The sequence below is a fragment of the Nothobranchius furzeri genome, chromosome 13 (assembly GCF_043380555.1).
Source record: "Nothobranchius furzeri strain GRZ-AD chromosome 13, NfurGRZ-RIMD1, whole genome shotgun sequence".
In the NCBI taxonomy this organism is placed as follows: Eukaryota; Metazoa; Chordata; class Actinopteri; order Cyprinodontiformes; family Nothobranchiidae; genus Nothobranchius; species Nothobranchius furzeri.
Window position 1 is genome coordinate 4,548,045 of NC_091753.1, and position 72,089 is coordinate 4,620,133.

The following is a 72,089-nucleotide window of genomic DNA, read 5'->3' on the forward strand; positions in this document are numbered from 1 at the left end:
ACATGGTTTGACCCCCTTAGGAAAGTGCTATCATCATGAAACATTCAGATCACTTACAACTCAATAGATTCTACCTTCCTGTAACGTTTCAGCCTGATTGGACCTTGTTTTCACACAAATGAACCCAGAATGATGTGAAATTGTGCTTCGTGCAACATAATTCTGGGTGCCATTTACAAACCATAAGTGCTAATGACTCCATTCCTTTTTGTGGTTGTAGGGGCTGTTGATTGGAGTATACTAAAACAAACCTGATCTCTCTAGGACATTCAGAAGCCAAGGTATAAGCCCACAAAGGTGTAACTGGACTACTTCTTTAAAGTGACACCAGGCCCTGTGACCTTTGGGACATGGTTTTACCCCCTATAGGAATGATCGATCATCTTGAAACGTTCAGATCACTTACAACTCAATAGATTCTACCTTCTTGTAGCGTTTCAGCCTGATTGGACCTTGTTTTCACACAAATGGACCCAGAATGATGTGAAATTGTTCTTCCTGCAACATAATTCTGGGTGCCATTTACAAACCTTAAGTGCTAATGACTCCATTCCTTTTTGTGGTTGTAGGGGCTGTTGATTGGAGTACACTAAAACAAACCTGATCTCTCTAGGACATTCAGAAGCCAAGTTATAAGCCCACAAATGTGTAACTGGACTACTTCTTTAAATTGACACCAGATCCGGTGACCTTTGGGACATGGTTTTACCCCCTTAGGAAAGTGCTATCATCATGAAACGTTCAGATCACTTACAACTCAATAGATTCTACCTTCCTGTAACGTTTCAGCCTGATTGGACCTTGTTTCCACACAAATGAACCCAGAATGATGTGAAATTGTGCTTCGTGCAACATAATTCTGGGTGCCATTTACAAACCATAAGTGCTAATGACTCCATTCCTTTTTGTGGTTGTAGGGGCTGTTGATTGGAGTACACTAAAACAAACCTGATCTCTCTAGGACATTCAGAAGCCAAGTTATAAGCCCACAAATGTGTAACTGGACTACTTCTTTAAATTGACACCAGATCCTGTGACTTTTGGGACATGGTTTGACCCCCTTAGGAAAGTGCTATCATCATTAAACGTTCAGATCACTTGCAACTCAATAGATTCTACCTTCCTGTAACGTTTCAGCCTTATTGGACCTTGTTTTCACACAAATGAACCCAGAATGATGTGAAATTGTGCTTCGTGCAACATAATTCTGGGTGCCATTTACAAACCATAAGTGCTAATATCTCCATTCCTTTTTGTGGTTGTAGGGGCTGTTGATTGGAGTACATTAAAACAAACCTGATCTCTCTAGGTCATTCAGAAGCCAAGTTATAAGCCCACAAATGTGTAACTGGACTGCTTCTTTAAATTGACACCAGATCCGGTGACCTTTGGGACATGGTTTGACCCCCTTAGGAAAGTGCTATCATCATGAAACGTTCAGATCACTTACAACTCAATAGATTCTACCTTCCTGTAACGTTTCAGCCTGATTGGACCTTGTTTTCACACAAATGAACCCAGAATGATGTGAAATTGTGCTTCGTGCAACATAATTCTGGGTGCCATTTACAAACCATAAGTGCTAATGACTCCATTCCTTTTTGTGGTTGTAGGGGCTTTGATTGGAGTACACTAAAACAAACCTAACCTCTCTAGGACATTCAGAAGCCAAGTTATAAGCCCACAAAGGTGTAACTGGACTACTTCTTTAAAGTGACACCAGGCCCGGTGACCTTTGGGAAATGGTTTTACCCCCAATAGGAATGTGCGATCATCTTGAAACGTTCAGATCACTTACAACTCAATAGATTCTACCTTCTTGTAGCGTTTCAGCCTGATTGGACCTTGTTTTCACACAAATGGACCCAGAATGATGTGAAATTGTGCATCGTGCAACATAATTCTGGGTGCCATTTACAAACCATAAGTGCTAATGACTACATTCCCTTTTGTGTTTGTAGGGGCTCTTGATTGGAGTACATTAAAACAAACCTGATCTCTCTAGGACATTCAGAAGCCCAGTTATAAGCCCACAAATGTGTAACCGGACTACTTCTTTAAATTGACACCAGATCCGGTGACCTTTGGGACATGGTTTGACCCCCTTAGGAAAGGGCTATCATCATGAAACGTTCAGATCACTTACAACTCAATACATTCTACCTTCCTGTAACATTTCAGCCTGATTGGACCTTGTTTTCACACAAATGGACCCAGAATGATGTGAAATTGTGCTTCGTGCAACATAATTCTGGGTGCCATTTACATACCATAAGTGCTAATGACTCCATTCCTTTTTGTGGTTGTAGGGGCTGTTGATTGGAGTACATTAAAACAAACCTGATATCTCTAGGACATTCAGAAGCCAAGTTATAAGCCCACAAATGTGTAACTGGACTACTTCTTTAAATTGACACCAGATCCGGTGACCTTTGCGACATGGTTTGACCCCCTTAGGAAAGTGCTATCATCATGAAACGTTCAGATCACTTACAACTAAATAGATTCTACCTTCCTGTAACGTTTCAGCCTGATTGGACCTTGTTTTCACACAAATGAACCCAGAATGATGTGAAATTGTGCTTCGTGCAACAAACATCCGGATAACGTGCTCCGGAATTTCTCCGGACGAAGCCCCTAGTAACAGGTCCGGACTTGTTACGGACAGGGTGGCTGCTTTCAGACTCGTGAGATAAATTTCCGGACAAGGGGGAGGGGGGAGGAGGGGACCGGGGGACGCTGTGCGCACCTAGATAACGTATATGTCACGTGACCGGGAAGGTATACCACATGATGTCCCGAGTCCTGAGCACAAACACACAGAGGAAAGAAGGCGAACATCTGAACAGCATCTCCAACATGTCGACCAATTGGACAGATTCAGAGATTCGAGACCTACTCACGGTGAGGGGAGACATGGTCATTATGAAAAGTTTTCAAGGTACAGCGCGAGACTCTGTCACCTACGACCGCCTAATATCGAAGTTGCGTGATCTGGGAACACACCGGAGCAAACAACAGGCCATATCGAAGCTCAAGGCCTTAAAGCGTCGATACCACGAGGTATGTGACCACAATAGGAGAAGTGGTAACGACCGGATGGAGTGGGGCTACTTCAACTTATGTGAAGCTATATGGGGTGCTCAAAAAACCACAAACCCTGTTGTGGTGTGTGGAAGCATGGCGGCGGCTTCCAACCGACCAGAGGACTGCTCTGAGGCCAGCTGCAGCTCCCTTGAGAGGGCCCAAGAAGACGCAACGGACGGCAGCGAGAACCACAGGCCCCAAGTCGCGTCGGACAGTGACTGCTCTTCCATAGCAGGTAAATATTCACGTTAGCAAGCAGATGCTGTTGTAAGACTGGGTGTGCAGTTAATTGCAGACAACTGCGACCTAAACAGCAGGCTTTTAACTTCTGGTATCTAAACTGCTCCAACTGAGCACGTGATGAGAAAAGCGCTGGGTGACGTGTTTGAATTACGTGCACATTGGGGGTTACAGTTATTGGAAAACTCACCAAAAAATGGAGGACATACATTACGTGTCCCATTTTGAACATGTATTTTGTTACTATATCTGAGTTGAGTTTAAATGTTTGTCTTTGTGGTAAACCTGTAGTGCACCATATTCAGATAATCACCCCACTGCACAAAATACATTGAAACACTACAGCATATATGTGACACTAATGTCTGCCTTTTTCAATAGGGCCATCATGCAGCACCCCATCGCAGGCGGCATCCAGCACTCCAAGGCAAAGAAAGAGGAAGAGAGACAAGTCTTCCTACACAGAATGGAGCGAGGCTTTGGAACGCATGGATGAGAGAAGCCATCAGCGTGACAGAGAATTAATGCAGGAGCAGAGGGAGTTTGAACAGCAATATATGCGTGAATACTTAGCGGTCAGGCGACAAGAAGTGGCTACATTCCAGGATATAACATCTTTGATGCGTCAACTTGTTAACAGGTTGACTCAGCCACAGCAGGAATGGATGCCGGGTCCAAACTACCACAATTTGTAGTTCATTGTCCCTCCACCTTCACTGGCTGATGTAACATTCTGACCTGCAGAGCTCCATCAGTGCAGACTGCTGCACCCCACATTCTCCATCTGTAGACAGTTTCATTTCAGTATTAATTTTCAGTTTTTATTTGTTACACTTTATTTAAACTTTTGCCATTTATACAATCTACTAAAATAAGTTGTTTTTTGTGTTTTTTTTTATACAAGCCTTTCATGGCAAACCTTTAGTCTCGATTAAATTGGGGGGGGGGGGGGGGTATTGAGTTTAATTTTTTTGGACAAGTTTTGCACATTTTAATTAAATGTCTTTTACTTGAAGTGACAGATTTTGCACAACACAACTTATACCTCTGTTTGCAGTGTCTATTTTACTTTTTTTGCTTGGCAAATAAAAACCTTTTTGGGTGAAACTATGAATACATTCTCATCTATGTGAAGAATGGTTAACACTGTTAAAAGTTTTCTTTTTAATTAGGGGAAGCAGACATAGTTACAGTCCCAAAATGTACAACGCAGTTTTGGACAAGAAGCACAATCAATTTGAAATGCAGTTAAAGTACTGACATGATTGCCCCTCGAATTTGCTGTGCCCCTCCAACTGGAGGGGCATACACAGCTTCTGCATTAGGTTCAGGTAGTTCAGTGGCATCAGTATTCCATTCAGCAAGGTAATTGTCTTTGTTGATCTCGCAGACATTGTGAAGAATGCAACAAGCAATCACAATGTCCGGCATAATGTGAATGTCCACATCACAACGCTTGGCCAGACACTTCCAGCGGCCCTTAAGCCGCCCAAATGCATTTTCAACAACCATCCGAGCAGAGCTTAAACGATAGTTGAAGGTGCTTTGTTCAGGCGTCAGACGATGGTGTTGTGTGAACCCCTTCATCAGCCACTTCTTCAGTGGATATGCCGCATCCCCAATCAGATGAACGGGAACCTCTACACCATTGATGTCTCTGGACATCTAGAAGGACAGAAAACCAAGATTAGAGGTGTAGGGGTGTGTGTGTGTGTGTGTGTGTGTGCGCGCGCAGATTTAGATGTTAAGGCATACCTCACGGGGGAACAGGTAGCCATCTTGTTGTTCGGCTTTGATGAAGATGGTAGAGTTGCTGAGTACTCTGGCGTCATGCGTTCGACCAGGCCAACCAACATAAACATCTGTGAAACTGAACAAAGCATTTCGTTAGTGCTGCAACATAACAGCCCCAAACAACAAAGGGATGCATAAAATGTAAATTTGCTCTTGACAACAACATAGAAATTCATGCTCTCACAAAACCAGTCTTACTAGAAACGGTGGTCAACAACAGCCTGCAGAACAATGGAATGCCAGCCTTTTCTGTTGTGATATGAAGCTGGATCGTCCTTCGGAGCAATGATTGGAATGTGGCTTCATCTATAGCTCCACCACACATTGGGTAGCCGCGTGCAGCAAATCCATCCATTGTGACCTGTAGCTGGTCCAGCTTTGGTAATGAAATGAAACATTCTAGCAAACGGTCCTTCAGAGCACTTGTCACCTCTCGCAAAAAAACACAGACAGTGGATATACCAACACCAAACAGGCAGCTTATGGTTCTGTATTCGCTCGGTGTGGCATACCACCAGATAACAACGGCTAGCCTGAGGGAAGGTTCGTAAGGCCTGCGCCTGTTTGTAGTTTTCCGTGCCAAAACAGGCCTAACCAAGCTTAACAGGTAGTTGAAGGTCCTGCGAGACATTCGAAAATGTTGATACCGCTCCTCATCTCCAAAGTTTTTCAACGCGTTTGACCAGAAAACTTCGCCACTTGGTCGTGAATGTTTCCATATACGCCGGGTCGCGGTCTCCTGAAGCATGCGGCGAACCATGGCAGCTCGCCTCCTACGGTACCGTCTCCTACACGCGCGACGGAGCGTTTCACACTGCTCCCGTGATTCCTTTATTACCAATTGAGCTTCATCATCCAGGTCTCTAATGCGTTTTCGTGTGCGCAGGATTACGCTTAACATAAGTCCGATCAGTGAGAGGAATTCTAGCTCTTCGCCGGCCATGTTGGACTGAATAGCTTTGTTTGGGGAAATGACGCATGTACGCCCGCCGCACTTTGTTTACGCAATATCCGGGTACAGCCTCCCCAGCCCCTCCCCCCAGACATCTGGAACTTTTCCCTGCTGTCTGAACGCAGCCGAAAGGACAAGTTCCGGTACAAAAGTGGTGTGTCTGAAAACACAGTTCCGGTTAAAAACCGGATTGAATTTTCCACAAATGTTCCAGAATGTCTGTCTGAAAAGGGCTCTAGAGAGATCAGGTTTGTTTTAATGTACTCCAATCAACAGCCCCTACAACCACAAAAAGGAATGGAGTCATTAGCACTTATGGTTTGTAAATGGCACCCAGAATTATGTTGCACGAAGCACAATTTCACATCATTCTGGGTTCATTTGTGTGAAAACAAGGTCCAATCAGGCTGAAACAATACAGGAAGGTATAATCTATTGAGTTGTAAGTGATCTGAACGTTTCAAGATGATCGCACATTCCTATTGGGGGTAAAACCATTTCCCAAAGGTCACCGGGCCTGGTGTCACTTTAAAGAAGTAGTCCAGTTACACCTTTGTGGGCTTATAACTTGGCTTCTGAATGTCCTAGAGAGGTTAGGTTTGTTTTAGTGTACTCCAATCAAAGCCCCTACAACCACAAAAAGGAATGGAGTCATTAGCACTTATGGTTTGTAAATGGCACCCAGAATTATGTTGCACGAAGCACAATTTCACATCATTCTGGGTTCATTTGTGTGAAAACAAGGTCCAATCAGGCTGAAACGTTACAGGAAGGTAGAATCTATTGAGTTGTAAGTTATCTGAACGTTTCATGATGATAGCACTTTCCTAAGGGGGTCAAACCATGTCCCAAAGGTCACCGGATCTGGTGTCAATTTAAAGAAGCAGTCCAGTTACACATTTGTGGGCTTATAACTTGGCTTCTGAATGACCTAGAGAGATCAGGTTTGTTTTAATGTACTCCAATCAACAGCCCCTACAACCACAAAAAGGAATGGAGATATTAGCACTTATGGTTTGTAAATGGCACCCAGAATTATGTTGCACGAAGCACAATTTCACATCATTCTGGGTTCATTTGTATGAAAACAAGGTCCAATCAGGCTGAAACATTACAGGAAGGTAGAATCTTTTGAGTTGCAAGTGATCTGAACGTTTCATGATGATAGCACTTTCCTAAGGGGGTCAAACCATGTCCCAAAAGTCACCGGATCTGGTGTCAATTTAAAGAAGTAGTCCAGTTACACATTTGTGGGCTTATAACTTGGCTTCTGAATGTCCTAGAGAGATCAGGTTTGTTTTAGTGTACTCCAATCAACAGCCCCTACAACCACAAAAATGAATGGAGTCATTAGCACTTATGGTTTGTAAATGGCACCCAGAATTATGTTGCACGAAGCACAATTTCACATCATTCTGGGTCCATTTGTGTGAAAACAAGGTCCAATCAGGCTGAAACGCTATAAGTAGGTAGAATCTATTGAGTTGTAAGTGATCTGAACATTTCAAGATGATCGCACATTCCTATAGGGGGTAAAACCATGTCCCAAAGGTCACCGGGCCTGGTGTCACTTTAAAGTAGTAGTCCAGTTACACCTTTTGGGCTTATAACTTGGCTTCTGAATGTCCTAGAGAGGTTAGTTTGTTTTAGTGTACTCCAATCAACAGCCCCTAAAACCACAAAAAGGAATGGAGTCATCAGCACTTATGGTTTGTAAATGGCACCCAGAATTATGTTGCACAAAGCACAATTTCACATCATTCTGGGTTCATTTGTGTGAAAACAAGGTCCAATCAGGCTGAAACGTTACAGGAAGGTAGAATCTATTGAGTTGTAAGTGATCTGAACGTTTCATGATGATAGCACTTTCCTAAGGGGGTCAAACCATGTCCCAAAGGTCACCGGATCTGGTGTCAATTTAAAGAAGTAGTCCAGTTACACATTTGTGGGCTTATAACTTGGCTTCTGAATGTCCTAGAGAGATCAGGTTTGTTTTAGTGTACTCCAATCAACAGCCCCTACAACCACAAAAAGGAATGGAGTCATTAGCACTTAAGGTTTGTAAATGGCACCCAGAATTATGTTGCAGGAAGAACAATTTCACATCATTCTGGGTCCATTTGTGTGAAAACAAGGTCCAATCAGGCTGAAACGCTACAAGAAGGTAGAATCTATTGAGTTGTAAGTGATCTGAACGTTTCAAGATGATCGCTCATTCCTATAGGGGGTAAAACCATGTCCCAAAGGTCACCGGGCCTGGTGTCACTTTAAAGAAGTAGTCCAGTTACACCTTTGTGGGCTTATAACTTGGCTTCTGAATGTCCTAGAGAGGTTAGGTTTGTTTTAGTGTTCTCCAATCAACAGCCCCTACAACCACAAAAAGGAATGGAGTCATTAGCACTTATGGTTTGTAAATGGCACCCAGAATTATGTTGCACGAAGCACAATTTCACATCATTCTGGGTTCATTTGTGTGAAAACAAGGTCCAATCAGGCTGAAACGTTACAGGAAGGTAGAATCTATTGAGTTGTAAGTGATCTGAATGTTTCATGATGATAGCACTTTCCTAAGGGGGTCAAACCATGTCCCAAAGGTTACCGGATCTGGTGTCAATTTAAAGTAGTAGTCCAGTGACACATTTGTGGGCTTATAACTTGACTTCTGAATGTCCTAGAGAGATCAGGTTTGTTTTAATGTACTCCAATCAACAGCCCCTACAACCACAAAAAGGAATGGAGTCATTAGCACTTATGGTTTGTAAATGGCACCCAGAATTATGTTGCACGAAGCACAATTTCACATCATTCTGGGTCCATTTGTGTGAAAACAAGGTCCAATCAGGCTGAAACGGTACAAGAAGGTAGAATCTATTGAGTTGTAAGTGATCTGAAGGTTTCAAGATGATCGCACTTTCTTATAGGGGGTAAAACCATGTCCCAAAGGTCACCGGGCCTGGTGTCACTTTAAAGAAGTTGTCCAGTTACACCTTTGTGGGCTTATAACTTGGCTTCTGAATGTCCTAGAGAGGTCAGGTTTGTTTTAGTGTACTCCAATCAACAGCCCCTACAACCACAAAAAGGAATGGAGTCATTAGCACTTATGGTTCTTAAATGGCACCCAGAATTATGCTGCACTAAGCACAATTTCACATGATTCTGGGTCAATTTGTGTGAAAACAAGGTCCAATCCGGCTGAAACGCTACAAGAAGGTAGAATCTATTGAGTTGTAAGTGATCTGAACGTTTCAAGATGATCGCACATTCCTATAGGGGGTCAAACCATGTCCCAAAGGTCACCGGGCCAAGTGTCACTTTAAAGAAGTAGTCCAGTTACATCTTTGTGTGTGGGCTTATAACTTGGCTTCTGATCGTCCTAAAGAGATCAGGTTTGTTTTAGTGTACTCCAATCAACAGCCCCTAGAACCACAAAAAGGAATGGAGACATTAGCACTTATGGTTTGTAAATGGCACCCAGAATTATGTTGCACGAAGCACAATTTCACATCATTCTGGTTTCATTTGTGTGAAAACAAGGTCCAATCAGGCTGAAACGTTACAGGAAGGTAGAATCTATTGTTGTAAGTGATCTGAACGTTTCATGATGATAGCACTTTCCTAAGGGGGTAAAACCATGTCCCAAAGGTCACCGGGCCTGGTGTCACTTTAAAGAAGTTGTCCAGTTACACCTTTGTGGGCTTATAACTTGGCTTCTGAATGTCCTAGAGAGATCAGGTTTGTTTTAATGTACTCCAATCAACAGCCCCTACAACCACAAAAATGAATGGAGTCATTAGCACTTATGGTTTGTAAGTGGCACCCAGAATTATGTTGCACGAAGCACAATTTCACATCATTCTGGGTCAATTTGTGTGAAAACAAGGTCCAATCCGGCTGAAACGCTACAAGAAGGTAGAATCTATTGAGTTGTAAGTGATCTGAACGTTTCAAGATGATCGCACATTCCTATAGGGGGTCAAACCATGTCCCAAAGGTCACCGGGCCAAGTGTCACTTTAAAGAAGTAGTCCAGTTACACCTTTGTGGGCTTATAACTTGGCTTCTGAATGTCCTAGAGAGGTTAGGTTTGTTTTAGTGTACTCCAATCAACAGCCCCTACAACCACAAAAAGGAATGGAGTCATTAGCACTTATGGTTTGTAAATGGCACCCAGAATTATTTTGCACGAAGCACAATTTCACATCATTCTGGGTTCATTTGTGTGAAAACAAGGTCCAATCAGGCTGAAACGTTACTGGAAGCTAGAATCTATTGAGTTGTAAGTGATCTGAACGTTTCATGATGATAGCGCTTTCCTAAGGGGGTCAAACCATGTCCCAAAGGTCACCGGATCTGGTGTCAATTTAAAGAAGTAGTCCAGTTACACATTTGTGGGCTTATAACTTGGCTTCTGAATGTCCTAGAGAGATCAGGTTTATTTTAGTGTACTCCAATCAACAGCCCCTACAACCACAAAAAGGAATGGAGTCATTAGCACTTATGGTTCTTAAATGGCACCCAGAATTATGCTGCACTAAGCACAATTTCACATGATTCTGGGTCAATTTGTGTGAAAACAAGGTCCAATCCGGCTGAAACGCTACAAGAAGGTAGAATCTATTGAGTTGTAAGTGATCTGAACGTTTCAAGATGATCGCACATTCCTATAGGGGGTCAAACCATGTCCCAAAGGTCACCGGGCCAAGTGTCACTTTAAAGAAGTAGTCCAGTTACATCTTTGTGTGTGGGCTTATAACTTGGCTTCTGATCGTCCTAAAGAGATCAGGTTTGTTTTAGTGTACTCCAATCAACAGCCCCTAGAACCACAAAAAGGAATGGAGACATTAGCACTTATGGTTTTTAAATGGCACCCAGAATTATGTTGCACGAAGCACAATTTCACATCATTCTGGGTTCATTTGTGTGAAAACAAGGTCCAATCAGGCTGAAACGTTACAGGAAGGTAGAATCTATTGTTGTAAGTGATCTGAACGTTTCATGATGATAGCACTTTCCTAAGGGGGTCAAACCATGTCCCAAAGGTCACCGGATCTGGTGTCTAAAGAAGTAGTCCAGTTACAAATTTGTGGGCTTATAACTTGGCTTCTGAATGTCCTAGAGAGATCAGGTTTGTTTTAGTATACTCCAATCAACAGCCCCTACAACCACAAAAAGGAATGGAGTCATTAGACTTATGGTTTTTAAATGGCACCCAGAATTATGTTGCACGAAGCACAATTTCACATCATTCTGGGTTCATTTGTGTGAAAACAAGGTCCAATCAGGCTGAAACGTTACAGGAAGGTAGAATCTATTGCGTTGTAAGTGATCTGAACGTTTCATGATGATAGCCCTTTCCTAAGGGGGTCAAACCATGTCCCAAAGGTCACCGGATCTGGTGTCAATTTAAAGAAGTAGTCCAGTTACACATTTGTGGGCTTATAACTTGGCTTCTGAATGTCCTAGAGCGATCAGGTTTGTTTTAGTGTACTCCAATCAACAGCCCCTACAACCACAAAAAGGAATGGAGTCATTAGCACTTATGGTTTTTAAATGGCACCCAGAATTATGTTGCACAAAGCACAATTTCACATCATTCTGGGTTCATTTGTGTGAAAACAAGGTCCAATCAGGCTGAAACGTTACAGGAAGGTAGAATCTATTGAGTTGTAAGTGATCTGAACGTTTCATGATGATAGCACTTTCCTAAGGGGGTCAAACCATGTCCCAAAGGTCACCGGATCTGGTGTCAATTTAAAGAAGTAGTCCAGTTACACATTTGTGGGCTTATAACTTGGCTTCTGAATGTCCTAGAGAGATCAGGTTTGTTTTAGTGTACTCCAATCAACAGCCCCTACAACCACAAAAAGGAATGGAGTCATTAGCACTTATGGTTTGTAAATGGCACCCAGAATTATGTTGCACGAAGCACAATTTCACATCATTCTGGGTCCATTTGTGTGAAAACAAGGTCCAATCAGGCTGAAACATTACAGGAAGGTAGAATCTATTAAAATGTAAGTGATCTGAAGGTTTCATGATGATAGCACTTCCCTAATTAGGGTCAAACCATGTCCCAAAGGTCACCGGATCTGGTGTCTGAAGAAGTAGTCCAGTTACACATTTGTGGGCTTATAACTTGGCTTCTGAATGTCCTAGAGAGATCAGGTTTGTTTTAGTATACTCCAATCAACAGCCCCTACAACCACAAAAAGGAATGGAGTCATTAGCACTTATGGTTTTTAAATGGCACCCAGAATTATGTTGCACGAAGCACAATTTCACATCATTCTGGGTTCATTTGTGTGAAAACAAGGTCCAATCAGGCTGAAACGTTACAGAAAGGTAGAATCTATTGAGTTGTAAGTGATCTGAACGTTTCATGATGATAGCACTTTCCTAAGGGGGTCAAACCATGTCCCAAATGTCACCGGATCTGGTGTCAATTTAAAGTAGTAGTCCAGTTACACATTTGTGGGCTTATAACCTTGCTTCTGAATGTCCTGGAGAGGTCCGGTTTGTTTTAATGTACTCCAATCAACAGCCCCTACAACCACAAAAAGGAATGGAGTCATTAGCACTTATGGTTTGTAAATGGCACCCAGAATTATGTTGCACGAAGCAAAATTTCACATCATTCTGGGTTCATTTGTGTGAAAACAAGGTCCAATCAGGCAGAAACGTTACAGGAAGGTAGAATCTATTGAGTTGTAAGTGATCTGAACGTTTCATGATGATAGCACTTTCCTATAGGGGGTCAAACCATGTCCCAAAGGTCACCGGGCCTGGTGTCACTTTAAAGAAGTAGTCCAGTTACACCTTTGTGGGCTTATAACTTGGCTTCTGAATGTCCTAGAATGATCAGGGTTGTTTTAGTGTACTCCAATCAACAGCCCCCACAACCACAAAAAGGAATGGAGTCATTAGCACTTATGGTTCTTAAATGGCACCCAGAATTATGTTGCACGAAGCACAATTTCACATCATTCTGGGTCCATTTGTGTGAAAACAAGGTCCAATCAGGCTGAAACGTTACAGGAAGGTAGAATCTATTGAGTTGTAAGTGATCTGAACGTTTCAAGATGATCGCACATTCCTATAGGGGGTAAAACCATGTCCCAAAGGTCACCGGGCCTGGTGTCACTTTAAAGAAGTAGTCCAGTTACACCTTTGTGGGCTTATAACTTGGCTTCTGAATGTCCTAGAGAGGTTAGGTTTGTTTTAGTGTACTCCAATCAAAGCCCCTACAACCACAAAAAGGAATGGAGTCATTAGCACTTATGGTTTGTAAATGGCACCCAGAATTATGTTGCACGAAGCACAATTTCACATCATTCTGGGTTCATTTGTGTGAAAACAAGGTCCAATCAGGCTGAAACGTTACAGGAAGGTAGAATCTATTGAGTTGTAAGTTATCTGAACGTTTCATGATGATAGCACTTTCCTAAGGGGGTCAAACCATGTCCCAAAGGTCACCGGATCTGGTGTCAATTTAAAGAAGCAGTCCAGTTACACATTTGTGGGCTTATAACTTGGCTTCTGAATGACCTAGAGAGATCAGGTTTGTTTTAATGTACTCCAATCAACAGCCCCTACAACCACAAAAAGGAATGGAGATATTAGCACTTATGGTTTGTAAATGGCACCCAGAATTATGTTGCACGAAGCACAATTTCACATCATTCTGGGTTCATTTGTATGAAAACAAGGTCCAATCAGGCTGAAACGTTACAGGAGGGTAGAATCTATTGAGTTGCAAGTGATCTGAACGTTTCATGATGATAGCACTTTCCTAAGGGGGTCAAACCATGTCCCAAAAGTCACCGGATCTGGTGTCAATTTAAAGAAGTAGTCCAGTTACACATTTGTGGGCTTATAACTTGGCTTCTGAATGTCCTAGAGAGATCAGGTTTGTTTTAGTGTACTCCAATCAACAGCCCCTACAACCACAAAAAGGAATGGAGTCATTAGCACTTATGGTTTGTAAATGGCACCCAGAATTATGTTGCACGAAGCACAATTTCACATCATTCTGGGTCCATTTGTGTGAAAACAAGGTCCAATCAGGCTGAAACGCTACAAGAAGGTAGAATCTATTGAGTTGTAAGTGATCTGAACATTTCAAGATGATCGCACATTCCTATAGGGGGTAAAACCATGTCCCAAAGGTCACCGGGCCTGGTGTCACTTTAAAGTAGTAGTCCAGTTACTCCTTTTGGGCTTATAACTTGGCTTCTGAATGTCCTAGAGAGGTTAGTTTGTTTTAGTGTACTCCAATCAACAGCCCCTAAAACCACAAAAAGGAATGGAGTCATTAGCACTTATGGTTTGTAAATGGCACCCAGAATTATGTTGCACAAAGCACAATTTCACATCATTCTGGGTTCATTTGTGTGAAAACAAGGTCCAATCAGGCTGAAACGTTACAGGAAGGTAGAATCTATTGAGTTGTAAGTGATCTGAACGTTTCATGATGATAGCACTTTCCTAAGGGGGTCAAACCATGTCCCAAAGGTCACCGGATCTGGTGTCAATTTAAAGAAGTAGTCCAGTTACACCTTTGTGGGCTTATAACTTGGCTTCTGAATGTCCTAGAGAGATCAGGTTTGTTTTAGTGTACTCCAATCAACAGCCCCTACAACCACAAAAAGGAATGGAGTCATTAGCACTTAAGGTTTGTAAATGGCACCCAGAATTATGTTGCAGGAAGAACAATTTCACATCATTCTGGGTCCATTTGTGTGAAATCAAGGTCCAATCAGGCTGAAACGCTACAAGAAGGTAGAATCTATTGAGTTGTAAGTGATCTGAACGTTTCAAGATGATCGCTCATTCCTATAGGGGGTAAAACCATGTCCCAAAGGTCACCGGGCCTGGTGTCACTTTAAAGAAGTAGTCCAGTTACACCTTTGTGGGCTTATAACTTGGCTTCTGAATGTCCTAGAGAGGTTAGGTTTGTTTTAGTGTTCTCCAATCAACAGCCCCTACAACCACAAAAAGGAATGGAGTCATTAGCACTTATGGTTTGTAAATGGCACCCAGAATTATGTTGCACGAAGCACAATTTCACATCATTCTGGGTTCATTTGTGTGAAAACAAGGTCCAATAGGGCTGAAACGTTACAGGAAGGTAGAATCTATTGAGTTGTAAGTGATCTGAATGTTTCATGATGATAGCACTTTCCTAAGGGGGTCAAACCATGTCCCAAAGGTCACCGGATCTGGTATCAATTTAAAGTAGTAGTCCAGTTACACATTTGTGGGCTTATAACTTGACTTCTGAATGTCCTAGAGAGATCAGGTTTGTTTTAATGTACTCCAATCATCAGCCCCTACAACCACAAAAAGGAATGGAGTCATTAGCACTTATGGTTTGTAAATGGCACCCAGAATTATGTTGCACGAAGCACAATTTCACATCATTCTGGGTCCATTTGTGTGAAAACAAGGTCCAATCAGGCTGAAACGGTACAAGAAGGTAGAATCTATTGAGTTGTAAGTGATCTGAAGGTTTCAAGATGATCGCACATTCTTATAGGGGGTAAAACCATGTCCCAAAGGTCACCGGGCCTGGTGTCACTTTAAAGAAGTTGTCCAGTTACACCTTTGTGGGCTTATAACTTGGCTTCTGAATGTCCTAGAGAGGTCAGGTTTGTTTTAGTGTACTCCAATCAACAGCCCCTACAACCACAAAAAGGAATGGAGTAATTAGCACTTATGGTTTGTAAATGGCACCCAGAATTATGTTGCACGAAGCACAATTTCACATCATTCTGGGTTCATTTGTGTGAAAACAAGGTCCAATCAGGCTGAAACGTTACAGGAAGGTAGAATCTATTGAGTTGTAAGTGATCTGAATGTTTCATGATGATAGCACTTTCCTAAGGGGGTCAAACCATGTCCCAAAGGTCACCGGATCTGGTGTCAATATAAAGAAGTAGTCCAGTTACACATTTGTGGGCTTATAACTTGGCTTCTGAATGTCCTAGAGAGATCAGGTTTATTTTAGTGTACTCCAATCAACAGCCCCTACAACCACAAAAAGGAATGGAGTCATTAGCACTTATGGTTGTTAAATGGCACCCAGAATTATGTTGCACAAAGCACAATTTCACATCATTCTGGGTCCATTTGTGTGAAAACAAGGTCCAATCAGGCTGAAACGTTACAGGAAGGTAGAATCTATTGAGTTGTAAGTGATCTGAACGTTTCATGATGATAGCACTTTCCTAAGGGGGTCAAACCATGTCCCAAAGGTCACTGGATCTGGTGTCATTTAAAGAAGTAGTCCAGTTACACATTTGTGGGCTTATAACTTGGCTTCTGAATGTCCTAGAGAGATCAGGTTTGTTTTAATGTACTCCAATCAACAGCCCCTACAACCACAAAAATGAATGGAGTCATTAGCACTTATGGTTTGTAAGTGGCACCCAGAATTATGTTGCACGAAGCACAATTTCACATCATTCTGGGTCAATTTGTGTGAAAACAAGGTCCAATCCGGCTGAAACGCTACAAGAAGGTAGAATCTATTGAGTTGTAAGTGATCTGAACGTTTCAAGATGATCGCACATTCCTATAGGGGGTCAAACCATGTCCCAAAGGTCACCGGGCCAAGTGTCACTTTAAAGAAGTAGTCCAGTTACACCTTTGTGGGCTTATAACTTGGCTTCTGAATGTCCTAGAGAGGTTAGGTTTGTTTTAGTGTACTCCAATCAACAGCCCCTAGAACCACAAAAAGGAATGGAGTCATTAGCACTTATGGTTTGTAAATGGCACCCAGAATTATTTTGCACGAAGCACAATTTCACATCATTCTGGGTTCATTTGTGTGAAAACAAGGTCCAATCAGGCTGAAACGTTAATGGAAGCTAGAATCTATTGAGTTGTAAGTGATCTGAACGTTTCATGATGATAGCGCTTTCCTAAGGGGGTCAAACCATGTCCCAAAGGTCACCGGATCTGGTGTCAATTTAAAGAAGTAGTCCAGTTACACATTTGTGGGCTTATAACTTGGCTTCTGAATGTCCTAGAGAGATCAGGTTTATTTTAGTGTACTCCAATCAACAGCCCCTACAACCACAAAAAGGAATGGAGTCATTAGCACTTATGGTTCTTAAATGGCACCCAGAATTATGCTGCACTAAGCACAATTTCACATGATTCTGGGTCAATTTGTGTGAAAACAAGGTCCAATCCGGCTGAAACGCTACAAGAAGGTAGAATCTATTGAGTTGTAAGTGATCTGAACGTTTCAAGATGATCGCACATTCCTATAGGGGGTCAAACCATGTCCCAAAGGTCACCGGGCCAAGTGTCACTTTAAAGAAGTAGTCCAGTTACATCTTTGTGTGTGGGCTTATAACTTGGCTTCTGAATGTCCTAGAGAGATCAGGTTTGTTTTAGTGTACTCCAATCAACAGCCCCTAGAACCACAAAAAGGAATGGAGACATTAGCACTTATGGTTTTTAAATGGCACCCAGAATTATGTTGCACGAAGCACAATTTCACATCATTCTGGGTTCATTTGTGTGAAAACAAGGTCCAATCAGGCTGAAACGTTACAGGAAGGTAGAATCTATTGTTGTAAGTGATCTGAACGTTTCATGATGATAGCACTTTCCTAAGGGGGTCAAACCATGTCCCAAAGGTCACCGGATCTGGTGTCTAAAGAAGTAGTCCAGTTACAAATTTGTGGGCTTATAACTTGGCTTCTGAATGTCCTAGAGAGATCAGGTTTGTTTTAGTATACTCCAATCAACAGCCCCTACAACCACAAAAAGGAATGGAGTCATTAGACTTATGGTTTTTAAATGGCACCCAGAATTATGTTGCACGAAGCACAATTTCACATCATTCTGGGTTCATTTGTGTGAAAACAAGGTCCAATCAGGCTGAAACGTTACAGGAAGGTAGAATCTAGTGCGTTGTAAGTGATCTGAACGTTTCATGATGATAGCCCTTTCCTAAGGGGGTCAAACCATGTCCCAAAGGTCACCGGATCTGGTGTCAATTTAAAGAAGTAGTCCAGTTACACATTTGTGGGCTTATAACTTGGCTTCTGAATGTCCTAGAGCGATCAGGTTTGTTTTAGTGTACTCCAATCAACAGCCCATACAACCACAAAAAGGAATGGAGTCATTAGCACTTATGGTTTTTAAATGGCACCCAGAATTATGTTGCACGAAGCACAATTTCACATCATTCTGGGTTCATTTGTGTGAAAACAAGGTCCAATCAGGCTGAAATGTTACAGGAAGGTAGAATCTATTGAGTTGTAAGTGATCTGAACGTTTCATGATGATAGCACTTTCCTAAGGGGGTCAAACCATGTCCCAAAGGTCACCGGATCTGGTGTCAATTTAAAGAAGTAGTCCAGTTACACATTTGTGGGCTTATAACTTGGCTTCTGAATGTCCTAGAGAGATCAGGTTTGTTTTAGTGTACTCCAATCAACAGCCCCTACAACCACAAAAAGGAATGGAGTCCTTAGCACTAATGGTTTGTAAATGGCACCCAGAATTATGTTGCACGAAGCACAATTTCACATCATTCTGGGTCCATTTGTGTGAAAACAAGGTCCAATCAGGCTGAAACATTACAGGAAGGTAGAATCTATTAAAATGTAAGTGATCTGAAGGTTTCATGATGATAGCACTTCCCTAAGGGGGTCAAACCATGTCCCAAAGGTCACCGGATCTGGTGTCTAAAGAAGTAGTCCAGTTACACATTTGTGGGCTTATAACTTGGCTTCTGAATGTCCTAGAGAGATCAGGTTTGTTTTAGTATACTCCAATCAACAGCCCCTACAACCACAAAAAGGAATGGAGTCATTAGCACTTATGGTTTTTAAATGGCACCCAGAATTATGTTGCACGAAGCACAATTTCACATCATTCTGGGTTCATTTGTGTGAAAACAAGGTCCAATCAGGCTGAAACGTTACAGATAGGTAGAATCTATTGAGTTGTAAGTGATCTGAACGTTTCATGATGATAGCACTTTCCTAAGGGGGTCAAACCATGTCCCAAATGTCACCGGATCTGGTGTCAATTTAAAGTAGTAGTCCAGTTACACATTTGTGGGCTTATAACTTGGCTTCTGAATGTCCTGGAGAGGTCCGGTTTGTTTTAATGTACTCCAATCAACAGCCCCTACAACCACAAAAAGGAATGGAGTCATTAGCACTTATGGTTTGTAAATGGCACCCAGAATTATGTTGCACGAAGCAAAATTTCACATCATTCTGGGTTCATTTGTGTGAAAACAAGGTCCAATCAGGCAGAAACGTTACAGGAAGGTAGAATCTATTGAGTTGTAAGTGATCTGAACGTTTCATGATGATAGCACTTTCCTATAGGGGGTCAAACCATGTCCCAAAGGTCACCGGGCCTGGTGTCACTTTAAAGAAGTAGTCCAGTTACACCTTTGTGGGCTTATAACTTGGCTTCTGAATGTCCTAGAGAGATCAGGGTTGTTTTAGTGTACTCCAATCAACAGCCCCCACAACCACAAAAAGGAATGGAGTCATTAGCACTTATGGTTTGTAAATGGCACCCAGAATTATTTTGCACGAAGCACAATTTCACATCATTCTGGGTTCATTTGTGTGAAAACAAGGTCCAATCAGGCTGAAACGTTACTGGAAGCTAGAATCTATTGAGTTGTAAGTGATCTGAACGTTTCATGATGATAGCGCTTTCCTAAGGGGGTCAAACCATGTCCCAAAGGTCACCGGATCTGGTGTCAATTTAAAGAAGTAGTCCAGTTACACATTTGTGGGCTTATAACTTGGCTTCTGAATGTCCTAGAGAGATCAGGTTTATTTTAGTGTACTCCAATCAACAGCCCCTACAACCACAAAAAGGAATGGAGTCATTAGCACTTATGGTTCTTAAATGGCACCCAGAATTATGCTGCACTAAGCACAATTTCACATGATTCTGGGTCAATTTGTGTGAAAACAAGGTCCAATCCGGCTGAAACGCTACAAGAAGGTAGAATCTATTGAGTTGTAAGTGATCTGAACGTTTCAAGATGATCGCACATTCCTATAGGGGGTCAAACCATGTCCCAAAGGTCACCGGGCCAAGTGTCACTTTAAAGAAGTAGTCCAGTTACATCTTTGTGTGTGGGCTTATAACTTGGCTTCTGAATGTCCTAGAGAGATCAGGTTTGTTTTAGTGTACTCCAATCAACAGCCCCTAGAACCACAAAAAGGAATGGAGACATTAGCACTTATGGTTTTTAAATGGCACCCAGAATTATGTTGCACGAAGCACAATTTCACATCATTCTGGGTTCATTTGTGTGAAAACAAGGTCCAATCGGGCTGAAACGTTACAGGAAGGTAGAATCTATTGTTGTAAGTGATCTGAACGTTTCATGATGATAGCACTTTCCTAAGGGGGTCAAACCATGTCCCAAAGGTCACCGGATCTGGTGTCTAAAGAAGTAGTCCAGTTACAAATTTGTGGGCTTATAACTTGGCTTCTGAATGTCCTAGAGAGATCAGGTTTGTTTTAGTATACTCCAATCAACAGCCCCTACAACCACAAAAAGGAATGGAGTCATTAGACTTATGGTTTTTAAATGGCACCCAGAATTATGTTGCACGAAGCACAATTTCACATCATTCTGGGTTCATTTGTGTGAAAACAAGGTCCAATCAGGCTGAAACGTTACAGGAAGGTAGAATCTATTGCGTTGTAAGTGATCTGAACGTTTCATGATGATAGCCCTTTCCTAAGGGGGTCAAACCATGTCCCAAAGGTCACCGGATCTGGTGTCAATTTAAAGAAGTAGTCCAGTTACACATTTGTGGGCTTATAACTTGGCTTCTGAATGTCCTAGAGCGATCAGGTTTGTTTTAGTGTACTCCAATCAACAGCCCCTACAACCACAAAAAGGAATGGAGTCATTAGCACTTATGGTTTTTAAATGGCACCCAGAATTATGTTGCACGAAGCACAATTTCACATCATTCTGGGTTCATTTGTGTGAAAACAAGGTCCAATCAGGCTGAAATGTTACAGGAAGGTAGAATCTATTGAGTTGTAAGTGATCTGAACGTTTCATGATGATAGCACTTTCCTAAGGGGGTCAAACCATGTCCCAAAGGTCACCGGATCTGGTGTCAATTTAAAGAAGTAGTCCAGTTACACATTTGTGGGCTTATAACTTGGCTTCTGAATGTCCTAGAGAGATCAGGTTTGTTTTAGTGTACTCCAATCAACAGCCCCTACAACCACAAAAAGGAATGGAGTCATTAGCACTAATGGTTTGTAAATGGCACCCAGAATTATGTTGCACGAAGCACAATTTCACATCATTCTGGGTCCATTTGTGTGAAAACAAGGTCCAATCAGGCTGAAACATTACAGGAAGGTAGAATCTATTAAAATGTAAGTGGTCTGAAGGTTTCATGATGATAGCACTTCCCTAAGGGGGTCAAACCATGTCCCAAAGGTCACCGGATCTGGTGTCTAAAGAAGTAGTCCAGTTACACATTTGTGGGCTTATAACTTGGCTTCTGAATGTCCTAGAGAGATCAGGTTTGTTTTAGTATACTCCAATCAACAGCCCCTACAACCACAAAAAGGAATGGAGTCATTAGCACTTATGGTTTTTAAATGGCACCCAGAATTATGTTGCACGAAGCACAATTTCACATCATTCTGGGTTCATTTGTGTGAAAACAAGGTCCAATCAGGCTGAAACGTTACAGAAAGGTAGAATCTATTGAGTTGTAAGTGATCTGAACGTTTCATGATGATAGCACTTTCCTAAGGGGGTCAAACCATGTCCCAAATGTCACCGGATCTGGTGTCAATTTAAAGTAGTAGTCCAGTTACACATTTGTGGGCTTATAACTTGGCTTCTGAATGTCCTGGAGAGGTCCGGTTTGTTTTAATGTACTCCAATCAACAGCCCCTACAACCACAAAAAGGAATGGAGTCATTAGCACTTATGGTTTGTAAATGGCACCCAGAATTATGTTGCACGAAGCAAAATTTCACATCATTCTGGGTTCATTTGTGTGAAAACAAGGTCCAATCAGGCAGAAACGTTACAGGAAGGTAGAATCTATTGAGTTGTAAGTGATCTGAACGTTTCATGATGATAGCACTTTCCTATAGGGGGTCAAACCATGTCCCAAAGGTCACCGGGCCTGGTGTCACTTTAAAGAAGTAGTCCAGTTACACCTTTGTGGGCTTATGACTTGGCTTCTGAATGTGCTAGAGAGATCAGGGTTGTTTTAGTGTACTCCAATCAACAGCCCCCACAACCACAAAAAGGAATGGAGTCATTAGCACTTATGGTTCTTAAATGGCACCCAGAATTATGTTGCACGAAGCACAATTTCACATCATTCTGGGTCCATTTGTGTGAAAACAAGGTCCAATCAGGCTGAAACATTACAGGAAGGTAGAATCTATTGAGTTGTAAGTGATCTGAACGTTTCAAGATGATCGCACATTCCTATAGGGGGTAAAACCATGTCCCAAAGGTCACCGGGCCTGGTGTCAATTTAAAGAAGTAGTCCAGTTACATCTTTGTAGGCTTATAACTTGGCTTCTGAATGTCCTAGAGAGATCAGGTTTGTTTTAATGTACTCCAATCAACAGCCCCTACAACCACAAAAAGGAATGGAGTCATTAGCACTTATGGTTTGTAAATGGCACCCAGAATTATGTTGCACGAAGCACAATTTCACATCATTCTGGGTCCATTTGTGTGAAAACAAGGTCCAATCAGGCTGAAACATTACAGGAAGGTAGAATCTATTAAAATGTAAGTGATCTGAAGGTTTCATGATGATAGCACTTCCCTAAGGGGGTCAAACAGTGTCCCAAAGGTCACCGGATCTGGTGTCTAAAGAAGTAGTCCAGTTACACATTTGTGGGCTTATAACTTGGCTTCTGAATGTCCTAGAGAGATCAGGTTTGTTTTAGTATACTCCAATCAACAGCCCCTACAACCACAAAAAGGAATGGAGTCATTAGCACTTATGGTTTTTAAATGGCACCCAGAATTATGTTGCACGAAGCACAATTTCACATCATTCTGGGTTCATTTGTGTGAAAACAAGGTCCAATCAGGCTGAAACGTTACAGAAAGGTAGAATCTATTGAGTTGTAAGTGATCTGAACGTTTCATGATGATAGCACTTTCCTAAGGGGGTCAAACCATGTCCCAAATGTCACCGGATCTGGTGTCAATTTAAAGTAGTAGTCCAGTTACACATTTGTGGGCTTATAACTTGGCTTCTGAATGTCCTGGAGAGGTCAGGTTTGTTTTAATGTACTCCAATCAACAGCCCCTACAACCACAAAAAGGAATGGAGTCATTAGCACTTATGGTTTGTAAATGGCACCCAGAATTATGTTGCACGAAGCAAAATTTCACATCATTCTGGGTTCATTTGTGTGAAAACAAGGTCCAATCAGGCAGAAACGTTACAGGAAGGTAGAATCTATTGAGTTGTAAGTGATCTGAACGTTTCATGATGATAGCACTTTCCTATAGGGGGTCAAACCATGTCCCAAAGGTCACCGGGCCTGGTGTCACTTTAAAGAAGTAGTCCAGTTACACCTTTGTGGGCTTATAACTTGGCTTCTGAATGTCCTAGAGAGATCAGGGTTGTTTTAGTGTACTCCAATCAACAGCCCCCACAACCACAAAAAGGAATGGAGTCATTAGCACTTATGGTTCTTAAATGGCACCCAGAATTATGTTGCACGAAGCACAATTTCACATCATTCTGGGTCCATTTGTGTGAAAACAAGGTCCAATCAGGCTGAAACGTTACAGGAAGGTAGAATCTATTGAGTTGTAAGTGATCTGAACGTTTCAAGATGATCGCACATTCCTATAGGGGGTAAAACCATGTCCCAAAGGTCACCGGGCCTGGTGTCAATTTAAAGAAGTAGTCCAGTTACATCTTTGTAGGCTTATAACTTCGCTTCTGAATGTCCTAGAGAGATCAGGTTTGTTTTAATGTACTCCAATCGACAGCCCCTACAACCACAAAAAGGAATGGAGTCATTAGCACTTATGGTTTGTAAATGGCACCCAGAATTATGTTGCACGAAGCACAATTTCACATCATTCTGGGTCCATTAGTGTGAAAACAAGGTCCAATCAGGCTGAAACATTACAGGAAGGTAGATTCTATTAAAATGTAAGTGATCTGAAGGTTTCATGATGATAGCACTTCCCTAAGGGGGTCAAACCATGTCCCAAAGGTCACCGGATCTGGTGTCTAAAGAAGTAGTCCAGTTACACATTTGTGGGCTTATAACTTGGCTTCTGAATGTCCTAGAGAGATCAGGTTTGTTTTAGTATACTCCAATCAACAGCCCCTACAACCACAAAAAGGAATGGAGTCATTAGCACTTATGGTTTTTAAATGGCACCCAGAATTATGTTGCACGAAGCACAATTTCACATCATTCTGGGTTCATTTGTGTGAAAACAAGGTCCAATCAGGCTGAAACGTTACAGAAAGGTAGAATCTATTGAGTTGTAAGTGATCTGAACGTTTCATGATGATAGCACTTTCCTAAGGGGGTCAAACCATGTCCCAAATGTCACCGGATCTGGTGTCAATTTAAAGTAGTAGTCCAGTTACACATTTGTGGGCTTATAACTTGGCTTCTGAATGTCCTGGATAGGTCAGGTTTGTTTTAATGTACTCCAATCAACAGCCCCTACAACCACAAAAAGGAATGGAGTCATTAGCACTTATGGTTTGTAAATGGCACCCAGAATTATGTTGCACGAAGCAAATTTTCACATCATTCTGGGTTCATTTGTGTGAAAAAGAGGTCCAATCAGGCAGAAACCCTACAGGAAGGTAGAATCTATTGAGTTGTAAGTGATCTGAACGTTTCATGATGATAGCACTTTCCTATAGGGGGTCAAACCATGTCCCAAAGGTCACCGGGCCTGGTGTCACTTTAAAGAAGTAGTCCAGTTACACCTTTGTGGGCTTCTAACTTGGCTTCTGAATGTCCTAGAGAGATCAGGGTTGTTTTAGTGTACTCCAATCAACAGCCCCCACAACCACAAAAAGGAATGGAGTCATTAGCACTTATGGTTCTTAAATGGCACCCAGAATTATGTTGCACGAAGCACAATTTCACATCATTCTGGGTCCATTTGTGTGAAAACAAGGTCCAATCAGGCTGAAACGTTACAGGAAGGTAGAATCTATTGAGTTGTAAGTGATCTGAACGTTTCAAGATGATCGCACATTCCTATAGGGGGTAAAACCATGTCCCAAAGATCACCGGGCCTGGTGTCACTTTAAAGAAGTAGTCCAGTTACATCTTCGTAGGCTTATAACTTGGCTTCTGAATGTCCTAGAGAGATCAGGTTTGTTTTAATGTACTCCAATCAACAGCCCCTACAACCACAAAAAGGAATGGAGTCATCAGCACTTATGGTTTGTAAATGGCACACAGAATTATGTTGCACGAAGCACAATTTCACATCATTCTGGGTTCATTTGTGTGAAAACAGGGTCCAATCAGGCAGAAACGTTACAGGAAGGTAGAATCTATTGAGTTGTAAGTGATCTGAACGTTTCATGATGATAGCACTTTCCTAAGGGGGTCAAACCATGTCGCAAAGGTCACCGGATCTGGTGTCACTTTAAAGAATTAGTCCAGTTACACATTTGTGGGCTTATAACTTGGCTTCTGAATGTCCTAGAGCGGTCAGGTTTGTTTTAGTGTACTCCAATCAACAGCCCCTACAACCACAAAAAGGAATGGAGTCATTAGCACTTATGGTTTGTAAATGGCACCCAGAATTATGTTGCACGAAGCACAATTTCACATCATTCTGGGTCCATTTGTGTGAAAACAAGGTCCAATCAGGCTGAAACATTACAGGAAGGTAGAATCTATTAAAATGTAAGTGATCTGAAGGTTTCATGATGATAGCACTTCCCTAAGGGGGTCAAACCATGTCCCAAAGGTCACCGGATCTGGTGTCTAAAGAAGTAGTCCAGTTACACATTTGTGGGCTTATAACTTGGCTTCTGAATGTCCTAGAGAGATCAGGTTTGTTTTAGTATACTCCAATCAACAGCCCCTACAACCACAAAAAGGAATGGAGTCATTAGCACTTATGGTTTTTAAATGGCACCCAGAATTATGTTGCACGAAGCACAATTTCACATCATTCTGGGTTCATTTGTGTGAAAACAAGGTCCAATCAGGCTGAAACGTTACAGAAAGGTAGAATCTATTGAGTTGTAAGTGATCTGAACGTTTCATGATGATAGCACTTTCCTAAGGGGGTCAAACCATGTCCCAAATGTCACCGGATCTGGTGTCAATTTAAAGTAGTAGTCCAGTTACACATTTGTGGGCTTATACCTTGGCTTCTGAATGTCCTGGAGAGGTCCGGTTTGTTTTAATGTACTCCAATCAACAGCCCCTACAACCACAAAAAGGAATGGAGTCATTAGCACTTATGGTTTGTAAATGGCACCCAGAATTATGTTGCACGAAGCAAAATTTCACATCATTCTGGGTTCATTTGTGTGAAAACAAGGTCCAATCAGGCAGAAACGTTACAGGAAGGTAGAATCTATTGAGTTGTAAGTGATCTGAACGTTTCATGATGATAGCACTTTCCTATAGGGGGTCAAACCATGTCCCAAAGGTCACCGGGCCTGGTGTCACTTTAAAGAAGTAGTCCAGTTACACCTTTGTGGGCTTATAACTTGGCTTCTGAATGTCCTAGAGAGATCAGGGTTGTTTTAGTGTACTCCAATCAACAGCCCCCACAACCACAAAAAGGAATTGAGTCATTAGCACTTATGGTTCTTAAATGGCACCCAGAATTATGTTGCACGAAGCACAATTTCACATCATTCTGGGTCCATTTGTGTGAAAACAAGGTCCAATCAGGCTGAAACGTTACAGGAAGGTAGAATCTATTGAGTTGTAAGTGATCTGAACGTTTCAAGATGATCGCACATTCCTATAGGGGGTAAAACCATGTCCCAAAGGTCACCGGGCCTGGTGTCACTTTAAAGAAGTAGTCCAGTTACATCTTTGTAGGCTTATAACTTGGCTTCTGAATGTCCTAGAGAGATCAGGTTTGTTTTAATGTACTCCAATCAACAGCCCCTACAACCACAAAAAGGAATGGAGTCATTAGCACTTATGGTTTGTAAATGGCACCCAGAATTATGTTGCACGAAGCACAATTTCACATCATTCTGGGTCCATTTGTGTGAAAACAAGGTCCAATCAGGCTGAAACATTACAGGAAGGTAGAATCTATTAAAATGTAAGTGATCTGAAGGTTTCATAATGATAGCACTTCCCTAAGGGGGTCAAACCATGTCCCAAAGGTCACCGGATCTGGTGTCTAAAGAAGTAGTCCAGTTACACATTTGTGGGCTTATAACTTGGCTTCTGAATGTCCTAGAGAGATCAGGTTTGTTTTAGTATACTCCAATCAACAGCCCCTACAACCACAAAAAGGAATGGAGTCATTAGCACTTATGGTTTTTAAATGGCACCCAGAATTATGTTGCACGAAGCACAATTTCACATCATTCTGGGTTCATTTGTGTGAAAACAAGGTCCAATCAGGCTGAAACGTTACAGAAAGGTAGAATCTATTGAGTTGTAAGTGATCTGAACGTTTCATGATGATAGCACTTTCCTAAGGGGGTCAAACCATGTCCCAAATGTCACCGGATCTGGTGTCAATTTAAAGTAGTAGTCCAGTTACACATTTGTGGGCTTATAACTTGGCTTCTGAATGTCCTGGAGAGGTCAGGTTTGTTTTAATGTACTCCAATCAACAGCCCCTACAACCACAAAAAGGAATGGAGTCATTAGCACTTATGGTTTGTAAATGGCACCCAGAATTATGTTGCACGAAGCAAATTTTCACATCATTCTGGGTTCATTTGTGTGAAAAAGAGGTCCAATCAGGCAGAAACGTTACAGGAAGGTAGAATCTATTGAGTTGTAAGTGATCTGAACGTTTCATGATGATAGCACTTTCCTATAGGGGGTCAAACCATGTCCCAAAGGTCACCGGGCCTGGTGTCACTTTAAAGAAGTAGTCCAGTTACACCTTTGTGGGCTTCTAACTTGGCTTCTGAATGTCCTAGAGAGATCAGGGTTGTTTTAGTGTACTCCAATCAACAGCCCCCACAACCACAAAAAGGAATGGAGTCATTAGCACTTATGGTTCTTAAATGGCACCCAGAATTATGTTGCACGAAGCACAATTTCACATCATTCTGGGTCCATTTGTGTGAAAACAAGGTCCAATCAGGCTGAAACGTTACAGGAAGGTAGAATCTATTGAGTTGTAAGTGATCTGAACGTTTCAAGATGATCGCACATTCCTATAGGGGGTAAAACCATGTCCCAAAGGTCACCGGGCCTGGTGTCACTTTAAAGAAGTAGTCCAGTTACATCTTTGTAGGCTTATAACTTGGCTTCTGAATGTCCTAGAGAGATCAGGTTTGTTTTAATGTACTCCAATCAACAGCCCCTACAACCACAAAAAGGAATGGAGTCATCAGCACTTATGGTTTGTAAATGGCACACAGAATTATGTTGCACGAAGCACAATTTCACATCATTCTGGGTTCATTTGTGTGAAAACAAGGTCCAATCAGGCAGAAACGTTACAGGAAGGTAGAATCTATTGAGTTGTAAGTGATCTGAACGTTTCATGATGATAGCACTTTCCTAAGGGGGTCAAACCATGTCCCAAAGGTCACCGGATCTGGTGTCAATTTAAAGTAGTAGTCCAGTTACACATTTGTGGGCTTATAACTTGACTTCTGAATGTCCTAGAGAGATCAGGTTTGTTTTAATGTACTCCAATCAACAGCCCCTACAACCACAAAAAGGAATGGAGTCATTAGCACTTATGGTTTGTAAATGGCACCCAGAATTATGTTGCACGAAGCACAATTTCACATCATTCTGGGTCCATTTGTGTGAAAACAAGGTCCAATCAGGCTGAAACATTACAGGAAGGTAGAATCTATTAAAATGTAAGTGATCTGAAGGTTTCATGATGATAGCACTTCCCTAAGGGGGTCAAACCATGTCCCAAAGGTCACCGGATCTGGTGTCTAAAGAAGTAGTCCAGTTACACATTTGTGGGCTTATAACTTGGCTTCTGAATGTCCTAGAGAGATCAGGTTTGTTTTAGTATACTCCAATCAACAGCCCCTACAACCACAAAAAGGAATGGAGTCATTAGCACTTATGGTTTTTAAATGGCACCCAGAATTATGTTGCACGAAGCACAATTTCACATCATTCTGGGTTCATTTGTGTGAAAACAAGGTCCAATCAGGCTGAAACGTTACAGAAAGGTAGAATCTATTGAGTTGTAAGTGATCTGAACGTTTCATGATGATAGCACTTTCCTAAGGGGGTCAAACCATGTCCCAAATGTCACCGGATCTGGTGTCAATTTAAAGTAGTAGTCCAGTTACACATTTGTGGGCTTATACCTTGGCTTCTGAATGTCCTGGAGAGGTCAGGTTTGTTTTAATGTACTCCAATCAACAGCCCCTACAACCACAAAAAGGAACGGAGTCATTAGCACTTATGGTTCTTAAATGGCACCCAGAATTATGTTGCACGAAGCACAATTTCACATCATTCTGGGTCCATTTGTGTGAAAACAAGGTCCAATCAGGCTGAAACGTTACAGGAAGGTAGAATCTATTGAGTTGTAAGTGATCTGAACGTTTCAAGATGATCGCACATTCCTATAGGGGGTAAAACCATGTCCCAAAGGTCACCGGGCCTGGTGTCACTTTAAAGAAGTAGTCCAGTTACATCTTTGTAGGCTTATAACTTGGCTTCTTAATGTCCTAGAGAGATCAGGTTTGTTTTAATGTACTCCAATCAACAGCCCCTACAACCACAAAAAGGAATGGAGTCATTAGCACTTATGGTTTGTAAATGGCACACAGAATTATGTTGCACGAAGCACAATTTCACATCATTCTGGGTTCATTTGTGTGAAAACAAGGTCCAGTCAGGCAGAAACGTTACAGGAAGGTAGAATCTATTCAGTTGTAAGTGATCTGAACGTTTCATGATGATAGCACTTTCCTAAGGGGGTCAAACCATGTCGCAAAGGTCACCGGATCTGGTGTCACTTTAAAGAATTAGTCCAGTTACACATTTGTGGGCTTATAACTTGGCTTCTGAATGTCCTAGAGCGGTCAGGTTTGTTTTAGTGTACTCCAATCAACAGCCCCTACAACCACAAAAAGGAATGGAGTCATTAGCACTTATGGTTTGTAAATGGCACCCAGAATTATGTTGCACGAAGCACAATTTCACATCATTCTGGGTCCATTTGTGTGAAAACAAGGTCCAATCAGGCTGAAACATTACAGGAAGGCTATTAAAATGTAAGTGATCTGAAGGTTTCATGATGATAGCACTTCCCTAAGGGGGTCAAACCATGTCCCAAATGTCACCGGATCTGGTGTCTAAAGAAGTAGTCCAGTTACACATTTGTGGGCTTATAACTTGGCTTCTGAATGTCCTAGAGAGATCAGGTTTGTTTTAGTATACTCCAATCAACAGCCCCTACAACCACAAAAAGGAATGGAGTCATTAGCACTTATGGTTTTTAAATGGCACCCAGAATTATGTTGCACGAAGCACAATTTCACATCATTCTGGGTTCATTTGTGTGAAAACAAGGTCCAATCAGGCTGAAACGTTACAGAAAGGTAGAATCTATTGAGTTGTAAGTGATCTGAACGTTTCATGATGATAGCACTTTCCTAAGGGGGTCAAACCATGTCCCAAATGTCACCGGATCTGGTGTCAATTTAAAGTAGTAGTCCAGTTACACATTTGTGGGCTTATAACTTGGCTTCTGAATGTCCTGGAGAGGTCAGGTTTGTTTTAATGCACTCCAATCAACAGCCCCTACAACCACAAAAAGGAATGGAGTCATTAGCACTTATGGTTTGTAAATGGCACCCAGAATTATGTTGCACGAAGCAAAATTTCACATCATTCTGGGTTCATTTGTGTGAAAACAAGGTCCAATCAGGCAGAAACGTTACAGGAAGGTAGAATCTATTGAGTTGTAAGTGATCTGAACGTTTCATGATGATAGCACTTCCCTAAGGGGGTCAAACCATGTCCCAAAGGTCACCGGATCTGGTGTCTAAAGAAGTAGTCCAGTTACACATTTGTGGGCTTATAACTTGGCTTCTGAATGTCCTAGAGAGATCAGGTTTGTTTTAGTATACTCCAATCAACAGCCCCTACAACCACAAAAAGGAATGGAGTCATTAGCACTTATGGTTTTTAAATGGCACCCAGAATTATGTTGCACGAAGCACAATTTCACATCATTCTGGGTTCATTTGTGTGAAAACAAGGTCCAATCAGGCTGAAACGTTACAGAAAGGTAGAATCTCTTGAGTTGTAAGTGATCTGAACGTTTCATGATGATAGCACTTTCCTAAGGGGGTCAAACCATGTCCCAAATGTCACTGGATCTGGTGTCAATTTAAAGTAGTAGTCCAGTTACACATTTGTGGGCTTATAACTTGGCTTCTGAATGTCCTGGAGAGGTCAGGTTTGTTTTAATGTACTCCAATCAACAGCCCCTACAACCACAAAAAGGAATGGAGTCATTAGCAGTTATGGTTTGTAAATGGCACCCAGAATTATGTTGCACGAAGCAAAATTTCACATCATTCTGGGTTCATTTGTGTGAAAACAAGGTCCAATCAGGCAGAAACGTTACAGGAAGGTAGAATCTATTGAGTTGTAAGTGATCTGAACGTTTCATGTTGATAGCACTTTCCTAAGGGGGTCAAACCATGTCGCAAAGGTCACCGGATCTGGTGTCACTTTAAAGAATTAGTCCAGTTACACATTTATGGGCTTATAACTTGGCTTCTGAATGTCCTAGAGCGGTCAGGTTTGTTTTAGTGTACTCCAATCAACAGCCCCTACAACCACAAAAAGGAATGGAGTCATTAGCACTTATGGTTCTTAAATGGCACCCAGAATTATGTTGCACGAAGCAAGATTTCACATCATTCTGGGTCCATTTGTGTGAAAACAAGGTCCAATCAGGCTGAAATATTACAGGAAGGTAGAATCTATTAAAATGTAAGTGATCTGAAGGTTTCATGATGATAGCACTTCCCTAAGGTGGTCAAACCATGTCCCAAAGGTCACCGGATCTGGTGTCTAAAGAAGTAGTCCAGTTACACATTTGTGGGCTTATAACTTGGCTTCTGAACGTCCTAGAGAGATCAGGTTTGTTTTAGTATACTCCAATCAACAGCCCCTACAACCACAAAAAGGAATGGAGTCATTAGCACTTATGGTTTTTAAATGGCACCCAGAATTATGTTGCACGAAGCACAATTTCACATCATTCTGGGTTCATTTGTGTGAAAACAAGGTCCAATCAGGCTGAAACGTTACAGAAAGGTAGAATCTATTGAGTTGTAAGTGATCTGAACGTTTCATGATGATAGCACTTTCCTAAGGGGGTCAAACCATGTCCCAAATGTCACCGGATCTGGTGTCAATTTAAAGTAGTAGTCCAGTTACACATTTGTGGGCTTATACCTTGGCTTCTGAATGTCCTGGAGAGGTCCGGTTTGTTTTAATGTACTCCAATCAACAGCCCCTACAACCACAAAAAGGAATGGAGTCATTAGCACTTATGGTTTGTAAATGGCACCGAGAATTATGTTGCACGAAGCAAAATTTCACATCATTCTGGGTTCATTTGTGTGAAAACAAGGTCCAATCAGGCAGAAACGTTACAGGAAGGTAGAATCTATTGAGTTGTAAGTGATCTGAACGTTTCATGATGATAGCACTTTCCTAAGGGGGTCAAACCATGTCCCAAATGTCACTGGATCTGGTGTCAATTTAAAGTAGTAGTCCAGTTACACATTTGTGGGCTTATAACTTGGCTTCTGAATGTCCTGGAGAGGTCAGGTTTGTTTTAATGTACTCCAATCAACAGCCCCTACAACCACAAAAAGGAATGGAGTCATTAGCACTTATGGTTTGTAAATGGCACCCAGAATTATGTTGCACGAAGCAAAATTTCACATCATTCTGGGTTCATTTGTGTGAAAACAAGGTCCAATCAGGCAGAAACGTTACAGGAAGGTAGAATCTATTGAGTTGTAAGTGATCTGAACGTTTCATGATGATAGCACTTTCCTAAGGGGGTCAAACCATGTCGCAAAGGTCACCGGATCTGGTGTCACTTTAAAGAATTAGTCCAGTTACACATTTATGGGCTTATAACTTGGCTTCTGAATGTCCTAGAGCGGTCAGGTTTGTTTTAGTGTACTCCAATCAACAGCCCCTACAACCACAAAAAGGAATGGAGTCATTAGCACTTATGGTTCTTAAAGGGCACCCAGAATTATGTTGCACGAAGCAAGATTTCACATCATTCTGGGTCCATTTGTGTGAAAACAAGGTCCAATCAGGCTGAAACATTACAGGAAGGTAGAATCTATTAAAATGTAAGTGATCTGAAGGTTTCATGATGATAGCACTTCCCTAAGGTGGTCAAACCATGTCCCAAAGGTCACCGGATCTGGTGTCTAAAGAAGTAGTCCAGTTACACATTTGTGGGCTTATAACTTGGCTTCTGAATGTCCTAGAGAGATCAGGTTTGTTTTAGTATACTCCAATCAACAGCCCCTAAAACCACAAAAAGGAATGGAGTCATTAGCACTTATGGTTTTTAAATGGCACCCAGAATTATGTTGCAAGAAGCACAATTTCACATCATTCTGGGTTCATTTGTGTGAAAACAAGGTCCAATCAGGCTGAAACGTTACAGAAAGGTAGAATCTATTGAGTTGTAAGTGATCTGAACGTTTCATGATGATAGCACTTTCCTAAGGGGGTCAAACCATGTCCCAAATGTCACCGGATCTGGTGTCAATTTAAAGTAGTAGTCCAGTTACACATTTGTGGGCTTATACCTTGGCTTCTGAATGTCCTGGAGAGGTCCGGTTTGTTTTAATGTACTCCAATCAACAGCCCCTACAACCACAAAAAGGAATGGAGTCATTAGCACTTATGGTTTGTAAATGGCACCGAGAATTATGTTGCACGAAGCAAAATTTCACATCATTCTGGGTTCATTTGTGTGAAAACAAGGTCCAATCAGGCAGAAACGTTACAGGAAGGTAGAATCTATTGAGTTGTAAGTGATCTGAACGTTTCATGATGATAGCACTTTCCTATAGGGGGTCAAACCATGTCCCAAAGGTCACCGGGCCTGGTGTCACTTTAAAGAAGTAGTCCAGTTACACCTTTGTGGGCTTATAACTTGGCTTCTGAATGTCCTAGAGAGATCAGGGTTGTTTTAGTGTACTCCAATCAACAGCCCCCACAACCACAAAAAGGAATGGAGTCATTAGCACTTATGGTTCTTAAATGGCACCCAGAATTATGTTGCACGAAGCACAATTTCACATCATTCTGGGTCCATTTGTGTGAAAACAAGGTCCAATCAGGCTGAAACGTTACAGGAAGGTAGAATCTATTGAGTTGTAAGTGATCTGAACGTTTCAAGATGATCGCACATTCCTATAGGGGGTAAAACCATGTCCCAAAGGTCACCGGGCCTGGTGTCACTTTAAAGAAGTAGTCCAGTTACATCTTTGTAGGCTTATAACTTGGCTTCTGAATGTCCTAGAGAGATCAGGTTTGTTTTAATGTACTCCAATCAACAGCCCCTACAACCACAAAAAGGAATGGAGTCATTAGCACTTATGGTTTGTAAATGGCACCCAGAATTATGTTGCACGAAGCACAATTTCACATCATTCTGGGTCCATTTGTGTGAAAACAAGGTCCAATCAGGCTGAAACATTACAGGAAGGTAGAATCTATTAAAATGTAAGTGATCTGAAGGTTTCATAATGATAGCACTTCCCTTAGGGGGTCAAACCATGTCCCAAAGGTCACCGGATCTGGTGTCTAAAGAAGTAGTCCAGTTACACATTTGTGGGCTTATAACTTGGCTTCTGAATGTCCTAGAGAGATCAGGTTTGTTTTAGTATACTCCAATCAACAGCCCCTACAACCACAAAAAGGAATGGAGTCATTAGCACTTATGGTTTTTAAATGGCACCCAGAATTATGTTGCACGAAGCACAATTTCACATCATTCTGGGTTCATTTGTGTGAAAACAAGGTCCAATCAGGCTGAAACGTTACAGAAAGGTAGAATCTATTGAGTTGTAAGTGATCTGAACGTTTCATGATGATAGCACTTTCCTAAGGGGGTCAAACCATGTCCCAAATGTCACCGGATCTGGTGTCAATTTAAAGTAGTAGTCCAGTTACACATTTGTGGGCTTATAACTTGGCTTCTGAATGTCCTGGAGAGGTCAGGTTTGTTTTAATGTACTCCAATCAACAGCCCCTACAACCACAAAAAGGAATGGAGTCATTAGCACTTATGGTTTGTAAATGGCACCCAGAATTATGTTGCACGAAGCAAATTTTCACATCATTCTGGGTTCATTTGTGTGAAAAAGAGGTCCAATCAGGCAGAAACGTTACAGGAAGGTAGAATCTATTGAGTTGTAAGTGATCTGAACGTTTCATGATGATAGCACTTTCCTATAGGGGGTCAAACCATGTCCCAAAGGTCACCGGGCCTGGTGTCACTTTAAAGAAGTAGTCCAGTTACACCTTTGTGGGCTTCTAACTTGGCTTCTGAATGTCCTAGAGAGATCAGGGTTGTTTTAGTGTAGTCCAATCAACAGCCCCCACAACCACAAAAAGGAATGGAGTCATTAGCACTTATGGTTCTTAAATGGCACCCAGAATTATGTTGCACGAAGCACAATTTCACATCATTCTGGGTCCATTTGTGTGAAAACAAGGTCCAATCAGGCTGAAACGTTACAGGAAGGTAGAATCTATTGAGTTGTAAGTGATCTGAACGTTTCAAGATGATCGCACATTCCTATAGGGGGTAAAACCATGTCCCAAAGGTCACCGGGCCTGGTGTCACTTTAAAGAAGTAGTCCAGTTACATCTTTGTAGGCTTATATCTTGGCTTCTGAATGTCCTAGAGAGATCAGGTTTGTTTTAATGTACTCCAATCAACAGCCCCTACAACCACAAAAAGGAATGGAGTCATCAGCACTTATGGTTTGTAAATGGCACACAGAATTATGTTGCACGAAGCACAATTTCACATCATTCTGGGTTCATTTGTGTGAAAACAAGGTCCAATCAGGCAGAAACGTTACAGGAAGGTAGAATCTATTGAGTTGTAAGTGATCTGAACGTTTCATGATGATAGCACTTTCCTAAGGGGGTCAAACCATGTCCCAAAGGTCACCGGATCTGGTGTCAATTTAAAGTAGTAGTCCAGTTACACATTTGTGGGCTTATAACTTGACTTCTGAATGTCCTAGAGAGATCAGGTTTGTTTTAATGTACTCCAATCAACAGCCCCTACAACCACAAAAAGGAATGGAGTCATTAGCACTTATGGTTTGTAAATGGCACCCAGAATTATGTTGCACGAAGCACAATTTCACATCATTCTGGGTCCATTTGTGTGAAAACAAGGTCCAATCAGGCTGAAACATTACAGGAAGGTAGAATCTATTAAAATGTAAGTGATCTGAAGGTTTCATGATGATAGCACTTCCCTAAGGGGGTCAAACCATGTCCCAAAGGTCACCGGATCTGGTGTCTAAAGAAGTAGTCCAGTTACACATTTGTGGGCTTATAACTTGACTTCTGAATGTCCTAGAGAGATCAGGTTTGTTTTAGTATACTCCAATCAACAGCCCCTACAACCACAAAAAGGAATGGAGTCATTAGCACTTATGGTTTTTAAATGGCACCCAGAATTATGTTGCACGAAGCACAATTTCACATCATTCTGGGTTCATTTGTGTGAAAACAAGGTCCAATCAGGCTGAAACGTTACAGAAAGGTAGAATCTATTGAGTTGTAAGTGATCTGAACGTTTCATGATGATAGCACTTTCCTAAGGGGGTCAAACCATGTCCCAAATGTCACCGGATCTGGTGTCAATTTAAAGTAGTAGTCCAGTTACACATTTGTGGGCTTATACCTTGGCTTCTGAATGTCCTGGAGAGGTCAGGTTTGTTTTAATGTACTCCAATCAACAGCCCCTACAACCACAAAAAGGAACGGAGTCATTAGCACTTATGGTTTGTAAATGGCACCCAGAATTATGTTGCACGAAGCAAAATTTCACATCATTCTGGGTTCATTTGTGTGAAAACAAGGTCCAATCAGGCAGAAACGTTACAGGAAGGTAGAATCTATTGAGTTGTAAGTGATCTGAACGTTTCATGATGATAGCACTTTCCTATAGGGGGTCAAACCATGTCCCAAAGGTCACCGGGCCTGGTGTCACTTTAAAGAAGTAGTCCAGTTACACCTTTGTGGGCTTATAACTTGGCTTCTGAATGTCCTAGAGAGATCAGGGTTGTTTTAGTGTACTCCAATCAACAGCCCCCACAACCACAAAAAGGAATGGAGTCATTAGCACTTATGGTTCTTAAATGGCACCCAGAATTATGTTGCACGAAGCACAATTTCACATCATTCTGGGTCCATTTGTGTGAAAACAAGGTCCAATCAGGCTGAAACGTTACAGGAAGGTAGAATCTATTGAGTTGTAAGTGATCTGAACGTTTCAAGATGACCGCACATTCCTATAGGGGGTAAAACCATGTCCCAAAGGTCACCGGGCCTGGTGTCACTTTAAAGAAGTAGTCCAGTGACATCTTTGTAGGCTTATAACTTGGCTTCTGAATGTCCTAGAGAGATCAGGTTTGTTTTAATGTACTCCAATCAACAGCCCCTACAACCACAAAAAGGAATGGAGTCATTAGCACTTATGGTTTGTAAATGGCACACAGAATTATGTTGCACGAAGCACAATTTTACATCATTCTGGGTTCATTTGTGTGAAAACAAGGTCCAATCAGGCAGAAACGTTACAGGAAGGTAGAATCTATTGAGTTGTAAGTGATCTGAACGTTTCATGATGATAGCACTTTCCTAAGGGGGTCAAACCATGTCACAAAGGTCACCGGATCTGGTGTCACTTTAAAGAATTAGTCAAGTTACACATTTGTGGGCTTATAACTTGGCTTCTGAATGTCCTAGAGCGGTCAGGTTTGTTTTAGTGTACTCCAATCAACAGCCCCTACAACCACAAAAAGGAATGGAGTCATTAGCACTTATGGTTTGTAAATGGCACCCAGAATTATGTTGCACGAAGCACAATTTCACATCATTCTGGGTCCATTTGTGTGAAAACAAGGTCCAATCAGGCTGAAACATTACAGGAAGGTAGAATCTATTACAATGTAAGTGATCTGAAGGTTTCATGATGATAGCACTTCCCTAAGGGGGTCAAACCATGTCCCAAATGTCACCGGATCTGGTGTCTAAAGAAGTAGTCCAGTTACACATTTGTGGGCTTATAACTTGGCTTCTGAATGTCCTGGAGAGGTCAGGTTTGTTTTAATGCACTCCAATCAACAGCCCCTACAACCACAAAAAGGAATGGAGTCATTAGCACTTATGGTTTGTAAATGGCACCCAGAATTATGTTGCACGAAGCAAAATTTCACATCATTCTGGGTTCATTTGTGTGAAAACAAGGTCCAATCAGGCAGAAACGTTACAGGAAGGTAGAATCTATTGAGTTGTAAGTGATCTGAACGTTTCATGATGATAGCACTTCCCTAAGGGGGTCAAACCATGTCCCAAAGGTCACCGGATCTGGTGTCTAAAGAAGTAGTCCAGTTACACATTTGTGGGCTTATAACTTGGCTTCTGAATGTCCTAGAGAGATCAGGTTTGTTTTAGTATACTCCAATCAACAGCCCCTACAACCACAAAAAGGAATGGAGTCATTAGCACTTATGGTTTTTAAATGGCACCCAGAATTATGTTGCACGAAGCACAATTTCACATCATTCTGGGTTCATTTGTGTGAAAACAAGGTCCAATCAGGCTGAAACGTTACAGAAAGGTAGAATCTATTGAGTTGTAAGTGATCTGAACGTTTCATGATGATAGCACTTTCCTAAGGGGGTCAAACCATGTCCCAAATGTCACTGGATCTGGTGTCAATTTAAAGTAGTAGTCCAGTTACACATTTGTGGGCTTATAACTTGGCTTCTGAATGTCCTGGAGAGGTCAGGTTTGTTTTAATGTACTCCAATCAACAGCCCCTACAACCACAAAAAGGAATGGAGTCATTAGCACTTATGGTTTGTAAATGGCACCCAGAATTATGTTGCACGAAGCAAAATTTCACATCATTCTGGGTTCATTTGTGTGAAAACAAGGTCCAGTCAGGCAGAAACGTTACAGGAAGGTAGAATCTATTGAGTTGTAAGTGATCTGAACGTTTCATGATGATAGCACTTTCCTATAGGGGGTCAAACCATGTCCCAAAGGTCACCGGGCCTGGTGTCACTTTAAAGAAGTAGTCCAGTTACATCTTTGTGGGCTTATAACTTGGCTTCTGAATGTCCTAGAGAGATCAGGGTTGTTTTAGTGTACTCCAATCAACAGCCCCCACAACCACAAAAAGGAATGGAGTCATTAGCACTTATGGTTCTTAAATGGCACCCAGAATTATGTTGCACGAAGCACAATTTCACATCATTCTGGGTCCATTTGTGTGAAAACAAGGTCCAATCAGGCTGAAACGTTACAGGAAGGTAGAATCTATTGAGTTGTAAGTGATCTGAACGTTTCAAGATGATCGCACATTCCTATAGGGGGTAAAACCATGTCCCAAAGGTCACCGGGCCTGGTGTCACTTTAAAGAAGTAGTCCAGTTACATCTTTGTAGGCTTATAACTTGGCTTCTGAATGTCCTAGAGAGATCAGGTTTGTTTTAATGTACTCCAATCAACAGCCCCTACAACCACAAAAAGGAATGGAGTCATTAGCACTTATGGTTTGTAAATGGCACACAGAATTATGTTGCACGGAGCACAATTTCACATCATTCTGGGTTCATTTGTGTGAAAACAAGGTCCAATCAGGAAGAAACGTTACAGGAAGGTAGAATCTATTGAGTTGTAAGTGATCTGAACGTTTCATGATGATAGCACTTTCCTAAGGGGGTCAAACCAAGTCGCAAAGGTCACCGGATCTGGTGTCACTTTAAAGAATTAGTCCAGTTACACATTTGTGGGCTTATAACTTGGCTTCTGAATGTCCTAGAGCGGTCAGGTTTGTTTTAGTGTACTCCAATCAACAGCCCCTACAACCACAAAAAGGAATGGAGTCATTAGCACTTATGGTTTGTAAATGGCACCCAGAATTATGTTGCACGAAGCAAGATTTCACATCATTCTGGGTCCATTTGTGTGAAAACAAGGTCCAATCAGGCTGAAACATTACAGGGAGGTAGAATCTATTAAAATGTAAGTGATCTGAAGGTTTCATGATGATAGCACTTCCCTAAGGGGGTCAAACCATGTCCCAAAGGTCACCGGATCTGGTGTCTAAAGAAGTAGTCCAGTTACACATTTGTGGGCTTATAACTTGGCTTCTGAATGTCCTAGAGAGATCAGGTTTGTTTTAGTATACTCCAATCAACAGCCCCTACAACCACAAAAAGGAATGGAGTCATTAGCACTTATGGTTTTTAAATGGCACCCAGAATTATGTTGCACGAAGCACAATTTCACATCATTCTGGGTTCATTTGTGTGAAAACAAGGTCCAATCAGGCTGAAACGTCACAGAAAGGTAGAATCTATTGAGTTGTAAGTGATATGAATGTTTCATGATGATAGCACTTTCTTAAGAGGGTCAAACCATGTCCCAAATGTCACCGGATCTGGTGTCAATTTAAAATAGTAGTCCAGTTACACATTTGTGGGCTTATAACTTGGCTTCTGAATGTCCTGGAGAGGTCAGGTTGTTTTTAATGTACTCCAATCAACAGCCCCTACAACCACAAAAAGGAATGGAGTCATTAGCACTTATGGTTTGTAAATGGCACCCAGAATTATGTTGCACGAAGCAAAATTTCACATCATTCTGGGTTCATTTGTGTGAAAACAAGGTCCAATCAGGCAGAAACGTTACAGGAAGGTAGAATCTATTGAGTTGTAAGTGATCTGAACGTTTCATGATGATAGCACTTTCCTATAGGGGGTCAAACCATGTCCCAAAGGTCACCGGGCCTGGTGTCACTTTAAAGAAGTAGTCCAGTTACACCTTTGTGGGCTTATAACTTGGCTTCTGAATGTCCTAAAGAGATCAGGGTTGTTTTAGTGTACTCCAATCATCAGCCCCCACAACCACAAAAAGGAATGGAGTCATTAGCACTTATGGTTCTTAAATGGCACCCAGAATTATGTTGCACGAAGCACAATTTCACATCATTCTGGGTCCATTTGTGTGAAAACAAGGTCCAATCAGGCTGAAACGTTACAGGAAGGTAGAATCTATTGAGTTGTAAGTGATCTGAACGTTTCAAGATGATCGCACATTCCTATAGGGGGTAAAACCATGTCCCAAAGGTCACCGGGCCTGGTGTCACTTTAAAGAAGTAGTCCAGTTACATCTTTGTTGGCTTATAACTTGGCTTCTGAATGTCCTAGAGAGATCAGGTTTGTTTTAATGTACTCCAATCAACAGCCCCTACAACCACAAAAAGGAATGGAGTCATTAGCACTTATGGTTTGTAAATGGCACACAGAATTATGTTGCACGAAGCACAATTTCACATCATTCTGGGTTCATTTGTGTGAAAACAAGGTCCAATCAGGCAGAAACGTTACAGGAAGGTAGAATCTATTGAGTTGTAAGTGATCTGAACGTTTCATGATGATAGCACTTTCCTAAGGGGGTCAAACCATGTCGCAAAGGTCACCGGATCTGGTGTCACTTTAAAGAATTAGTCCAGTTACACATTTGTGGGCTTATAACTTGGCTTCTGAATGTCCTAGAGCGGTCAGGTTTGTTTTAGTGTACTCCAATCAACAGCCCCTACAACCACAAAAAGGAATGGAGTCATTAGCACTTATGGTTTGTAAATGGCACCCAGAATTATGTTGCACGAAGCACAATTTCACATCATTCCGGGTCCATTTGTGTGAAAACAAGGTCCAATCAGGCTGAAACATTACAGGAAGGTAGAATCTATTAAAATGTAAGTGATCTGAAGGTTTCATGATGATAGCACTTCCCTAAGGGGGTCAAACCATGTCCCAAAGGTCACCGGATCTGGTGTCTAAAGAAGTAGTCCAGTTACACATTTGTGGGCTTATAACTTGGCTTCTGAATGTCCTAGAGAGATCAGGTTTGTTTTAGTATACTCCAATCAACAGCCCCTACAACCACAAAAAGGAATGGAGTCATTAGCACTTATGGTTTTTAAATGGCACCCAGAATTATGTTGCACGAAGCACAATTTCACATCATTCTGGGTTCATTTGTGTGAAAACAAGGTCCAATCAGGCTGAAACGTTACAGAAAGGTAGAATCTATTGAGTTGTAAGTGATCTGAACGTTTCATGATGATAGCACTTTCCTAAGGGGGTCAAACCATGTCCCAAATGTCACCGGATCTGGTGTCATTTTAAAGTAGTAGTCCAGTTACACATTTGTGGGCTTATAACTTGGCTTCTGAATGTCCTGGAGAGGTCAGGTTTGTTTTAATGTACTCCAATCAACAGCCCCTACAACCACAAAAAGGAATGGAGTCATTAGCACTTATGGTTTGTAAATGGCACCCAGAATTATGTTGCACGAAGCAAAATTTCACATCATTCTGGGTTCATTTGTGTGAAAACAAGGTCCAATCAGGCAGAAACGTTACAGGAAGGTAGAATCTATTGAGTTGTAAGTGATCTGAACGTTTCATGATGATAGCACTTTCCTATAGGGGGTCAAACCATGTCCCAAAGGTCACCGGGCCTGGTGTCACTTTAAAGAAGTAGTCCAGTTACACCTTTGTGGGCTTATTACTTGGCTTCTGAATGTCCTAGAGAGATCAGGGTTGTTTTAGTGTACTCCAATCAACAGCCCCCACAACCACAAAAAGGAATTGAGTCATTAGCACTTATGGTTCTTAAATGGCACCCAGAATTATGTTGTACGAAGCACAATTTCACATCATTCTGGGTCCATTTGTCTGAAAACAAGGTCCAATCAGGCTGAAACGTTACAGGAAGGTAGAATCTATTGAGTTGTAAGTGATCTGAACGTTTCAAGATGATCGCACATTCCTATAGGGGGTAAAACCATGTCCCAAAGGTCACCGGGCCTGGTGTCACTTTAAAGAAGTAGTCCAGTTACATCTTTGTAGGCTTATAACTTGGCTTCTGAATGTCCTAGAGAGATCAGGTTTGTTTTAATGTACTCCAATCAACAGCCCCTACAACCACAAAAAGGAATGGAGTCATTAGCACTTATGGTTTGTAAATGGCACACAGAATTATGTTGCACGAAGCACAATTTCACATCATTCTGGGTTCATTTGTGTGAAAACAAGGTCCAATCAGGCAGAAATGTTACAGGAAGGTAGAATCTATTGAGTTGTAAGTGATCTGAACGTTTCATGATGATAGCACTTTCCTAAGGGGGTTAAACCATGTCGCAAAGGTCACCGGATCTGGTGTCACTTTAAAGAATTAGTCCAGTTACACATTTGTGGGCTTATAACTTGGCTTCTGAATGTCCTAGAGTGGTCAGGTTTGTTTTAGTGTACTCCAATCAACAGCCCCTACAACCACAAAAAGGAATGGAGTCATTAGCACTTATGGTTTGTAAATGGCACCCAGAATTATGTTGCACGAAGCACAATTTCACATCATTCTGGGTCCATTTGTGTGAAAACAAGGTCCAATCAGGCTGAAACGTTACAAGAAGGTAGAATCTATTGAGTTGTAAGTGATCTGAACGTTTCATGATGATAGCACTTTCCTAAGGGGGTCAAACCATGTCCCAAAGGTCACCGGATCTGGTGTCAATTTAAAGAAGTAGTCCAGTTACACATTTGTGGGCTTATAACTTGGCTTCTGAATGTCCTAGAGAGATCAGGTTTGTTTTAGTGTACTCCAATCAACAGCCCCTACAACCACAAAAAGGAATGGAGTCATTAGCACTTTTGGTTTGTAAATGGCACCCAGAATTATGTTGCACGAAGCACAATTTCACTTCATTCTGGGTCCATTTGTGTGAAAACAAGGTCCAATCAGGCTGAAACGCTATAAGAAGGTAGAATCTATTGAGTTGTAAGTGATCTGAATGTTTCAAGATGATCGCACATTCCTATAGGGGGTAAAACCATGTCCCAAAGGTCACCGGGCCTGGTGTCACTTTAAAGAAGTAGTCCAGTTACATCTTTGTGGGCTTATAACTTGGCTTCTGAATGTCCTAGAGAGGTTAGGTTTGTTTTAGTGTAATCCAATCAACAGCCCCTACAACCACAAAACGGAATGGAGTCATTAGCACTTATGGTTTGTAAATGGCACCCAGAATTATGTTGCACGAAGCACAATTTCACATCATTCTGGGTTCATTTGTGTGAAAACAAGGTCCAATCAGGCTGAAACGTTACAAGAAGGTAGAATCTATTGAGTTGTAAGTGATCTGAACGTTTCATGATGATCGCACATTCCTATAGGGGGTCAAACCATGTCCCAAAGGTCACCGGGCCTGGTGTCACTTTAAAGAAGTAGTCCAGTTACACATTTGTGGGCTTATAACTTGGCTTCTGAATGTCCTGGAGAGATCATGTTTGTTTTAGTGTACTCCAATCAACAGCCCCTACAACCACAAAAAGGAATGGAGTCATTAGCACTTATGGTTTGTAAATGGCACCCAGAATTATGTTGCATGAAGCACAATTTCAAATCATTCTGGGTCCATTTGTGTGAAAACAAGTTCCAATCAGGCTGAAACGTTACAAGAAGGTAGAATCTATTGAGTTGTAAGTGATCTGAACGTTTCATGATGATCGCACATTCCTATAGGGGGTCAAACCATGTCCCAAAGGTCACCGGACCTGGTGTCACTTTAAAGAAGTAGTCCAGTTACACATTTGTGGGCTTATAACTTGGCTTCTGAATATCCTAGAGAGGTCAGGTTTGTTTTAGAGTACTCCAGTTAACAGCCCCCATTACCCCAAAGAGGAATGGAGTCATTAGCACTTATGGTTTTTAAATGGCACCCAGAATTATGTTGCACGAAGCACACTTTCACATCATTCTGGGTTCATTTGTGTGAAAACAAGGTCCAATCAGACTGAAACGTTACAGGAAGTTAGAATCTATTGAGTTGTAAGTGATCTGAACGTTTCATGATGATAGCACTTTCCTAAGGGGGTCAAACCATGTCCCAAAGGTCACCGGATCTGGTGTCAATTTAAAGAAGTAGTCCAGTTACACATTTGTGGGCTTATAACGTGGCTTCTGAATGTCCTAGAGAGATCAGGTTTGTTTTAGTATACTCCAATCAACAGCCCCTACAACCACAAAAAGGAATGGAGTCATTAGCACTTATGGTTTGTAAATGGCACCCAGAATTATGTTGCACGAAGCACAATTTCACATCATTCTGGGTCCAGTTGTGTGAAAACAAGGTCCAATCAGGCTGAAACGTTACAAGAAGGTAGAATCTATTGAGTTGTAAGTGATCTGAACGTTTCATGATGATAGCACTTTCCTAAGGGGGTCAAACCATGTCGCAAAGGTCACCGGATCTGGTGTCAATTTAAAGAAGTAGTCCAGTTACACATTTGTGGGCTTATAACTTGGCTTCTGAATGTCCTGGAGAGGTCAGGTTGTTTTTAATGTACTCCAATCAACAGCCCCTACAACCACAAAAAGGAATGGAGTCATTAGCACTTATGGTTTGTAAATGGCACCCAGAATTATGTTGCACGAAGCAAAATTTCACATCATTCTGGGTTCATTTGTGTGAAAACAAGGTCCAATCAGGCAGAAACGTTACAGGAAGGTAGAATCTATTGAGTTGTAAGTGATCTGAACGTTTCATGATGATAGCACTTTCCTATAGGGGGTCAAACCATGTCCCAAAGGTCACCGGGCCTGGTGTCACTTTAAAGAAGTAGTCCAGTTACACCTTTGTGGGCTTATAACTTGGCTTCTGAATGTCCTAAAGAGATCAGGGTTGTTTTAGTGTACTCCAATCATCAGCCCCCACAACCACAAAAAGGAATGGAGTCATTAGCACTTATGGTTCTTAAATGGCACCCAGAATTATGTTGCACGAAGCACAATTTCACATCATTCTGGGTCCATTTGTGTGAAAACAAGGTCCAAACAGGCTGAAACGTTACAGGAAGGTAGAATCTATTGAGTTGTAAGTGATCTGAACGTTTCAAGATGATCGCACATTCCTATAGGGGGTAAAACCATGTCCCAAAGGTCACCGGGCCTGGTGTCACTTTAAAGAAGTAGTCCAGTTACATCTTTGTTGGCTTATAACTTGGCTTCTGAATGTCCTAGAGAGATCAGGTTTGTTTTAATGTACTCCAATCAACAGCCCCTACAACCACAAAAAGGAATGGAGTCATTAGCACTTATGGTTTGTAAATGGCACACAGAATTATGTTGCACGAAGCACAATTTCACATCATTCTGGGTTCATTTGTGTGAAAACAAGGTCCAATCAGGCAGAAACGTTACAGGAAGGTAGAATCTATTGAGTTGTAAGTGATCTGAACGTTTCATGATGATAGCACTTTCCTAAGGGGGTCAAACCATGTCGCAAAGGTCACCGGATCTGGTGTCACTTTAAAGAATTAGTCCAGTTACACATTTGTGGGCTTATAACTTGGCTTCTGAATGTCCTAGAGCGGTCAGGTTTGTTTTAGTGTACTCCAATCAACAGCCCCTACAACCACAAAAAGGAATGGAGTCATTAGCACTTATGGTTTGTAAATGGCACCCAGAATTATGTTGCACGAAGCACAATTTCACATCATTCCGGGTCCATTTGTGTGAAAACAAGGTCCAATCAGGCTGAAACATTACAGGAAGGTAGAATCTATTAAAATGTAAGTGATCTGAAGGTTTCATGATGATAGCACTTCCCTAAGGGGGTCAAACCATGTCCCAAAGGTCACCGGATCTGGTGTCTAAAGAAGTAGTCCAGTTACACATTTGTGGGCTTATAACTTGGCTTCTGAATGTCCTAGAGAGATCAGGTTTGTTTTAGTATACTCCAATCAACAGCCCCTACAACCACAAAAAGGAATGGAGTCATTAGCACTTATGGTTTTTAAATGGCACCCAGAATTATGTTGCACGAAGCACAATTTCACATCATTCTGGGTTCATTTGTGTGAAAACAAGGTCCAATCAGGCTGAAACGTTACAGAAAGGTAGAATCTATTGAGTTGTAAGTGATCTGAACGTTTCATGATGATAGCACTTTCCTAAGGGGGTCAAACCATGTCCCAAATGTCACCGGATCTGGTGTCATTTTAAAGTAGTAGTCCAGTTACACATTTGTGGGCTTATAACTTGGCTTCTGAATGTCCTGGAGAGGTCAGGTTTGTTTTAATGTACTCCAATCAACAGCCCCTACAACCACAAAAAGGAATGGAGTCATTAGCACTTATGGTTTGTAAATGGCACCCAGAATTATGTTGCACGAAGCAAAATTTCACATCATTCTGGGTTCATTTGTGTGAAAACAAGGTCCAATCAGGCAGAAACGTTACAGGAAGGTAGAATCTATTGAGTTGTAAGTGATCTGAACGTTTCATGATGATAGCACTTTCCTATAGGGGGTCAAACCATGTCCCAAAGGTCACCGGGCCTGGTGTCACTTTAAAGAAGTAGTCCAGTTACACCTTTGTGGGCTTATAACTTGGCTTCTGAATGTCCTAGAGAGATCAGGGTTGTTTTAGTGTACTCCAATCAACAGCCCCCACAACCACAAAAAGGAATTGAGTCATTAGCACTTATGGTTCTTAAATGGCACCCAGAATTATGTTGCACGAAGCACAATTTCACATCATTCTGGGTCCATTTGTCTGAAAACAAGGTCCAATCAGGCTGAAACGTTACAGGAAGGTAGAATCTATTGAGTTGTAAGTGATCTGAACGTTTCAAGATGATCGCACATTCCTATAGGGGGTAAAATCATGTCCCAAAGGTCACCGGGCCTGGTGTCACTTTAAAGAAGTAGTCCAGTTACATCTTTGTAGGCTTATAACTTGGCTTCTGAATGTCCTAGAGAGATCAGGTTTGTTTTAATGTACTCCAATCAACAGCCCCTACAACCACAAAAAGGAATGGAGTCATTAGCACTTATGGTTTGTAAATGGCACACAGAATTATGTTGCACGAAGCACAATTTCACATCATTCTGGGTTCATTTGTGTGAAAACAAGGTCCAATCAGGCAGAAATGTTACAGGAAGGTAGAATCTATTGAGTTGTAAGTGATCTGAACGTTTCATGATGATAGCACTTTCCTAAGGGGGTTAAACCATGTCGCAAAGGTCACCGGATCTGGTGTCACTTTAAAGAATTAGTCCAGTTACACATTTGTGGGCTTATAACTTGGCTTCTGAATGTCCTAGAGTGGTCAGGTTTGTTTTAGTGTACTCCAATCAACAGCCCCTACAACCACAAAAAGGAATGGAGTCATTAGCACTTATGGTTTGTAAATGGCACCCAGAATTATGTTGCACGAAGCACAATTTCACATCATTCTGGGTCCATTTGTGTTAAAACAAGGTCCAATCAGGCTGAAACGTTACAAGAAGGTAGAATCTATTGAGTTGTAAGTGATCTGAACGTTTCATGATGATAGCACTTTCCTAAGGGGGTCAAACCATGTCCCAAAGGTCACCGGATCTGGTGTCAATTTAAAGAAGTAGTCCAGTTACACATTTGTGGGCTTATAACTTGGCTTCTGAATGTCCTAGAGAGATCAGGTTTGTTTTAGTGTACTCCAATCAACAGCCCCTACAACCACAAAAAGGAATGGAGTCATTAGCACTTTTGGTTTGTAAATGGCACCCAGAATTATGTTGCACGAAGCACAATTTCACTTCATTATGGGTCCATTTGTGTGAAAACAAGGTCCAATCAGGCTGAAACGCTATAAGAAGGTAGAATCTATTGAGTTGTAAGTGATCTGAATGTTTCAAGATGATCGCACATTCCTATAGGGGGTAAAACCATGTCCCAAAGGTCACCGGGCCTGGTGTCACTTTAAAGAAGTAGTCCAGTTACATCTTTGTGGGCTTATAACTTGGCTTCTGAATGTCCTAGAGAGGTTAGGTTTGTTTTAGTGTAATCCAATCAACAGCCCCTACAACCACAAAACGGAATGGAGTCATTAGCACTTATGGTTTGTAAATGGCACCCAGAATTATGTTGCACGAAGCACAATTTCACATCATTCTGGGTTCATTTGTGTGAAAACAAGGTCCAATCAGGCTGAAACGTTACAAGAAGGTAGAATCTATTGAGTTGTAAGTGATCTGAACGTTTCATGATGATCGCACATTCCTATAGGGGGTCAAACCATGTCCCAAAGGTCACCGGGCCTGGTGTCACTTTAAAGAAGTAGTCCAGTTACACATTTGTGGGCTTATAACTTGGCTTCTGAATGTCCTGGAGAGATCATGTTTGTTTTAGTGTACTCCAATCAACAGCCCCTACAACCACAAAAAGGAATGGAGTCATTAGCACTTATGGTTTGTAAATGGCACCCAGAATTATGTTGCATGAAGCACAATTTCACATCATTCTGGGTCCATTTGTGTGAAAACAAGTTCCAATCAGGCTGAAACGTTACAAGAAGGTAGAATCTATTGAGTTGTAAGTGATCTGAACGTTTCATGATGATCGCACATTCCTATAGGGGGTCAAACCATGTCCCAAAGGTCACCGGACCTGGTGTCACTTTAAAGAAGTAGTCCAGTTACACATTTGTGGGCTTATAACTTGGCTTCTGAATATCCTAGAGAGGTCAGGTTTGTTTTAGAGTACTCCAGTTAACAGCCCCCATTACCCCAAAGAGGAATGGAGTCATTAGCACTTATGGTTTTTAAATGGCACCCAGAATTATGTTGCACGAAGCACACTTTCACATCATTCTGGGTTCATTTGTGTGAAAACAAGGTCCAATCAGACTGAAACGTTACAGGAAGTTAGAATCTATTGAGTTGTAAGTGATCTGAACGTTTCATGATGATAGCACTTTCCTAAGGGGGTCAAACCATGTCCCAAAGGTCACCGGATCTGGTGTCAATTTAAAGAAGTAGTCCAGTTACACATTTGTGGGCTTATAACGTGGCTTCTGAATGTCCTAGAGAGATCAGGTTTAATTTAGTATACTCCAATCAACAGCCCCTACAACCACAAAAAGGAATGGAGTCATTAGCACTTATGGTTTTTAAATGGCACCCAGAATTATGTTGCACGAAGCACAATTTCACATGATTCTGGGTCCATTTGTGTGAAAACAAGGTCCAATCAGGCTGAAACGTTACAGGAAGGTAGAATCTATTGAGTTGTAAGTGATCTGAACGTTTCATGATGATAGCACTTTCCTAAGGGGGTCAAACCATGTCCCAAAGGTCACCGGATCTGGTGTCAATTTAAAGAAGTAGTCCAGTTAAACATTTGTGGGCTTATAACTTGGCTTCTGAATGTCCTAGAGAGATCAGGTTTATTTTAGTGTACTCCAATCAACAGCCCCTACAACCACAAAAAGGAATGGAGTCATTATCACTTATGGTTTGTAAATGGCACCCAGAATTATGTTGCACGAAGCACAATTTCACATCATTCCGGGTCCATTTGTGTGAAAACAAGGTCCAATCAGGCTGAAACATTACAGGAAGGTAGAATCTATTAAAATGTAAGTGATCTGAAGGTTTCATGATGATAGCACTTCCCTAAGGGGGTCAAACCATGTCCCAAAGGTCACCAGATCTGGTGTCTAAAGAAGTAGTCCAGTTACACATTTGTGGGCTTATAACTTGGCTTCTGAATGTCCTAGAGAGATCAGGTTTGTTTTAGTATACTCCAATCAACAGCCCCTACAACCACAAAAAGGAATGGAGTCATTAGCACTTATGGTTTTTAAATGGCACCCAGAATTATGTTGCACGAAGCACAATTTCACATCATTCTGGGTTCATTTGTGTGAAAACAAGGTCCAATCAGGCTGAAACGTTACAGAAAGGTAGAATCTATTGAGTTGTAAGTGATCTGAACGTTTCATGATGATAGCACTTTCCTAAGGGGGTCAAACCATGTCCCAAATGTCACCGGATCTGGTGTCATTTTAAAGTAGTAGTCCAGTTACACATTTGTGGGCTTATAACTTGGCTTCTGAATGTCCTGGAGAGGTCAGGTTTGTTTTAATGTACTCCAATCAACAGCCCCTACAACCACAAAAAGGAATGGAGTCATTAGCACTTATGGTTTGTAAATGGCACCCAGAATTATGTTGCACGAAGCAAAATTTCACATCATTCTGGGTTCATTTGTGTGAAAACAAGGTCCAATCAGGCAGAAACGTTACAGGAAGGTAGAATCTATTGAGTTGTAAGTGATCTGAACGTTTCATGATGATAGCACTTTCCTATAGGGGGTCAAACCATGTCCCAAAGGTCACCGGGCCTGGTGTCACTTTAAAGAAGTAGTCCAGTTACACCTTTGTGGGCTTATAACTTGGCTTCTGAATGTCCTAGAGAGATCAGGGTTGTTTTAGTGTACTCCAATCAACAGCCCCCACAACCACAAAAAGGAATTGAGTCATTAGCACTTATGGTTCTTAAATGGCACCCAGAATTATGTTGCACGAAGCACAATTTCACATCATTCTGGGTCCATTTGTCTGAAAACAAGGTCCAATCAGGCTGAAACGTTACAGGAAGGTAGAATCTATTGAGTTGTAAGTGATCTGAACGTTTCAAGATGATCGCACATTCCTATAGGGGGTAAAACCATGTCCCAAAGGTCACCGGGCCTGGTGTCACTTTAAAGAAGTAGTCCAGTTACATCTTTGTAGGCTTATAACTTGGCTTCTGAATGTCCTAGAGAGATCAGGTTTGTTTTAATGTACTCCAATCAACAGCCCCTACAACCACAAAAAGGAATGGAGTCATTAGCACTTATGGTTTGTAAATGGCACACAGAATTATGTTGCACGAAGCACAATTTCACATCATTCTGGGTTCATTTGTGTGAAAACAAGGTCCAATCAGGCAGAAATGTTACAGGAAGGTAGAATCTATTGAGTTGTAAGTGATCTGAACGTTTCATGATGATAGCACTTTCCTAAGGGGGTTAAACCATGTCGCAAAGGTCACCGGATCTGGTGTCACTTTAAAGAATTAGTCCAGTTACACATTTGTGGGCTTATAACTTGGCTTCTGAATGTCCTAGAGTGGTCAGGTTTGTTTTAGTGTACTCCAATCAACAGCCCCTACAACCACAAAAAGGAATGGAGTCATTAGCACTTATGGTTTGTAAATGGCACCCAGAATTATGTTGCACGAAGCACAATTTCACATCATTCTGGGTCCATTTGTGTTAAAACAAGGTCCAATCAGGCTGAAACGTTACAAGAAGGTAGAATCTATTGAGTTGTAAGTGATCTGAACGTTTCATGATGATAGCACTTTCCTAAGGGGGTCAAACCATGTCCCAAAGGTCACCGGATCTGGTGTCAATTTAAAGAAGTAGTCCAGTTACACATTTGTGGGCTTATAACTTGGCTTCTGAATGTCCTAGAGAGATCAGGTTTGTTTTAGTGTACTCCAATCAACAGCCCCTACAACCACAAAAAGGAATGGAGTCATTAGCACTTTTGGTTTGTAAATGGCACCCAGAATTATGTTGCACGAAGCACAATTTCACTTCATTATGGGTCCATTTGTGTGAAAACAAGGTCCAATCAGGCTGAAACGCTATAAGAAGGTAGAATCTATTGAGTTGTAAGTGATCTGAATGTTTCAAGATGATCGCACATTCCTATAGGGGGTAAAACCATGTCCCAAAGGTCACCGGGCCTGGTGTCACTTTAAAGAAGTAGTCCAGTTACATCTTTGTGGGCTTATAACTTGGCTTCTGAATGTCCTAGAGAGGTTAGGTTTGTTTTAGTGTAATCCAATCAACAGCCCCTACAACCACAAAACGGAATGGAGTCATTAGCACTTATGGTTTGTAAATGGCACCCAGAATTATGTTGCACGAAGCACAATTTCACATCATTCTGGGTTCATTTGTGTGAAAACAAGGTCCAATCAGGCTGAAACGTTACAAGAAGGTAGAATCTATTGAGTTGTAAGTGATCTGAACGTTTCATGATGATCGCACATTCCTATAGGGGGTCAAACCATGTCCCAAAGGTCACCGGGCCTGGTGTCACTTTAAAGAAGTAGTCCAGTTACACATTTGTGGGCTTATAACTTGGCTTCTGAATGTCCTGGAGAGATCATGTTTGTTTTAGTGTACTCCAATCAACAGCCCCTACAACCACAAAAAGGAATGGAGTCATTAGCACTTATAGTTTGTAAATGGCACCCAGAATTATGTTGCATGAAGCACAATTTCACATCATTCTGGGTCCATTTGTGTGAAAACAAGTTCCAATCAGGCTGAAACGTTACAAGAAGGTAGAATCTATTGAGTTGTAAGTGATCTGAACGTTTCATGATGATCGCACATTCCTATAGGGGGTCAAACCATGTCCCAAAGGTCACCGGACCTGGTGTCACTTTAAAGAAGTAGTCCAGTTACACATTTGTGGGCTTATAACTTGGCTTCTGAATATCCTAGAGAGGTCAGGTTTGTTTTAGAGTACTCCAGTTAACAGCCCCCATTACCCCAAAGAGGAATGGAGTCATTAGCACTTATGGTTTTTAAATGGCACCCAGAATTATGTTGCACGAAGCACACTTTCACATCATTCTGGGTTCATTTGTGTGAAAACAAGGTCCAATCAGACTGAAACGTTACAGGAAGTTAGAATCTATTGAGTTGTAAGTGATCTGAACGTTTCATGATGATAGCACTTTCCTAAGGGGGTCAAACCATGTCCCAAAGGTCACCGGATCTGGTGTCAATTTAAAGAAGTAGTCCAGTTACACATTTGTGGGCTTATAACGTGGCTTCTGAATGTCCTAGAGAGATCAGGTTTGTTTTAGTATACTCCAATCAACAGCCCCTACAACCACAAAAAGGAATGGAGTCATTAGCACTTATGGTTTTTAAATGGCACCCAGAATTATGTTGCACGAAGCACAATTTCACATGATTCTGGGTCCATTTGTGTGAAAACAAGGTCCAATCAGGCTGAAACGTTACAGGAAGGTAGAATCTATTGAGTTGTAAGTGATCTGAACGTTTCATGATGATAGCACTTTCCTAAGGGGGTCAAACCATGTCCCAAAGGTCACCGGATCTGGTGTCAATTTAAAGAAGTAGTCCAGTTACACATTTGTGGGCTTATAACTTGGCTTCTGAATGTCCTAGAGAGATCAGGTTTATTTTAGTGTACTCCAATCAACGGCCCCTACAACCACAAAAAGGAATGGAGTCATTATCACTTATGGTTTGTAAATGGCACCCAGAATTATGTTGCACGAAGCACTATTTCACATCATTCTGGGTCCATTTGTGTGAAAACAAGGTCCAATCAGGCTGAAACGTTACAGGAAGGTAGAATCTATTGAGTTGTAAGTGATCTGAACGTTTCATGATGATAGCACTTTCCTAAGGGGGTCAAACCATGTCCCAAAGGTAACCGGATCTGGTGTCAATTTAAAGAAGTAGTCCAGTTACACATTTGTGGGCTTATAACTTGGCTTCTGAATGTCCTAGAGAGATCAAGTTTATTTTAGTGTACTCCAATCAACAGCCCCTACAACCACAAAAAGGAATGGAGTCATTAGCACTTATGGTTTGTAAATGGCACCCAGAATTATGTTGCACGAAGCACTATTTCACATCATTCTGGGTCCATTTGTGTGAAAACAAGGTCCAATCAGGCTGAAACGTTACAAGAAGGTAGAATCTATTGAGTTGTAAGTGATCTGAACATTTCATGATGATAGCACTTTCCTAAGGGGGTCAAACCATGTCCCAAAGGTCACCGGATCTGGTGTCAATTTAAAGAAGTAGTCCAGTTACACCTTTGTGGGCTTATAACTTGGCTTCTGAATGTCCTAGAGAGGTTAGGTTTGTTTTAGTGTACTCCAATCTACAGCCCCTACAACCACAAAAAGGAATGGAGTCATTAGCACTTATGGTTTGTAAATGGCACCCAGAATTATGTTGCACGAAGCACAATTTCACATCATTCTGGGTTCATTTGTGTGAAAACAAGGTCCAATCAGGCTGAAACGTTACAGGAAGGTAGAATCTATTGAGTTGTAAGTGATCTGAACGTTTAATGATGATAGCACGTTCCTAAGGGGGTCAAACCATGTCCCAAAGGTCACCGGATCTGGTGTCAATTTAAATAAGTAGTCCAGTAACACATTTGTGGGCTTATAACTTGGCTTCTGAATGTCCTAGAGAGATCAGGTTTATTGTAGTGTACTCCAATCAACAGCCCCTACAACCACAAAAAGGAATGGAGTCATTAGCACTTATGGTTTGTAAATGGCACCCAGAATTATGTTGCACGAAGCACAATTTCACATCATTCTGGGTCCATTTGTGTGAAAACAAGGTCCAATCAGGCTGAAACGTTACAGGAAGGTAGAATCTATTGAGTTGTAAGTGATCTGAACGTTTAATGATGATAGCACTTTCCTAAGGGGGTCAAACCATGTCCCAAAGGTCACCGGATCTGGTGTCAATTTAAAGAAGTAGTCCAGTTACACATTTGTGGGCTTATAACTTGGCTTCTGAATGTCCTAGAGCGATCAGGTTTGTTTTAGTGTACTCCAATCAACAGCCCCTAGAACCCCAAAAAGGAATGGAGATATTAGCACTTATGGTTTTTAAATGGCACCCAGAATTATGTTGCACGAAGCACAATTTCACATCATTCTGGGTTCATTTGTGTGAAAACAAGGTCCAATCAGGCTGAATCGTTACAGGAAGGTAGAATCTATTGAGTTGTAAGTGATCTGAACGTTTCATGATGATAGCACTTTCCTAAGGGGGTCAAACCATGTCCCAAAGGTCACCGGATCTGGTGTCTAAAGAAGTAGTCCAGTTCCACATTTGTGGGCTTATAACTTGGCTTCTGAATGTCCTAGAGAGATCAGGTTTGTTTTAGTATACTCCAATCAACAGCCCCTACAACCACAAAAAGGAATGGAGTCATTAGCACTTATGGTTTTTAAAAGGCACCCAGAATTATGTTGCACGAAGCACAATTTCACATCATTCTGGGTTCATTTGTGTGAAAACAAGGTCCAATCAGGCTGAAACGTTACAGGAAGGTAGAATCTATTGAGTTGTAAGTGATCTGAACGTTTCATGATGATAGCACTTTCCTAAGGGGGTCAAACAATGTCCCAAAGGTCACCGGATCTGGTGTCAATTTAAAGAAGTAGTCCAGTTACACATTTGTGGGCTTATAACTTGGCTTCTGAATGTCCTAGAGCGATCAGGTTTGCTTTAGTGTACTCCAATCAACAGCCCCTACAACCACAAACAGGAATGGAGACATTAGCACTTATGGTTTTTAAATGGCACCCAGAATTATGTTGCACGAAGCACAATTTCACATCATTCTGGGTTCATTTGTGTGAAAACAAGGTCCAATCAGGCTGAAACAATACAGGAAGGTAGAATCTATTGAGTTGTAAGTGATCTGAACGTTTCATGATGATCGCACTTTCCTAAGGGGGTCAAACCATGTCCCAAAGGTCACCGGATCTGGTGTCACTTTAAAGAAGTAGTCCAGTTACACATTTGTGGGCTTATAGCTTGGCTTCTGAATGTCCTAGAGAGGTCAGGGTTGTTTTAGTGTACTCCAATCAACAGCCCCTACAACCACAAAAAGGAATGGAGTCATTAGCACTTATGGTTTGTAAATGGCACCCAGAATTATGTTGCACGAAGCACAATTTCACATCATTCTGGGTCCATTTGTGTGAAAACAAGGTCCAATCAGGCTGAAACGTTACAGGAAGGTAGAATCTATTGAGTTGTAAGTGATCTGAACGTTTCATGATGATAGCACTTTCCTAAGGGGGTCACACCATGTCCCAAAGGTCACCGGATCTGGTGTCAATTTAAAGAAGTAGTCCAGTTACACATGTGTGGGCTTATAACTTGGCTTCTGAATGTCCTAGAGAGATCAGGTTTGTTTTAGTGTACTCCAATCAACAGCCCCTACAACCACAAAAAGGAATGGAGTCATTAGCACTTATGGTTTTTAAATGGCACCCAGAATTATGTTGCACGAAGCACAATTTCACATCATTCTGGGTCCATTTGTGTGAAAACAAGGTCCAATCAGGCTGAAACGCTACAAGAAGGTAGAATCTATTGAGTTGTAAGTGATCTGAACATTTCATGATGATAGCACTTTCCTCAGGGGGTCAAACCATGTCCCAAAGGTCACCGGATCTGGTGTCAATTTAAAGAAGTAGTCCAGTTACACATTTGTGGGCTTATAACTTGGCTTCTGAATGTCCTAGAGAGATCAGGTTTATTTTAGTGTACTCCAATCAACAGCCCCTACAACCACAAAAAGGAATGGAGTCATTATCACTTATGGTTTGTACATGGCACCCAGAATTATGTTGCACGAAGCACTATTTCACATCATTCTGGGTCCATTTGTGTGAAAACAAGGTCCAATCAGGCTGAAACGTTACAGGAAGGTAGAATCTATTGAGTTGTAAGTGATCTGAACGTTTCATGATGATAGCACTTTCCTAAGGGGGTCAAACCATGTCCCAAAGGTCACCGGATCTGGTGTCAATTTAAAGAAGTAGTCCAGTTACACATGTGTGGGCTTATAACTTGGCTTCTGAATGTCCTAGAGAGATCAGGTTTGTTTTAGTGTACTCCAATCAACAGCCCCTACAACCACAAAAAGGAATGGAGTCATTAGCACTTATGGTTTTTAAATGGCACCCAGAATTATGTTGCACGAAGCACAATTTCACATCATTCTGGGTCCATTTGTGTGAAAACAAGGTCCAATCAGGCTGAAACGCTACAAGAAGGTAGAATCTATTGAGTTGTAAGTGATCTGAACGTTTCATGATGATAGCACTTTCCTCAGGGGGTCAAACCATGTCCCAAAGGTCACCGGATCTGGTGTCAATTTAAAGAAGTAGTCCAGTTACACATTTGTGGGCTTATAACTTGGCTTCTGAATGTCCTAGAGAGATCAGGTTTATTTTAGTGTACTCCAATCAACAGCCCCTACAACCACAAAAAGGAATGGAGTCATTATCACTTATGGTTTGTACATGGCACCCAGAATTATGTTGCACGAAGCACTATTTCACATCATTCTGGGTCCATTTGTGTGAAAACAAGGTCCAATCAGGCTGAAACGTTACAGGAAGGTAGAATCTATTGAGTTGTAAGTGATCTGAACGTTTCATGATGATAGCACTTTCCTAAGGGGGTCAACCATGTCCCAAAGGTCACCGGATCTGGTGTCAATTTAAAGAAGTAGTCCAGTTACACATGTGTGGGCTTATAACTTGGCTTCTGAATGTCCTAGAGAGATCAAGTTTATTTTAGTGTACTCCAATCAACAGCCCCTACAACCACAAAAAGGAATGGAGTCATTAGCACTTATGGTTTGTAAATGGCACCCAGAATTATGTTGCACGAAGCACTATTTCACATCATTCTGGGTCCATTTGTGTGAAAACAAGGTCCAATCAGGCTGAAACGTTACAAGAAGGTAGAATCTATTGAGTTGTAAGTGATCTGAACATTTCATGATGATAGCACTTTCCTAAGGGGGTCAAACCATGTCCCAAAGGTCACCGGATCTGGTGTCAATTTAAAGAAGTAGTCCAGTTACACCTTTGTGAGCTTATAACTTGGCTTCTGAATGTCCTAGAGAGGTTAGGTTTGTTTTAGTGTACTCCAATCTACAGCCCCTACAACCACAAAAAGGAATGGAGTCATTAGCACTTATGGTTTGTAAATGGCACCCAGAATTATGTTGCACGAAGCACAATTTCACATCATTCTGGGTCCATTTGTGTGAAAACAAGGTCCAATCAGGCTGAAACGTTACAGGAAGGTAGAATCTATTGAGTTGTAAGTGATCTGAACGTTTAATGATGATAGCACTTTCCTAAGGGGGTCAAACCATGTCCCAAAGGTCACCGGATCTGGTGTCAATTTAAATAAGTAGTCCAGTTACACATTTATGGGCTTATAACTTGGCTTCTGAAGGTCCTAGAGCGATCAGGTTTGTTTTAGTGTACTCCAATCAACAGCCCCTACAACCACAAAAAGGAATGGAGTCATTAGCACTTATGGCTTTTAAATGGCACCCAGAATTATGTTGCACGAAGCACAATTTCACATCATTCTGGGTTCATTTGTGTGAAAACAAGGTCCAATCAGGCTGAAACGTTACATGAAGGTAGAATCTATTGAGTTGTATGTGATCTGAAGGTTTCATGATGATAGCACTTTCCTAAGGGGGTCAAACCATGTCCCAAAGGTCACCGGATCTGGTGTCTAAAGAAGTAGTCCAGTTACACATTTGTGGGCTTATAACTTGGCTTCTGAATGTCCTAGAGCGATCAGGTTTGCTTTAGTGTACTCCAATCAGCAGCCCCTACAACCACAAACAGGAATGGAGACATTAGCACTTATGGTTTTTAAATGGCACCCAGAATTATGTTGCACGAAGCACAATTTCACATCATTCTGGGTTCATTTTTGTGAAAACAAGGTCCAATCAGGCTAAAACAATACATGAAGGTAGAATCTATTGAGTTGTAAGTGATCTGAACGTTTCATGATGATCGCACTTTCCTAAGGGGGTCAAACCATGTCCCAAAGGTCACCGGATCTGGTGTCACTTTAAAGAAGTAGTCCAGTTACACATTTGTGGGCTTATAACTTGGCTTCTGAATGTCCTAGAGAGGTCAGGGTTGTTTTAGTGTACTCCAATCAATAGCCCCTACAACCACAAAAAGGAATGGAGTCATTAGCACTTATGGTTTGTAAATGGCACCCAGAATTATGTTGCACGAAGCACAATTTCACATCATTCTGGGTTCATTTGTGTGAAAACAAGGTCCAATCAGGCTGAAACGTTACAGGAAGGTAGAATCTATTGAGTTGTAAGTGATCTGAACGTTTCATGATGATAGCACTTTCCTAAGGGGGTCACACCATGTCCCAAAGGTAACCGGATCTGGTGTCAATTTAAAGAAGTAGTCCAGTTACACATGTGTGGGCTTATAACTTGGCTTCTGAATGTCCTAGAGAGATCAGGTTTGTTTTAGTGTACTCCAATCAACAGCCCCTACAACCACAAAAAGGAATGGAGTCATTAGCACTTATGGTTTTTAAATGGCACCCAGAATTATGTTGCACGAAGCACAATTTCACATCATTCTGGGTCCATTTGTGTGAAAACAAGGTCCAATCAGGCTGAAACGCTACAAGAAGGTAGAATCTATTGAGTTGTAAGTGATCTGAACGTTTCAAGATGATCGCACATTCCTATAGGGGGTAAAACCATGTCCCAAAGGTCACCGGGCCTGGTGTCACTTTAAAGAAGTAGTCCAGTTACACTTTTGTGGGCTTATAACTTGGCTTCTGAATGTCCTAGAGAGGTTAGGTTTGTTTTAGTGTACTCCAATCAACAGCCCCTACAACCACAAAAAGGAATGGAGTCATTAGCACTTATGGTTTGTAAATGGCACCCAGAATTATGTTGCACGAAGCACAATTTCACATCATTCTGGGTCCATTTGTGTGAAAACAAGGTCCAATCAGGCTGAAACGTTACAGGAAGGAAGAATCTATTGAGTTTTAAGTGATCTGAACGTTTCATGATGATAGCACTTTCCTAAGGGGGTCAAACCATGTCCCAAAGGTCACCGGATCTGGTGTCAATTTAAAGAAGTAGTCCAGTTACATATTTGTGGGCTTATAACTTGGCTTCTGAATGTCCTAGAGAGATCAGGTTTATTTTAGTGTACTCCAATCAACAGCCCCTACAACCACAAAAAGGAATGGAGTCATTAGCACTTATGGTTTTTAAATGGCACCCAGAATTATGTTGCACGAAGCACAATTTCACATCATTCTGGGTCCATTTGTGTGAAAACAAGGTCCAATCAGGCTGAAACGTTACAGGAAGGTAGAATCTATTGAGTTGTAAGTGATCTGAACGTTTCATGATGATAGCACTTTCCTAAGGGGGTCAAACCATGTCCCAAAGGTCACCGGATCAGGTGTCACTTTAAAGAAGTAGTCCAGTTACACCTTTGTGGGCTTATAACTTGGCTTCTGAATGTCCTAGAGAGGTTAGGTTTGTTTTAGTGTACTCCAATCAACAGCCCCTACAACCACAAAAAGGAATGGAGTCATTAGCACTTATGGTTTTTAAATGGCACCCAGAATTATGTTGCACGAAGCACAATTTCACATGATTCTGGGTCCATTTGTGTGAAAACAAGGTCCAATCAGGCTGAAACGTTACAGGAAGGTAGAATCTATTGAGTTGTAAGTGATCTGAACATTTCATGATGATAGCACTTTCCTAAGGGGGTCAAACCATGTCCCAAAGGTCACCGGATCTGGTGTCACTTTAAAGAAGTAGTCCAGTTACACATTTGTGGGCTTATAACTTGGCTTCTGAATGTCCTAGAGAGGTCAGGTTTGTTTTAGTGTACTCCAATCAACAGCCCCTACAACCACAAAAAGGAATGGAGTCATTAGCACTTATGGTTTGTAAATGGCACCCAGAATTATGTTGCACGAAGCACAATTTCACATCATTCTGGGTCCATTTGTGTTAAAACAAGGTCCAATCAGGCTGAAACATTACAGGAAGGTAGAATCTATTAAGTTGTAAGTGATCTGAACGTTTCATGAAGATAGCACTTCCCTAAGGGGGTCAAACCATGTCCCAAAGGTCACCGGATCTGGTGTCTAAAGAAGTAGTCCAGTTACAAATTTGTGGGCTTATAACTTAGCTTCTGAATGTCCTAGAGAGATCGGGTTTGTTTTAGTATACTCCAATCAACATACCCTACAACCACAAAAAGGAATGGAGATATTAGCACTTATGGTTTGTAAATGGCACCCAGAATTATTTTGAACGAAGCACAATTTCACATCATTCTGGGTTCATTTGTGTGAAAACAAGGTCCAATCAGGCTGAAACGTTACTGGAAGCTAGAATCTATTGAGTTGTAAGTGATCTGAACGTTTCATGATGATAGCGCTTTCCTAAGGGGGTCAAACCATGTCCCAAAGGTCACCGGATCTGGTGTCAATTTAAAGAAGTAGTCCAGTTACACATTTGTGGGCTTATAACTTGGCTTCTGAATGTCCTAGAGAGATCAGGTTTGTTTTAATGTACTCCAATCAACAGCCCCTACAACCACAAAAAGGAATGGAGTCATTACCATTTATGGTTTGTAAATGGCACCCAGAATTATGTTGCACGAAGCACAATTTCACATCATTCTGGGTTCATTTGTGTGAAAACAAGGTCCAATCAGGCTGAAACGTTACAGGAAGGTAGAATCTATTTAGTTGTAAGTGATCTGAACGTTTCATGATTATAGCGCTTTCCTAAGCGGATCAAACCATGTCCCAAAGGTCACCGGATCATGTGTCAATTTAAAGAAGTAGTCCAGTTACACATTTGTGGGCTTATAACTTGGCTTCTGAATGTCCTAGAGAGATCAGGTTTGTTTTAGTGTACTCCAATCAACAGCCCCTACAACCACAAAAGGAATGGAGTCATTAGCCTTATGGTTTGTAAATGGCACCCAGAATTATGTTGCACGAAGCACAATTTCACATCATTCTGGGTCCATTTGTGTGAAAACAAGGTCCAATCAGGCTGAAACATTACAAGAAGGTAGAATCTATTGAGTTGTAAGTGATCTGAACGTTTCATGATGATCTCACATTCCCATAGGGGGTCAAACCATGTCCCAAAGGTCACCGGATCTGGTGTCAATTTAAAGAAGTAGTCCAGTTACACATTTGTGGGCTTATAACTTGGCTTCTGAATGTCCTAGAGCGATCAGGTTTGCTTTAGTGTACTCCAATCAACAGCCCCTACAACCACAAAAAGGAATGGAGACATTAGCACTTATGGTTTTTAAATGGCACCCAGAATTATGTTGCACGAAGCACAATTTCACATCATTCTGGGTCCATTTGTGTGAAAACAAGGTCCAATCAGGCTGAAACGCTACAAGAAGGTAGAATCTATTGAGTTGTAAGTGATCTGAACATTTCAAGATGATCACACATTCCTATAGGGGGTAAAACCATGTCCCAAAGGTCACCGGGCCTGGTGTCACCTTAAAGAAGTAGTCCAGTTACACCTTTGTGGGCTTATAACTTGGCTTCTGAATGTCCTAGAGAGGTTAGGTTTGTTTTAGTGTACTCCAATCAACAGCCCCTACAACCACAAAAGGAATGGAGTCATTAGCACTTATGGTTTGTAAATGGCACCCAGAATTATGTTGCACGAATCACAATTTCATATCATTCTGGGTCCATTTGTGTGAAAACAAGGTCCAATCAGGCTGAAATGTTACAGGAAGGTAGAATCTATTGAGTTGTAAGTGATCTGAACGTTTCATGATGATAGCACTTTCCTAAGTTGGTCAAACCATGTCCCAAAGGTCACCGGATCTGGTGTCAATTTAAAGAAGTAGTCCAGTTACACATTTGTGGGCTTATAACTTGGCTTCTGAATGTCCTAGAGAGATCAGGTTTATTTTAGTGTACTCCAATAAACAGTCCCTACAACTACAAAAAGGAATGGAGTCATTAGCACTTATGGTTTTTAAATGGCACCCAGAATTATGTTGCACGAAGCACAATTTCACATCATTCTGGGTTCATTTGTGTGAAAACAAGGTCCAATCAGGCTGAAACATTACAGGAAGGTAGAATCTATTTAGTTGTAAGTGATCTGAACGTTTCATGATGATAGCGCTTTCCTAAGGGGATCAAACCATGTCCCAAAGGTCACCGGATCTGGTGTAAATTTAAAGAAGTAGTCCAGTTACACATTTGTGGGCTTATAACTTGGCTTCTGAATGTCCTAGAGAGATCAGGTTTGTTTTAGTGTACTCCAATCAACAGCCCCTACAACCACAAAAGGAATGGAGTCATTAGCACTTTTGGTTTGTAAATGGCACCCAGAATTATGTTGCACGAAGCACAATTTCACATCATTCTGGGTCCATTTGTGTGAAAACAAAGTCCAGTCAGGCTGAAACATTACAAGAAGGTAGAATCTATTGAGTTGTAAGTGATCTGAACGTTTCATGATGATCTCACATTCCCATAGGGGGTCAAACCATGTCCCAAAGGTCACCGGGCCTGGTGTCACTTTAAAGAAGTAGTCCATTTACACCTTTGTGGGCTTATAACTTGGCTTCTGAATGTCCTAGAGAGGTCAGGATTGTTTTAGTGTACTCTAATCAACAGCCCCTACAACCACAAAAAGGAATGGAGTCATTAGCACTTATGGTTTGTAAATGGCACCCAGAATTATGTTGCACGAAGCACAATTTCACATCATTCTGAGTCCATTTGTGTGAAAACAAGGTCCAATCAGGCTGAAACGTTACAGGAAGTAAAATCTATTGAGTTGTAAGTGATCTGAACGTTTCATGATGATAGCACTTTCCTAAGGGGGTCAAACCATGTCCCAAAGGTCACCGGATCTGGTGTCAATTTAAAGAAGTAGTCCAGGTACACATTTGTGGACTTATAACTTGGCTTCTGAATGTCCTAGAGAGATCAGGTTTGTTTTAATGTACTCCAATCAACAGCCCCTACAACCACAAAAAGGAATGGAGTCATTAGCATTTATGGTTTGTAAATGGCACCCAGAATTATGTTGCACGAAGCACAATTTCACATCATTCTGGGTTCATTTGTGTGAAAACAAGGTCCAATCAGGCTGAAACGTTACAGGAAGGTAGAATCTATTGAGTTGTAAGTGATCTGAACGTTTCATGATGATAGCACTTTCCTAAGGGGGTCAAACCATGTCCCAAAGGTCACCGGATCTGGTGTCAATTTAAAGAAGTAGTCCAGTTACACATTTGTGGGCTTATAACTTGGCTTCTGAATGTCCTAGAGAGATCAGGTTTATTGTAGTGTACTCCAATCAACAGCCCCTACAACCACAAAAAGGAATGGAGTCATTAGCACTTATGGTTTGTAAATGGCACCCAGAATTATGTTGCACGAAGCACAATTTCACATCATTCTGGGTCCATTTGTGTTAAAACAAGGTCCAATCAGGCTGAAACATTACAGGAAGGTAGAATCTATTAAGTTGTAAGTGATCTGAACGTTTCATGATGATAGCACTTCCCTAAGGGGGTCAAACCATGTCCCAAAGGTCACCGGATCTGGTGTCTAAAGAAGTAGTCCAGTTACAAATTTGTGGGCTTATAACTTGGCTTCTGAATGTCCTAGAGAGATCAGGTTTGTTTTAGTATACTCCAATCAACATACCCTACAACCACAAAAAGGAATGGAGATTTTAGCACTTATGGTTTGTAAATGGCACCAGAATTATTTTGCACGAAGCACAATTTCACATCATTCTGGGTTCATTTGTGTGAAAACAAGGTCCAATCAGGCTGAAACGTTACTGGAAGCTAGAATCTATTGAGTTGTAAGTGATCTGAACGTTTCATGATGATAGCGCTTTCCTAAGGGGGTCAAACCATGTCCCAAAGGTCACCGGATCTGGTGTCAATTTAAAGAAGTAGTCCAGTTACACATTTGTGGGCTTATAACTTGGCTTCTGAATGTCCTAGAGAGATCAGGTTTGTTTTAGTATACTCCAATCAACAGCCCCTACAACCACAAAAAGGAATGGAGTCATTAGCACTTATGGTTTGTAAATGGCACCCAGAATTATGTTGCACGAAGCACAATTTCACATCATTCTGGGTCCATTTGTGTGAAAACAAGGTCCAATCAGGCTGATACGTTACAAGAAGGTAGAATCTATTGAGTTGTAAGTGATCTGAACGTTTCATGATGATAGCACTTTCCTAAGGGGGTCAAACCATGTCCCAAAGGTCACCGGATCTGGTGTCAATTTAAAGAAGTAGTCCAGTTACACATTTGTGGGCTTATAACTTGGCTTCTGAATGTCCTAGAGAGGTTAGGTTTGTTTTAGTGTACTCCAATCAACAGCCCCTACAACCACAAAAAGGAATGGAGTCATTAGCACTTATGGTTTGTAAATGGCACCCAGAATTATGTTGCACGAAGCACAATTTCACATCATTCTGGGTCCATTTGTGTGAAAACAAGGTCCAATCAGGCTGAAATGTTACAGGAAGGTAGAATCTATTGAGTTGTAAGTGATCTGAACGTTTCATGATGATAGCACTTTCCTAAGGGGGTCAAACCATGTCCCAAAGGTCACCGGATCTGGTGTCAATTTAAAGAAGTAGTCCAGTTACACATTTGTGGGCTTATAACTTGGCTTCTGAATGTCCTAGAGAGATCAGGTTTATTTTAGTGTACTCCAATAAACAGTCCCTACAACTACAAAAAGGAATGGAGTCATTAGCACTTATGGTTTTTAAATGGCACCCAGAATTATGTTGCACGAAGCACAATTTCACATCATTCTGGGTTCATTTGTGTGAAAACAAGGTCCAATCAGGCTGAAACATTACAGGAAGGTAGAATCTATTTAGTTGTAAGTGATCTGAACGTTTCATGATGATAGCGCTTTCCTAAGGGGATCAAACCATGTCCCAAAGGTCACCGGATCTGGTGTAAATTTAAAGAAGTAGTCCAGTTACACATTTGTGGGCTTATAACTTGGCTTCTGAATGTCCTAGAGAGATCAGGTTTGTTTTAGTGTACTCCAATCAACAGCCCCTACAACCACAAAAGGAATGGAGTCATTAGCACTTTTGGTTTGTAAATGGCACCCAGAATTATGTTGCACGAAGCACAATTTCACATCATTCTGGGTCCATTTGTGTGAAAACAAAGTCCAATCAGGCTGAAACATTACAAGAAGGTAGAATCTATTGAGTTGTAAGTGATCTGAACGTTTCATGATGATCTCACATTCCCATAGGGGGTCAAACCATGTCCCAAAGGTCACCGGGCCTGGTGTCACTTTAAAGAAGTAGTCCATTTACACCTTTGTGGGCTTATAACTTGGCTTCTGAATGTCCTAGAGAGGTCAGGTTTGTTTTAGTGTACTCTAATCAACAGCCCCTACAACCACAAAAAGGAATGGAGTCATTAGCACTTATGGTTTGTAAATGGCACCCAGAATTATGTTGCACGAAGCACAATTTCACATCATTCTGAGTCCATTTGTGTGAAAACAAGGTCCAATCAGGCTGAAACATTACAGGAAGTAAAATCTATTGAGTTGTAAGTGATCTGAACGTTTCATGATGATAGCACTTTCCTAAGGGGGTCAAACCATGTCCCAAAGGTCACCGGATCTGGTGTCAATTTAAAGAAGTAGTCCAGGTACACATTTGTGGACTTATAACTTGGCTTCTGAATGTCCTAGAGAGATCAGGTTTGTTTTAATGTACTCCAATCAACAGCCCCTACAACCACAAAAAGGAATGGAGTCATTAGCATTTATGGTTTGTAAATGGCACCCAGAATTATGTTGCACGAAGCACAATTTCACATCATTCTGGGTTCATTTGTGTGAAAACAAGGTCCAATCAGGCTGAAACGTTACAGGAAGGTAGAATCTATTGAGTTGTAAGTGATCTGAACGTTTCATGATGATAGCACTTTCCTAAGGGGGTCAAACCATGTCCCAAAGGTCACCGGATCTGGTGTCAATTTAAAGAAGTAGTCCAGTTACACATTTGTGGGTTTATAACTTGGCTTCTGAATGTCCTAGAGAGATCAGGTTTATTGTAGTGTACTCCAATCAACAGCCCCTACAACCACAAAAAGGAATGGAGTCATTAGCACTTATGGTTTGTAAATGGCACCCAGAATTATGTTGCACGAAGCACAATTTCACATCATTCTGGGTCCATTTGTGTTAAAACAAGGTCCAATCAGGCTGAAACATTACAGGAAGGTAGAATCTATTAAGTTGTAAGTGATCTGAACGTTTCATGATGATAGCACTTCCCTAAGGGGGTCAAACCATGTCCCAAAGGTCACCGGATCTGGTGTCTAAAGAAGTAGTCCAGTTACAAATTTGTGGGCTTATAACTTGGCTTCTGAATGTCCTAGAGAGATCAGGTTTGTTTTAGTATACTCCAATCAACATACCCTACAACCACAAAAAGGAATGGAGATATTAGCACTTATGGTTTGTAAATGGCACCAGAATTATTTTGCACGAAGCACAATTTCACATCATTCTGGGTTCATTTGTGTGAAAACAAGGTCCAATCAGGCTGAAACGTTACTGGAAGCTAGAATCTATTGAGTTGTAAGTGATCTGAACGTTTCATGATGATAGCGCTTTCCTAAGGGGGTCAAACCATGTCCCAAAGGTCACCGGATCTGGTGTCAATTTAAAGAAGTAGTCCAGTTACACATTTGTGGGCTTATAACTTGGCTTCTGAATGTCCTAGAGAGATCAGGTTTGTTTTAGTATACTCCAATCAACAGCCCCTACAACCACAAAAAGGAATGGAGTCATTAGCACTTATGGTTTGTAAATGGCACCCAGAATTATGTTGCACGAAGCACAATTTCACATCATTCTGGGTCCATTTGTGTGAAAACAAGGTCCAATCAGGCTGATACGTTACAAGAAGGTAGAATCTATTGAGTTGTAAGTGATCTGAACGTTTCATGATGATAACACTTTCCTAAGGGGGTCAAACCATGTCCCAAAGGTCACCGGATCTGGTGTCAATTTAAAGAAGTAGTCCAGTTACACATTTGTGGGCTTATAACTTGGCTTCTGAATGTCCTAGAGAGATCAGGTTTGTTTTAATGTACTCCAATCAACAGCCCCTACAACCACAAAAAGGAATGGAGTCATTAGCATTTATGGTTTGTAAATGGCACCCAGAATTATGTTGCACGAAGCACAATTTCACATCATTCTGGGTTCATTTGTGTGAAAACAAGGTCCAATCAGGCTGAAACGTTACAGGAAGGTAGAATCTATTTAGTTGTAAGTGATCTGAACGTTTCATGATTGTAGCGCTTTCCTAAGTGGATCAAACCATGTCCCAAAGGTCACCGGATCATGTGTCAATTTAAAGAAGTAGTCCAGTTACACATTTGTGGGCTTATAACTTGGCTTCTGAATGTCCTAGAGCGATCAGGTTTGCTTTAGTGTACTCCAATCAACAGCCCCTACAACCACAAAAAGGAATGGAGACATTAGCACTTATGGTTTTTAAATGGCACCCAGAATTATGTTGCACGAAGCACAATTTCACATCATTCTGGGTCCATTTGTGTGAAAACAAGGTCCAATCAGGCTGAAACGCTACAAGAAGGTAGAATCTATTGAGTTGTAAGTGATCTGAACATTTCAAGATGATCGCACATTCCTATAGGGGGTAAAACCATGTCCCAAAGGTCACCGGGCCTGGTGTCACTTTAAAGAAGTAGTCCAGTTACACCTTTGTGGGCTTATAACTTGGCTTCTGAATGTCCTAGAGAGGTTAGGTTTGTTTTAGTGTACTCCAATCAACAGCCCCTACAACCACAAAAAGGAATGGAGTCATTAGCACTTATGGTTTGTAAATGGCACCCAGAATTATGTTGCACGAAGCACAATTTCACATCATTCTGGGTCCATTTGTGTGAAAACAAGGTCCAATCAGGCTGAAACGTTACAGGAAGGTAGAATCTATTGAGTTGTAAGTGATCTGAACGTTTCATGATGATAGCACTTTCCTAAGGGGGTCAAACCATGTCCCAAAGGTCACCGGATCTGGTGTCAATTTAAAGAAGTAGTCCAGTTACACATTTGTGGGCTTATAACTTGGCTTCTGAATGTCCTAGAGAGATCAGGTTTATTTTAGTGTACTCCAATAAACAGTCCCTACAACTACAAAAAGGAATGGAGTCATTAGCACTTATGGTTTTTAAATGGCACCCAGAATTATGTTGCACGAAGCACAATTTCACATCATTCTGGGTTCATTTGTGTGAAAACAAGGTCCAATCAGGCTGAAACGTTACAGGAAGGTAGAATCTATTTAGTTGTAAGTGATCTGAACGTTTCATGATGATAGCGCTTTCCTAAGGGGATCAAACCATGTCCCAAAGGTCACCGGATCTGGTGTAAATTTAAAGAAGTAGTCCAGTTACACATTTGTGGGCTTATAACTTGGCTTCTGAATGTCCTAGAGAGATCAGGTTTGTTTTAGTGTACTCCAATCAACAGCCCCTACAACCACAAAAGGAATGGAGTCATTAGCACTTTTGGTTTGTAAATGGCACCCAGAATTATGTTGCACGAAGCACAATTTCACATCATTCTGGGTCCATTTGTGTGAAAACAAAGTCCAATCAGGCTGAAACATTACAAGAAGGTAGAATCTATTGAGTTGTAAGTGATCTGAACGTTTCATGATGATCTCACATTCCCATAGGGGGTCAAACCATGTCCCAAAGGTCACCGGATCTGGTGTCAATTTAAAGAAGTAGTCCAGTTACACATTTGTGGGCTTATAACTTGGCTTCTGAATGTCCTAGAGAGATCAGGTTTGTTTTAGTATACTCCAATCAACAGCCCCTACAACCACAAAAAGGAATGGAGTCATTAGCACTTATGGTTTGTAAATGGCACCCAGAATTATGTTGCACGAAGCACAATTTCACATCATTCTGGGTCCATTTGTGTGAAAACAAGGTCCAATCAGGCTGATACGTTACAAGAAGGTAGAATCTATTGAGTTGTAAGTGATCTGAACGTTTCATGATGATAGCACTTTCCTAAGGGGGTCAAACCATGTCCCAAAGGTCACCGGATCTGGTGTCAATTTAAAGAAGTAGTCCAGTTACACATTTGTGGGCTTATAACTTGGCTTCTGAATGTCCTAGAGAGATCAGGTTTGTTTTAATGTACTCCAATCAACAGCCCCTACAACCACAAAAAGGAATGGAGTCATTAGCATTTATGGTTTGTAAATGGCACCCAGAATTATGTTGCACGAAGCACAATTTCACATCATTCTGGGTTCATTTGTGTGAAAACAAGGTCCAATCAGGCTGAAACGTTACAGGAAGGTAGAATCTATTTAGTTGTAAGTGATCTGAACGTTTCATGATTATAGCGCTTTCCTAAGTGGATCAAACCATGTCCCAAAGGTCACCGGATCTGGTGTCAATTTAAAGAAGTAGTCCAGTTACACATTTGTGGGCTTATAACTTGGCTTCTGAATGTCCTAGAGAGATCAGGTTTGTTTTAGTGTACTCCAATCAACAGCCCCTACAACCACAAAAGGAATGGAGTCATTAGCCTTATGGTTTGTAAATGGCACCCAGAATTATGTTGCACGAAGCACAATTTCACATCATTCTGGGTCCATTTGTGTGAAAACAAGGTCCAATCAGGCTGAAACATTACAAGAAGGTAGAATCTATTGAGTTGTAAGTGATCTGAACGTTTCATGATGATCTCACATTCCCATAGGGGGTCAAACCATGTCCCAAAGGTCACCGGGCCTGGTGTCACTTTAAAGAAGTAGTCCAGTTACACCTTTGTGGGCTTATAACTTGGCTTCTGAATGTCCTAGAGAGGTCAGGTTTGTTTTAGTGTACTCCAATCAACAGCCCCTACAACCACAAAAAGGAATGGAGTCATTAGCACT